This window comes from Gadus macrocephalus, chromosome 7, assembly GCF_031168955.1.
Source record: "Gadus macrocephalus chromosome 7, ASM3116895v1".
Taxonomy (NCBI): domain Eukaryota; kingdom Metazoa; phylum Chordata; class Actinopteri; order Gadiformes; family Gadidae; genus Gadus; species Gadus macrocephalus.
The window spans coordinates 5,240,319-5,300,557 of record NC_082388.1 but is presented as its reverse complement, the minus strand read 5'-3'; the positions used below and the strand labels follow the sequence as shown (position 1 = coordinate 5,300,557).

Here is a 60,239-nt window from a genome sequence, read left to right as displayed (position 1 = left end):
CCAATTTGGGCACGGCTGCCCGGGTCCAGGATACTGGGGACGGTGCTGCTGGGTGCAGTGGAGCTGCTGGCGGTCCGGCTGGCGGCTCGTCGGGTGGTGCTGCAGGCGGCTCCGCGGGTGGCGCTGCAGGCCGCCTGGCTGGTGGCGCTGCTAGCGCTGCAGGGGCCGCTCCATCTCCATCACCGCTTCTCCGGTCCCGCCCCAGCTCATCCTGAACGTGGTTGAGCTGCATTTGCACACTCCGCCACCTCTGCTCTTGCTTGAGCGCCTCACGCTCCTGGGTCTGCATGGTCTTCTGTAGGAGGCTATACAGAGATGATAGGTCCAGCAACCCGGGGTCTCTTCCCGTGCCAGCATCCTCCTCTGGCTCACCTCCCACGGCTCCTTCTTCCTGCTCACCCGGCTGGACTAGGTCATCCAGTGCGCGCCGTCTGACTGGCATCGCTCGTCGAATCAGAGCCCGCCTCGTCGGCTTCCTCTTCACTGCTCCAGGGGGCGCCACGATCCCACCACTGCCACCACATGTGAAAATGAGCCTCCCGACTCACTTCCACTTCGGGACGTATCGGTTTAGGACGCAATGAAGGTCTTTGAGTAGGCCGCAAAAATTCAGCCAGCAGCATAAATTAGTTGAAAAACTGATTTATTTTCCACGCTTGAAAAGTGAAATGGCAAAGCCAAACAAAATACTTGATAAACAAAACAAACAAGCAAAGTTCCATTAACCTGAACATTAACCAGCCTCACAGCAAGCGGTCTCTCTATCCTCCACCAACCTGAAAGCAGGGAATACCGGGCTTAAATAAAGCCAACCAATTACACAAAATGGTAGATACCAACTGCCATGGGGGTTCACCGACCCAAGTACCACAATACATTTATATTTTATAACGAAATCATAATCAACCAGACACTTCATTGCATACCTTAACAGTTTGTATCTTGATCATAAAGTTCACTGTTGCAAAAATGCAACATAGCACAATAATTAAACATAGAAAAATAACGCCCCCCCCCCTTTACAACCAGTCATGTTACTGCATCCCAATCAGGCAATGATTAAATCCCAGGTGCTCATGTTCGTGAAAAGGAGGGCTACCTTTTCACACTACCCTACACGGTTGCAAAGTTACATTGATTCTAGCAGTAGCGAGTGAAGCGGAAGATCGAAGAAAGAAGGAAAGAGAGAGACAGACAGAGAGAGGCAGACAGAGAGAGAGAGAGAGAGAGAGAGAAAGTAAGTTGCTAAAATGTGTCGCTACATGACCACCAGTGTTAAAAACCCTCTGAGCCTCATTCATTTTATTGTATCTATAAACCGCAACCTCCGTGCCGTTTTTCCTCTAGTATTGTGTGTGTGTGTGTGTATGTGTGTAGGCCTATGTGTGTGTGTGCGTGTTGTCGCTCTTTTTGGGATCACTCATAGCCTTTACAGGAGCTTATATCCAGTCAGGAATTTATAGCCTAGGTATTTTTGGGAACTTTGAAAAATGAATCCATACTGTTAGATCCGATGTTGTTCTTTATTGCCATATAAAATCTGTTTTCATCGCGTATTTTAGTTAGGGATTTATGCTAATCGCCTGTAAGCATGTGGTCATTAGCATAAATGCAGGGAAAAAACCTAAGGACTTCTTAAAAGATCATGAATAGTTTCTATTATGTATGACTTATATTTATTTTATAATTTTCTCATCACTTTTTGACTCCCAAGACTAAGAAGTGTTTTAAGCCATAACAAGCTTATCATCGCTCTCTTGTCCTCTTCCCCTGACTCTCACTGTCTCACAAAGGAGCTGAGCTCACCTGAGGTCTATTTGTAGTGCTAAGGCTCACACTGATTGTCTGTGTTCTTTTCAAATTTTAGTTAGGTTTATAATTTAAAAAGATGTGTTTGGCCCATTGTTGCAGGAGATTTCATTTTTGAACAAAGTCTCTTATGTAAAAAACAGTTATGCTTTGGGCATAGCAACCATGTTTAGTGTTTAAGCATTAGGCAAAAATCTGTAAATAAATTGTGCAAATTATATTTGCGTTGTGGCATTTTTTGTTTAAATATTACTATACAAAAATATAAAAATATGTAAATGAAGACACAAAAGGCAAAGTTACAACACCAATAATCCCATCTACAGTAATACACAGGACTGTTTGAATAGGATTTAAGGGCATATTCTCCTCTCAAAGTGCACCAGATTAATGCATTCCAATGTAAAGGGTACAAAAAAATTCCGGTCGGGGGGGCATGCCCCCGGACCCCCCTAGAGGGATCGGGGACCACACCACCGCTGCTGAAAAAAATCCTGCGGGAAACACTGACAACTATGTATGTAATATCTGATTATTCTTCCCTTTTTGCCTATGCCTGCTGCAGGTGCATAGATGGTGACGGCAACCTGCATGTGAAATTCCTGCAGGTCATGCCACTTAAGGATGGCAAAGCTGTCACCATCAAGGATGCCATCACAGGGTACTTGGGAGAGAAGAACCTGTCCCTACAGAAGGTGGCAGGGTTTGGCTCGGATGGAGCTGCCTGTATGATAGGTGAGTTTGTGGTCTCTACATTAGATTTAATACATCCTGCATTCCCTTATCTATCTTAATCACTTATCACAAAATAAGAAGGAAAGGTAATACAATCCTATTGTTCTAAATATTCCTTTCCAGGACGAAAAGGCGGTGTGGCCACGCTACTGAAACAGGACAATGAAAAGATTGTCAACATTCACTGTGTGGCCCATCGCCTTGCCCTGGCTGTTGGCCAAGCTGGAAGTCAGGTGAAGTACATCGGAGAGACCTTCAAGCCCAACCTGTACACGCTATACCTGTACTACGATGGCAGTGCTGTTCGAAGTGAAGGCCTGAAAGAGATTCAGGTACAGTGTTAGTGGTAGTTACTTTGTTTCATGAAAAAGAGAGCAACATGTATTGTCATCTTTTGTTAGAATTAGGTTTTTGGCCACTAAGCTAGCTGTAAAAAAAATACTTGACTTTGTAATATTTGCATTTCTTGTTTCTCTTCCTATCTAAGGAACTGTACATTCTTAAACTATATTTGTTTTTACAGGAGGTGCTTGATGAGATTCAGCTGAAGTTAAAGCAGCCCAAAGACGTCAGGTGGCTGAGCCATGACGCCGCAACAAGTGCACTCTATCGCTCCTTGCGCAGTGTTCTTGTTCACCTGAATTCTGACATGAACAAAGGTGTTGTCATGGCAAGAGCACTGTGGGGATGGCTGCACACATACAAGGCTATCGCAACCCTGCATCTTTTGTGTGATATCCTACCGCACCTATCTGCCCTCAGCAAATGCTTTCAACAGAAGAGCCTGGACCTGACCGAAATCCAACGTGCAGTCGAGGCCAAGAAGCAGGTTGTGAGGGAGGCCAGAGATGCGCCGCTGGTAGGAGGCAGGCTGGATGAGCTGGACCAGGACCTAGGTCCTGAGGGGAGACTGTACGATCTCGACATCATGGATTCCGTTCAGCAGAGGCAACAGTTCTCCCAAGTCCGTAGGGAATTCATTGACAATGTGATCGAAAACATGGAAGGACTATTCCCCCAAATGGACCTGTTAAGCGCATTCAGTGCTCTAGATCCGGCACGCTTGCCTACGAACTTGACAGGTGAGTATGGGTGGCAGAACATCACCACCCTGTCAGAGTTTTACTCTGAGGGGCCCTTCCCAATCAACCGGCAGGAACTTCGGGATGAGTGGATTGGGTTCAGGCAACAGCTTGCAGGCTACAGAGGCCAAACACCCAAAGTGATGTGCCAGCTAGTGTCCTCCAACGTCACCCTGTCCTGCCAGTACCCTAACATCAAGGTACTGTACAACAGGATGGTGGTGATACCTGCTCACACTGCAGACTGTGAGCGGGCATTCTCTGCCTTGAAACGAGTCAAGACCAGGCTGCGGTCTACACTAACAGCTAAGAACCTCAACCACCTGCTGATGGTGCGGATCGAGGGACCAGACATAAGCCAATTCAACTTTGACCAAGCAGTGGAGCGTTGGGGGGGGCTGAGGAATAGAAAAATACTAATTTAAATAATAAAGATAAAGTGTTCTTCCAGCAGGTTCCCGAAGTACGTGTTTTTTTTTCTATATACATTACTGTATGTAATGTTCTGCATCTATGGTAACTTAGCCATTTTGAGTAATTTGGCCTTACTATACGAGTCAACAAACTGGTCCTTCACAAGCCTCAGAATGATCCATTTCTACCTCAAATTTTCAAAAGCTCCACACCTTCCCCCCCGCTCGGTCGCTTTGCTCCCTCGCCATGATGTTTTCCCCCTTGTGAATTTTTCCTAGAAAAACCCCTGATATGGATAAACAATATATAAAGACATAATATATATATATATATATATATATATATATATAATGTCTTTATATATTGTTTATTGCTACATATATAAAATCACAAACCAACATACAGAAGTTTTATTATGAGGTAAAATACCTGAAAGAGGACATTTTTAGCAGAGATTATTTCTCGTGCTTTCTTTCTGCAGTTCAAGAGTGACAAGTTTGGCAATGTGCTGCAGGCTTATCTTGTGAAATAAGTGTCTAGGCTGTCTTTTATAGCCTGCATATGTTGTCTGTTTTGTTAATTATGTTTATACTCTTACATTTTGTTATTCTGTTTTTATGTGTGTTTTAGCTAGGTGCTTCTTTTGTTGGTTAGGGTTCATTTGTAAACTACTTTTTTTTTTCTCAATGTGACTACCCTGGTAAAAGAGGAGAAAAATGTAGGTTATGATAGGCGTTTTCCAAATCACACACTACATATATGATAAAGAAGGAGAAACAGATAGGGGATGCAAAGTCAGCTATTTTAATAAGTTAAAGCAGTGGTTTTCAAACTGTGGGGCGCGCACCCCCTGGGGGGCGCCAGAGTACTTTAGGGGGGGCGCGACGTGAGAAAAAAATAAACCCGAAAAAACCCCTGAAAGTCGATGATTCAAATCATCAGTCGTACTTCAACTGTAGAAGTAACATAACTAAATCAATTTTCAACCGTTTATCTTCGTGCAAACCATTTAACGAATCTACACACTTGTATCTTCTATAATATCTAAACAGAATTTCGATATCATTTAACATTTCTTCAGAATCACAGATTTCGTTTTCAGCTGTTTTCATTGAAGACGTCAGCCCATTCTGATACACCTATTTCTAGACATCGTAACTCATTCCTTTTTCAACCGTTTACCATCGTTCAAACCATTAAACAAATCTACACACTTGTATCTTCAATTCTATCGGCCGCCGATTAGGGATGCAAACAATTAATCGATTATCGATTAATTGTCGATAAGAGATTACTCGATTAAAATAAATTACTTGCAATTAATCGCATTTTCAACCCGTAATTCCCCAACCGTCCACGTGAGGGTGCGCTTGACGCAAGACGTACTTGACGCACACGCGGGAACACAAGCTGGAGGTTGTATTGATGTTGAATGTTACATTTCCTTGTTCAAGTTTTTTTAAATGAATTTTGAATGTTAAATATTCTATGTTAAATCCCAAATAAATTGTTGACATTTTTAAACACAAGCCGGATGTAAATGTATTTGTTTTCGCGGTTATTCAGCTTCTTCTCCCCTGGAAAAATACAACCGCATTGCATTGTGGTATACGGGAGTAACATGTAGGGAACATCGTATGTACCCTATTTTAAGTCCACTATATAGTGCCCTATATAGTGGACCACTGAGAATTCGAACACCCTACAAAATGGCGTGCACCCTATTTAGTGCACTACATCCATGATAGGGAACGATTTCGAACACAGCTACTGACACGATGAAGAGGGCAAAACGGAGTGCAGCATGGAGCCACTTTAAGTTGGTTAATGACGACAAAGACGCCAAATGCACAATATATATATATATATTTTAAAGTACAACTAAACGACTTTGTTGAATTACCACCTAAATGTGTCACATTCAGAAGGAAATTCAGCTTCTCAGAAGAATTGCCGCTTATCAATTAATCGATCATCGATCGATAAGATGAAACAACTATCGATTAATGAATTACTCGATAATTTGCATCCCTACCGCCGATATTAGCAAAAAATGCATATCGATATCGGATCGGCCTGCACGGGAAAATCCCGATCCGGACTCCCGATCCAGTTTGTTTTCAAAACTCCGGTCCGTGTTTTCGAGCGCACAAATGTAGGTAATCCATTCCAGTTTTTTTCAGCTTTTCCCCCAAAATCCGGTCCGCGTTGTTCAGCACACCTAGCGCACCCCTAGTGACCTGTCCAGCATCCCACTTGTCTGTGCATGTCCCACTAAGGATTTAGTTATCGATAAAAATGTCAGCTGTGTGGGAATATTTTACCCTAAAAAACGAAAAAGACGAACAGGCGGAGTGCAATACTTGCCACAAAAAAGTCCAGCGTGGTGGTAAAGCAGTACCACATTTTAATACGACCAACCTGATCAAGCATTTAGCGAAATACCACCAAAAACAACATGAAGCGTTTCTAAAGAAAACCGAAGACAAGAAAAGGAAAGGTCCTCCACAACCAACACTGGCAGAAACGTTTGCAAAGCGTGACAAACTGCCACAAAACAGTGCCAAAGCCCAGGGAATAACAAGAGTTATTGCAGAGGAAATAATACTGGATGACGAGCCACTATCTCTCGTGAGTAAAGTCGGGTTTAGACGCACCATCGAACACCTTGAACCACGGTACAATATGCCCAGCCGCCATTACATCGTTGAGAAGATTATCCCCCAGATACACAAAGATGTTAAAGGTTACATTGCCAAACAAGTGGAGAGTGCAAATGCACTTAGTTTCACAACGGATATCTGGAGCTGTGATCACCGCCCTTTATCTTTATTGAGTTTAACTGCAGTGGATTGGGCCCGACTTCACCCCAAAGAGAGCTGTTTTGCATGCGCGTGAGTTCAGAGGCTCACACACAGCGAATGCCATCACAGAAGCCATGCAAAATATGCTGTGTGCCTGGAAGATTGACAAAAATAAAGTCCATGTCATTTTAAGAGATAACGCGGCCAATATGAAAAAGGCCATGGATCAGCTTGGAGTGCCAAGCCTGGGATGTTTTGCGCACCTCTTACAGCTCGTTGTCCACCAGGGTCTATTGGCACAGCAAGCTGTAAGCAATGCCATCGCCAACGGGAGAAGAATTGTGACTCACTTCAAACACTCCCCCAAGGCCTACTCGGAACTCGAGGACGTCGAGGAAGAGTTGAACATTGAACCGAAGCGTCTGCAACAGGACGTACAAACCAGATGGAGTAGTACTAAGATGATGATCGACAGCCTACTACATGCTAAGCGGGCACTGCAGGCCTATGCATCGGATAGCAGCAGCAATCTGCCAGCCACTATAACAGGCAACCAATGGTCGCTGCTGGAGAAAACGGCGACAGTTCTTAAACCCTTCCAAGAGCTGACAGCCGAGGTCAGTGCAGCCTCCGCCACAGCAGCCGATGTGATCCCCTCTGTCCGTGTCCTGACACGCTTTCTGGACACAGAGCGAAGCACACCGAGGGATTCAAACCATGAAGGCCACACTACTCGAGGCCGTTCACAGACGTTTTTACGATGTGGAAATGGAACCCCTCTATGCCGTGGCAACACTGCTCGATCCACACTACAAAGACAAGTAAGTGGTTTATAATTATTTAATTAATTAATAATAATAATAAATTATTATATAAATAATTAATTATTATTTATTTAATTAATTAATTATTTATTTATTATTTATTTATCTTATTGTACAGCACTTTGGTCAGTGTATGCTGTGTGTAAATGTGCTCTATAAATAAAACGTACTTACTTAGGCCTACTTACTATTTGGGCATGTTTTAAGCTTTAGTATAATATTATTGAAAATATTTTACTGTACAGCGGGTATTTATTTCTTTGTCAGTCAGTACTTCAATAACGATCCACTAGATCATTCTCATAGATAAGAAAAAAAAATAGAAAGTGTGTTAATTGTTGTCATTGAACATGAACATGTGGAGACTAGGTGAAACAATATAAAATAATTGATACATCTTTATGACATATTCATATTTCTTCCAGGTTCTTCACTAATGCACCCAACCTGGATCAGGCAAAGAAGGCACTAAAGGCAGAGGTGATGAAAATGGAACAAGAGCTGAAGAAGACCATGCCACCATCTGGAGAAGTGTCTGAGCCAGCAAGGCAAACACCAGGAATGGAGGCTGAAAGCTCAACCAGCAGCCTGGGCAGCTACTTCGACAAAATACTGGAGGAGAGCAGCACAGCAGTAGCAGGTCCGTCTGAGCAGGAGATCCCCCCAGGGGCACTGATTCAGTTGGAGAGCTACCTCAGGGAGGCTCCACTTGGACGTAAGAACAATCCTTTTCATTACTGGAGAGACAATCAGGCTCGACTACCCACCCTGGCAGCAACAGCAGCCAAGTTCCTCTGTGCTCCTTGCACGAGTGTTGAGAGTGAGAGGCTTTTTAGCGCAGTCTCACTTATCATTGATGAGCACAGGAGCAGGCTGACACCTGAGCATGTTGAAATGATCACCTTTGTGAAGAAGAATCTCCCCATCATGCTGCAGCCAGGGCAAACAGTAGAAATTGAAGGGAGATGGAGATGGAGCAGTAAAGTGTGAAGGAGATAGCAATACTGTAGAAGGCGTGACAGTTATTTTTCTACTCAGGTTTTGTGTGTGTTGCCTTTATATAATGTTATTATATTGTTGTTATACAATATTGTTGTTTACAATATTGTTTGCACTGTTGGCTTTTCTGATGCCAATTCAGTGTGTGTGTGTGTGTGTGTTTGTGTGTGGTAATTGGACTATTTATTATTTTGTCTATTTTGTTTTTTTAACCCTGAATAAACAGCTTCTCATTACCAACTATTGTGGATTATTCAAACTAACCTAATTAAGTTGGCTAGTTGTTCTTAAGAGTAAAACCCTTTTCCACATTAGTACAACAAAATAAGTAAATATCTTTAATCTTTAATACATGCTTGGATCGGCCGGTATCGGTATCGGCCGGTATCGGTATCGGCCGATGCTAAAAGCTACAATATCGGTATCGGATCGGAAGTGCAAAAAGCTGGATCGGGACATCCCCAATATATATATATATATACACATATATATACACACATATATACACACATACACACACACACACACACACAAACATACATACATATATATATATATTAGTGGTGCAACGGTTCACGGGTTTCCCGTGATCCGTACGGATCAACCATCACGGTTCGGGACGCAAGTGATCCGCGGATCAGCTGATAAAAAAAAAAAGTTGTGCGTTGACGTGATCAGCGCATGTTTAGAGGCCACACGAGCTTCAAATGCGCAAAATGTGACGTTCACCTGTGCCTCAATAAGAACTAAAACTGCTTCTGTGCATTCCACGAGTGTTAAAAAAGGGGGAAAAAAACATGTGCACGAACCACGTGTGTGTGTGTGCGAGGGGTGAGGTTAACCCTAAGGGCTACATAGTTACAGAAAAACAGTTTTTTAAACCTTGTTACATTGTTTACATTGTTACATTGCTGATGTGTGGTATGATTGTGTGTGTGTGTGTGTGTGTGTGTGGATTGGGGGTGGGTTAGGAAGAAGGATATGCATTGAAAAGGGGTGTGTGTGTGTGTGTGTGTGTGCATTGGAATAGAAAATAATTGCTTCAAATGAATGAAATGCTGTACCTGCCGTTGCAGGTTTATATAAATAAAGTAAATAAAGGATGATAGGATGAAATAAAACATTGAAACATTGAAAAGGATTAAATAAAATATTGTTTTTTCACTGTTATATCACTGTGTTATTGTTATGTTATCATTGACCATTATGCCTGCTGTAGCAAATTTGCAACATACCAAATTGACCCCAAATTGGCCATTATGCCTGTTGTCGCAAATTTGCAACATACCAAAAATTCTATTTATTTTTTGTGCAAAAGTGAAAATAATAATCTCAGCATTATTTACCATCTACTTTAAGGTAAAAATACAAATAAAATATTTTTTTATATGCAGCTATATAAATTCAGGCGTTAAGGGGTTAACTGCATGACGTTAATTAAGACACGTTTGTATTATGGAGCGGCTGCTCTGATGATCTGTACGAGGCTATTCATGTATCATTTTCATATTTCATATATTTATTTGGAGTTGTGCATTGATCTATCCAGGTTTTTGGTCAGTCTTTATGCAAATTATAGTTAGAGAGTTCATCACCAATGGGGCTACAAAAGTGTGTGCTATTTCCGTGCATGTGAAGTTATTAGGGGTGTAACGATACATCGATGTAGATCGATACATCGATTGATTGGCGAACGATCCAACTGCATCGATGCAACGGCCAAACATCGATGCATATCGCAGTATTACACCCTTTTATTATTATACATCTCCTTTCGCGGGTGTTTGTGAAACTATTTCTGCGCAAAGCGCCAAGCCGCTCGTATCCATTCACCAGTTAAACGAGGCAACAGCGAGCACATGTGTGAGCGCGAGGATGTCTAGTTTCGGTTTGTGTTGCCAGATTGGGCACATGTCCCGTTTTTCCAGCCTAACGTGATTAAAAGTAGCCAAATCGGGCTGAAAAATGTGCCCAATCTGGCAACACGGACGGCTTATCTTAACAGCCAAGATGATTCCGAGGGATGTTTGGTTTTTAGAAGAAAACTATCCACACAGATAGGTTGGGAATGGTCTACGTTCAAAATGAAAGATCATTACAGGCTCTTTAATTTAAGCCATAAAAAACCTTTGGCACTTAAATGCAATTATGTGGCACTTTATTATTTGTATTAAAAATAGATTTTTTTGTTTTAAATATCCGGAAGAGCAAAGAAATAAAATGATGAAATTATAATTAAGTTGATGTGAGTTGATGTGATTGTAAGAGGTTGTGTTAAATGGGCATATGATATCGTCTCATATCGATCGCATGCCCCTGAATCGAAATCGTATCGCGGCAGACTTTTGATATCGGCAAATATCGTATCGTTGTCCAATGAATCGATATAATATCGTATCGTGATGAAACCAGAGATTTACACCCCTAGAAGTTATATCTGTGTGTTGCGGGCACGCGCGTGTGGGCCGCTGGTGGGTGAAAATGCCAGGGTTTTTTTTAATACCAGTCCGTCACTGTTTCCTATATTATGCTAACCATACAGTGGCGTCTTTGCACTAGGGGCCAGTGGGGCACGGCCCCACTAGAGGGCGCTGCCGTGCAGGGCACGATTATACTTTTCTTTTTTTTTTTTTAAATGTCATTGAGCATAAGTTAATCATACATTAATTGTTAATAATTAATTACATGTCCGCAGTTTTAATTTGATGAACGCAATTGTCTTACTTTTTGTAGTGTAGTAGTTGTGTGTGAAATAGTTCGTTGCTCTGTCTCGTCAGAAGTTTACAAGTGCCCCTGACTGCAGCCCGCAGATCGAGGAGGAGCTAAATGTGGGCGGGTCTAAACGTTTAAGCCAGCCCACATTTAAGGAAAATTCCGCGCAGCATCATGGACTCAGACGGAAATACGTTCTCCCGCTTTCTGCAGAAAGCGGGAGAACGTATTTCCGTCTGAGTCCATGATATCCACGCTTTTCTGCCTAGAGGTAAGTTGCCGCTCTCTGTTCGTGTACATTGCTTGCTATGGGCCAGAAAAATACCTTGATACTTGCCTTTGTCAAACATTTATGGAAGCTTTTTTTTTTTCTTCTTTACAGATCAAAATTTCTTGCCTGGGGTGAAAATAAAAATCAATGATGCTTATTTGACTTAGCTAATATAATTGAGTGTACGAAATAATACGTGTCTATACTAAAAAAGACATTTGAAATGACAAGTTAAAAGTAGGAATGTCTAAGTCTATCAAATGCATGAACCTTTTTCCGTATTACCGGTACAGTGTTTCCCCCACGTTCACACAGCAGCGGCGCGTTGCCGCAGCTGAATTTTCTCCGCCGCTGCAATAAAAATCCTTCTCCTAATTTTTTTTTACGTAGCTCCTTTAGAAAATGTACAGCGCGTAACGTCAATTGCGCAGCACGCGGCACATCGTCACGTAACCAACATTAAAGAAGAAAAATACACAGCGAGTGTGGCAGTTGTTGGCAGTAGGCTACCCTACACAGTTGCAAAGTTACATTGATTCTAGCAGGGGGGGGGAGAGAGAGAGAGAGAGAGAGAGAGAGAGAGAGAGAGAGAGAGAGAGAGAGAGAGAGTGAGAGAGAGAGAGAGAGAGAGAGAGAGAGAGAGAGAGAGAGAGAGAGAGAGAGAGAGAGAGAGAGAGAGAGAGAGAGAGAGAGAGAGAGAGAGAGAGAGAGAGAGAGAGAGAGAGAGAGAGAGAGAGAGAGAGAGAGAGAGGGAGAGAGAGAGAGAGAGAGAGAGAGAGAGAGAGAGAGAGAGAGAGAGAGAGAGAGAGAGAGAGAGAGAGAGAGAGAGAGACTAAAATGTGTCGCTACATGACCACCAGTGTTAAAAACCCTCTAAGCCCAATCATTTTAATTGTATCTATAAACCGCAACCTCCGTGCCGTTTTCCCTCTAGTATTGTGTGTGTGTGTAGGCCTATGTGTGTGTGCGTGTTGTCGCTCTTTTTGGGATCACTCATAGCCTTTACAGGAGCTTATATCCAGTCAGGAATTTATAGCCTAGGTATTTTCGGGAACTTTGAAAAATGAATCTATACTGTTAGATCCGATGTTGTTCTTTATTGCCATATAAAATCCGTTTATCGCGTATTTTAGTTAGGGATTTATGCTAATCGCCTGTAAGCATGTGGTCATTAGCATAAATGCAGGGAAAAAACCTAAGGACTTCTTAAAAGATCATGAATAGTTTCTATTATGTATAACTTATATTTATTTTATAATTTTCCCATCACTTTTTGACTCCCAAGACTAAGAAGTGTTTTAAGCAATAACAAGCTTATCATGGCTCTCTTGTCCTCTTCCCCTGACTCTCACTGTCTCACAAAGGAGCTGAGCTCACCTGAGGTCTATTTGTAGTGCTAAGGCTCACACTGATTGGTATTCAATGAGCTTTATTTTTTATTTTTCATGTGTGTGAGTCTGTGTTCTTTTCAAATTTTAGTTAGGTTTATAATTTAAAAAGATGTGTTTTGCCCATTGTTGCAGGAGATTTCATTTTTGAACAAAGTGTCTTATGTAAAAAACAGTTATGCTTTGGGCATAGCAACCATGTTTAGTGTTTAAGGCGAGACGCGGCAGGCAAAATCATCGATTTTTCAGTCACTGGTCAATTTTGATATTTTGGGCTATTTTGCACCATTAACATGTAATGTTTCGCACAAAAGAAAAAAAAAAGTCAAAACGAAACATTTAGGTGTTTGTTTTATTATAGTTTGTCAACTTGCGCCTCTGAATTGTACAGAAGATTCACCAAACGTTTGCTTTATTACGCACCGTTTCAAATACAGCCGGTCTCTGTCATATGTGTTCCGTGGTATCATTGGAAAGCACTCGATCTGCTGCACAACATAAAACTGATATCTGATTGGCTGGACTCGATTTCCGACCGGACGATTGGTTCGAATGTATCACGTGGTATGCTCTCAAGCTTGGTTGGCTTTTGCCATAAGAATCTTTAAAAGCCGTTTTCTCAAAATGAGTTTTTCCTCACACGCCAAGCAAGGAATCTCCACTTCTGTAGCACCTACATGCACCAAACTTTAGAATCTTATTCACAGTGGGATTTGTTGATATATCATTCTTGGCCTGATTTACATGACATTTTATGCATAAAAATAGGGCGGCAATACATTTTTTTAAGGCATTGGCAGTATTTTCTGATTAACTGGATAACGAAAGGAGATATCCATAATCCCCTTTCTAAATATTTTTCTATTTAATATAGCAACAACATGAAAAAATAATTTTGAGCCTGGCTTTTTCCAATGGTCCGATTCTTCGTTTAAAAATGTATGCATATTTGCGCATATTTTATTAGATATAGCCTAATTAGCATATCTTAACATACAATTACAGAAGACTTTCAATGCATTTTCTTCTTCTAATCATGTGGCTAATCAACCGGTAAAGTTTCATAAAGATATCTGTAAGTTAAAAAATCGTATTCACCTGCCGTGTCTCGCCTTAAGCATTAGGCAAAAATCTGTAAATAAATTGTGCAAATTATATTTGCGTTGTGGCATTTTTTGTTTAAATATTACTATACAAAAATATAAAAATCTGTAAATGAAGACACAAAAGGAGAAGTTACAACACCAATAATCCCATCTACAGTAATACACAGGACTGTTTGAATAGGATTTAAGTGCATATTCTCCTCTCAAAGTGCACCAGATTCATGCATTCCAATGTAAAGGGTACAAAAATATTTCGGCTGGGGGTGCATGCCCCCGGACCCCCCTAGAGGGATCGGGGAGCACACCACCGCTGCTGAAAAAAATCCTGCGGGAAACACTGCGGTAAGTCATTGTGCTGTGCTGTATTGATGTTTGAGAATGTGCTGCCGGATCTCCGCCACCAGATGGCGCCCGAGAGGGTAAAACCATGATACTGAGTCCATGATGCTGCGCGGAATTTTCCTTAAATGTGGGCTGGCTTAAACGTTTAAGCCCGCCCACATTTAGCTCCTCCTCGATCTGCGAACTGCAGTCAGGGGTTACTCGAAGTTTAGGGCCCCAAAGCTCTTCTCATTGGCTGATTTGTAGAAAGGGCGGGGTTTACGGCAGGAGCCGATCAGATCTTGCTAGCTAGCTAACGTAATTACTGTTACAGTTACAGTTACTGTTACAGTAAATAACAACAAATGGACGTTTCATTCATTAAATGATGAATCGTGTTGAGTATCTCTCATGTGAGATTTAGCACTTCACCACTTCCAACAGAAGTTGGAGATAAAACGTTTGGGACAACATCGCCCGACGGATTTAATCATTATTCAAGAGGGAAAGGACAAGAATAGATCGTTCAACCAGGAGTGGTTCAAGCGGAAAACTTGGCTTACCGGGAGCTCGTCAAAAAAGGCGCTCTACTGCTTTCCATGTCTGCTCTTTGGAGGGGAAACCGTCTGTACAACCACTGGATTTAAAGATTTAAAACATCTGTCAGAAAGGCTGGTAAAACACGAAAGCTGTGCTTCTCATGTGGATAATGCCATCAAGCTAGGTCTTTTGGGGAGAGCAAATGTTGCATCTCAGCTTGACAGTGCATACCGACGTGGCATTGAACAGCACAACCGGCAGACCGAAGAAAACAGGTATGTTCTTGAGAGGATTATAATGTGGTATTTCTGGATTGCGTTATAATATTTTCCTGCATTGGCCCCACCAGTTTCCAAACCAAAATCGCCACTGTAACCATACAACACCAGCACCCTTATTAAACATTAACCACTAAACACACACAATATCCACACTACACGTATTTAGTAAGCCAACCAACAAAAGGTAAATAGTTAACTTATTTGAGAACAATAAAGTGCATGTCACAGATCCCATGTCGCACATCCTATTATTACCAAACAGGCTAGAAGTAATTAACATTACTAACTAAGCCGGCACATAAAAGAAACAAAATAAAACAATCCTTTACAAAAGAAAACCCCGTTGCAGGCCTGCTGTCCTCTTCGCTCCTCCGAGCCAAGAGAACTCGGTCAGCTACTCACACGTGCATGTAAAACGCGATGGACGTCCTTGAAGGTCCGTGGAAGACCGTGAGAGTACTGGGGAAGTCCGTGAAAGTCCTGAGGAAGTCCGTGGAAAGGACACAGTTGCTCCTCACTGCTAGTCGCGTGATTCCCTTCGCCCGAGCCAGGTCAGCCAACCCGCGTGGTCACACCCGCTAGCTCTTGCGGCGGTCCCTCGGAAACCCCGTGGCAGTAGCGTCGCTAGCTGCGTTAGTTAGCAGGCCACTGTTCAGCTACTTCTGTTAATTAACTGACCGGGCCGTATGTGAACCCGTCTGGGGGAGCTTTCAAGTTTTGAAGTTCGTGTTGAACTTTGTCTTCAATCTTGTGTTGCGGATATGTCATCAAACAATACTTCAGTCCCTCAGTAAAACGTGTGCTCTTCCCAACTAATGTCTTTGTTTTTTCTTCTTTTTCTCTCCCGCAAAGAAACTCATCGCGCCCCCTCCTGGCTGGATGGCCATATTACAGTTAAATTAAGCAAAGAATACAACAACATTTACAAAGTGTGCAACATTAGACAAACATCGAAAAAACATTATGAAAAGTGATAAACTCTTATATGATATTGTTTATTCTTTTGAATAACCAGAACACGAATTTCAACTGGGTTACAAACGATTTATCATATACTTTTAAACCTTTGTCGCCATTTGACGTCAAACTGCGCAAAACAACTCTTAAGGCCGCGTTCACATCTAGCGTTTTTTGTAATAGGGATAAGTTGAGCCGACCGTTTTTTCAACAAAAAGAAATGCTGGCAGCGTTTTTGGCCCTAAAAGCGCCGAGAGCGTTTTTTCTATCGCCTCGCAACAAATCCATTCTAGACCCGACGTTACTCGCCTACTACGTATCCAGGCTAAAGCCCATTAGACATGTTGTAGATCTCGACATGTTCTGTAATTAAAACTATTAATCGCTCCACTGGCACTTTCCCGAGTGATTTGTCTGCCATTGTTTCTTGTTTTGACAGTAGAGAGTTTCCTTCGTGACGAAGTGTCAATGTTCCGCTTGTGATTGGTCAGTTGCCCAAAAGACGCCTGACGTCGGCCGCTTTCTTCCTGAAAGTTGAACTTTTTTCAACGCTCCGTATGGCAGAAAAAAAACGCTGGGAGAGGCGTTTAAAAAAGCGGCCGTGACTTTTTCCAGAAAAGCTCTGCTCCATAGGGATATAATGTAAAACAAGCGCTGGCAGATTTAAAAAAAAAAACTAGATGTGAACGCGGCCTAAAACGTCAAATAATGAATAACGATCAATAAGCGTTCAGAGGCGTTACACGCATAGCTGTAGACCGTACTACACTGTCAAGTGTAGTACGGTCAAGTAGTAGACACTGAACAGAAATAGTATGTACTAAGTATTCCGATGCAGCCTTTGCCATGTGCGTCCTTAATGCCTTTAGTGACATCCTGAACTTCTTAGAGGGACCACTACCCCCTAGTGGCAGGTTACATGAATTACGTAACACATAGGGAACTACATTACGGTAACAGAACACTCCCTGTCTGGCGGTTTTGAAACGCCACTACCTAAACAGTCCATAGCCGTTATTATTCCTTATTCTTGGGGGCTAAAAGCAGGATCAACTCGTTAACAGGCCGCATGAACATTTTAGTCCCGTCTTTCTTGGAGACCCTGATCTCCACCTTGTGCACTCTGCTGTCTTCACTTGGAAAGACTTGAGTTATAGTCCAACTCCTAGAGGCCCTTCATTTCTCTTTATTTGGTCGTCCTTGAGAAGTACAATGCTTCCAGGCTGAAGGTCCGGCTTGGAAGACTGCCACTTCCTTCTTGGGTTGAGCACAGAAACTCGGTTCCAGTAGGGAACCGGTTCCGACGTAAGCAGTTGTAATGAGATCGAACTTTACCAACAGCGATATATTGTTGTTTCTCTTTCTTCTGACAAAAGGACTTATTGTTGGTCGCTCTGATTGAAAGCGTCTGCAAAACGCCCTGAATGTAGAAATGTATATGTGGAAGCTCTGAGCAGTATAGTTAATTAACGAGGTAGTATTGGTATTAATGATCATCTCTCTCACGTGTGACCTGACAGGATCACTGCGATGTTCACCTTTTGACTCTACCACCCAGTCTCAATTTTTTTTCTCCCTATATCCCTCTGTCTCCCTCTCTCTCTGTGTCCGTCTTTCTCCCTCTGTGTCCGTCTTTCTCCCTCTCTCCCTCTTCCTCTCTCTCTCTCTCTGCACATGCATGCACTACCGCAAACATACACACGCACACATACAGACACACACTCATGCACACACATACACACATTCACACACACTCACACATCGACCTCACACAATACCGCACAGGCAAAAGTACTCACATACACACACAAACAAGGACACACACAAACAAACAGACATGCACATACAAAGACACCAACCCCACACACACACACAGTAACCCTGCAGTGGACCACTTTGACCTCTAGATGGCGACACAACACCACAAGCCGAGCCTGGAATCGCATGTGCCCTTTAAAACGGTTATGAGAAATTTCTGCTTGCCACACTTTACTTTGATTTACACTGGTTTGGATTGAGTCTCAGGCCTCCATTACGCCTTGTTCACACTACATGCGTCCGTCGACGGATAGGGGCTTTTTGACGTATCCATGTGTTCTTCTTGTTTTAATACAAAGGCGATTTCATTGGACAGTGTCATTGCGTATATTTACATAACGCAGTCTGATTGGCCGACGGATCCGTCGCTGCCTGAGAAGTTGAACATTTCTCAACTTTTTGACTCAGGCCACGGAGCCGACAGAACGGACGGACCCACAATCCATTTGCGTAAAAAGTTGTGAAATGTTAAACAATAGGGGATTATCACGCTGATACGTAGTACTTCCGCATTCGGTGTTCATTGTGCACTGTGACATCCGGTGAACCACTCATCACTCTGGCGAACTGATGATGGAGGACCGGCAGTTCACTTTCACGACATCCCTGGTAAATGTACCCAAAGTCACGTTTTCTGAAGTTCACAGACTTACCGAACAACACTCCATAACAGCCCGCTCCAAACTGGACAAGGGATTGTTTATTTTTCGAGAAATATAACGACTACGAATGCGAGTGTCTGCTAGCTAGCTTACGCTAGGTAGGTTGGCTTATGCTAACGTCGGTTTGGCGTCAGCTCAGTCTGGAGGGATGAAATGATAGGAGATGAAAAATAAGGTAGACTTGTACTTCTTTGGTACATATATGAATGTGTATCTTCAGCAGAAAGTGAAATGAATGTGAAATGAACTGAATGAATAAAAGGAACTGAAAGAATAAAAGGATTTAATTCATTCTCTTTTTCTGAGTACATCATTTACTACATTATATATTAACATTATTTTGAATACTTTCAGGATGGACTGACTGGACTTTAAAATTGATTATAGATGAAAGACTTCTCATTCAATTACATTACATGTCATTCAATATATACAATGTTTTCAGTGTACAAAATTACAGCTCCGGAAAAAATGAAGGGACCAATCCAAATGTTCAGTGCCTCTCGTTTTAATATTTATATATTATATTTAATATTTATAGGTACATGTTTGAGTAGAAACACTATTCAACAGGGATGTAGCCTTTTAAATCAAGTGGTCCCTGGAAGTTGGTCATCACACAGCAGACGGTCCACAGCTGATTGACTGTCGCAGACAAGGTGAAAGGACAGTGTGTTCCCAGATGCGGTATTCCTTGACTCTGCCTATTGCTCTTTCTACGATGATTCGAAGTCGAGCGATTGCTTGTGTTTTCAGAGCATCCTCTTCAGTGAACTGCGCAGTGGTTAGAGATAAATTAATTAGTAATATTATTGTGAGTGCTTCAGTCCATCTTAAACATTTGTCTGCATATCTTAATGGTCACATTTGGGTCAAAGTTTTAATTTAAAATGTTCATTCCTTTCATGCCTACCTGTCATCTTGAAGGGTGGTATAATCAGCGTTGCCCCACGATCAGCTAGTGGCTTCTCGATGGTGAAACCCTTGTCTGCCATGCAGCCATCTCCTGGCTCCAGTAAATCCAGCAGTCCACTTCGTTCAGTCAGCTCTGGGTCGGAGATGGAGCCGGTGAAGAGACTTGACACAAAAGTCACAGCACTACAAGGGGCAATCCCAATCAAGGCCTTAAAGGTTGTTGTGTTCTTGTAAGATGATGTTCGGGTAATCATCGACTGCACCTCGGTGCAGTCGATGATTACCTGAACATCTGGACTGTACTGCACAAATTATCTTGGCATGGTGTTCTTGACTTGCAGTTTACTCATCCAGATGGGGAGGGAGCCAAGGAGCAGGTAACGGTAGTTGGCCCACGGTATAACAACATGGTAGACAGTGGACACACTGACCTGAAACATGTCAGCCAGCACCTTCTCTTGCAGGCCTGCAGCAACCCGGCAGCAGAAGAGAAAAAACTCAACCAGTTGCAGTCTACACGTTGGACTGGGAGAAATGGGTTCAAATGTTTGTTTCTTTTTCTGAGCTTTCGACCAATAAACCAACATGGAGGCAGATGGTTGAATAACCTCCCAGAAGTCACAAAAAACATCTCTTGACGTGAATCTGGTGTAAAAAAGGATGTCCGCGTCTGAGACACAGAATCTGTGAAAATGCACTTGAACCACTTTCAGCTGTGACAGCTCTCATCAGCTCCTTGACTGTTTCTTCCAATTGCTGTATGTTTACAGCAGCAGCATCCAGTGCACCTGTATGAGATGAAATTAAAACATCTAACCCAGATTTTGGCTGTGACTTGCATATTGGAAGCAGTTTGGACCTCTAAAGAAATTGCTTTTTGTAGCTCAATATTGCTTTTAAATTTTGCTTTTTATAGCTCAATATTCACCTTTACAATTAGTAAGATATAAAATGCAACATTTGTACTTGTGATGAAGCTTTTCACATTGTGGTTTGGTCAAATGCTGGGACATTAATAAGACTAAACATGTTGTGCCTGAGTTCTGAAAAGTTGACCTACCTCCTCGGTATAACCTACTAATAGCCAATTCTGTGATTAAACCATAGGTAGTACATCCTGTCAGGTAGGTGGTTTAAGAACAGTATGGGGTAATAGTAGGCCAATATTTCAGAACACTAACAAACACTGACAAACCTGGTTTAGGAGCAGAACCAAAATCATGTTCTGTCATCACCACCGAAGCTGAGATCTCCTCCATCGGCTCTTATTCACAGGGCAGCGGTTGCTCCAGGGGAAGGGATGGGTGAACGTCATGGCCTAAGCGAGTTGATGCTCTTTTATAAACAGACCCCCTTCTTGGCAGTCCCCAGTTGTTCCACTGGAAACGGGAGGGTACAGACCCGATTTTCAGTCGCTTGGTGTGACCCCGGTTGGTTGCTAGCTGTAGCGTTTGTAGTCTGATTCACTAAAGTGCCGGCTACAAACAAACATGCTACCTTGTTTTATTTTAAAGTTTGGCCCTTCATCCCGGCGAACCGCTTGAATCCACTTCTTCCTTAGACTCATTTCAGTCGGGAATCCATGAAAACTTAAGTAGGGTTGGTGTTGTTTGTTAGATGTACAAAGTGGAACAGAGAGCAGTGACATCTCGCCTTTGTTTCAGCCATGGTGGAAGTGCGCCGGAAGTGTTCATGCACAACGAAGACAAATCCCGCCACCGGAACCAGGAAGCGTGATAATCCCCTATTCAGTCAGCGGCGGATCCGTCGGCCAATCATATTGCGGTTATGCAAATACACTCCATTCGTCTACTGGATCTATTTTGCAATAACAAGCAAGAAGAAGCAGGAAAAATCTGGCTGTTATATTTTTCCAAAAAGTTGAATTATAGGATTGTGTTTAGTCACCTGCTGTTTGCGTCACCCAGTTCCTGTAAGGGAATCCTATTCTGAAGGGGCAGAATGGAAGTGTCTGTGTGTTGGTTGCTATTTTGATGGGCTGACAATAAATTGGTAAGCCCCGTTCAGTGAATGAAGTTTGCCAATTCTTTCTTGATATATTAACCAAGTATAGGCAACAATAAAACGCTTGGTTACATTGATGGCAGCGGTGGGATTAGTTCTGTTCGGATGCCCATCTAAAATTACTGAAACGGACAAAACTGTTGTGAAAAGTTTAGTTAAAGGTATACGAGTTCCCCTAGCCTGCCTATGGTCCCCCAATGGCTAAAACTTGCGTTTGGTGTAAAACGAGCACTAGCTGTTCTGCTCGCCTTTGAAAAAATGGAGGCTCAAATGCGCTGATTTGGAATGTCTGTATTCATGACGTCATCAGGAATCTCAGCTCCTCCCCTTACTCTGCCTGGCCCGCCCAGAGACGTTGGCCCGCCAATGAGACTCGACCGTGCGAGCGCCACGTGTGTGTGTGTGTGTGTGTGTGTGTGTGTGTGTGTGTGTGTGTGTGTGTGTGTGTGTGTGTGTGTGTGTGTGTGTGTGTGTGTGTGTGTGTGTGTGTGTATACACACACTGTAACTCAAGTGTTTCTTGTCGGTTCTTTGACGTGTCTTGTATTTCCACAACGAGACTGTTGTGGGGGTTATCCGAGCCATGGTTGAGAAGGAATTGGGGGAAAGGAACTTTGGCTTTGACTGGCTGAAGTACATGAACTGCGACATGCCGCCGGTTGCCGCGAGGCACCATCGCCCGGCAGCGGGCAGCCGGCAGCAGGCAGCGCCCGGTTCAGTAGTCGACTTCAGGTTGATGTGAAAGTGGAAGAACCAGAGACGTCGCAGAACCCGACAAAGTCGTTTGTGATTCATAATATCGTCTGGAGGCGCACACAGCTTTTGGCCGTGATAATATGTATTAAATGATATAGATTTCTATGCATTATATGATATTATTTAGATATAGAGCTCCAGGACTGTAACGCAAGTGTTGTACACTTCCTTATTATTTGGATAACCGTTCTGCTTTTGGCGTTATGGCGCATAACACGTCGGACTCTCGTCTCTGGTATTTCTACAACGAGACTCGTATTGGGGGTTATCTCAGCCATGGTTGGGAAGGAATTGGGGGAAAGGAACTTTGGCTTTGACTGGCTGAAGTACATGAACTGCGTCATGCCGCTGGTTGCCGCGAGGCACCATCGCCCGGCAGCGGGCAGCCGGCAGCAGGCAGCGCGCGGTTCAGTCGACTTCAGGTTGATGTGAAAGTGGAAGAACCAGAGACGTCACAGAACCCGACAAAGTCGTTTGTGATTCATTATATCGTCTGGAGGCGCACACAGCTTTTGGCCGTGATAATATGTATTAAATGATATAGATTTCTATGTATTATATGATATTATTTAGATATAGAGCTCCAGGACTGTAACGCAAGTGTTGTACACTTCCTTGTTATTTGGATAACCGTTCTGTCGGACTCTCGTCTCTGGTAACAAAGAGACTCGTATTGGGGGTTATCTCAGCCAAGGTTGAGAATGAATTGGGGGGAAGGAACTTTGGCTTTGACTCCCTCAAGAACATGAACCACGACATGGAGGAGATTCAGTCGCGGTTCAGTCTACTTCACAGTCTACTTCTCATAGGACGTTGAAGAACCAGGAACGTCGGAGAACCCAACGCGGTCGTTTGAGATTCATAATATCGGCTCACACAGCTTTTGGCCGTTATAATATATATTATATAGAGCTGTCAAGCGATTAAAATATTTAATCGGGATTAATCGCATTAATGTCATAGTTAACTCACGATTAATCGCGATTAATCGCAAATTCTTTTTCTATGCTAAATATCCCTTGATTTTTTTGTCCCATAATTCTTCTCATTTTAATTCTCTTATCAACATGGTGAAGTGCATCGGCTTGCCTTGTGCAAATGATTTTTTTATTGATAAACAACATTGGCATATACTGATCAAAACAGGACGATACAAAAAAAGAGCCTATAGTGCAATTAAACGACTGCTTTGAACAAATTTCATTTGAAAAGAGCAGTCAGGCTACTGCTTCTTTGTTTTGAGCCAAAGAAAAAGAAAAAAAAAATGTTTATTTCTTTTTTATTATTAAATAATTGCGTTAATCGCGCGTACATTTTTTTAACACTGTTAAAATTGGTTTGCGTTAACGCCGTTAATAACGCGTTTAAAGGTCCCATGACATGCTATTTTATGTATTCTTTAATATAGGTATTAGTGGGCAACTAACACAGTATTCAAAGACGTTCCCTAAATTCAGCCGTGGTGCAGAGTTACAGCCACTCCGAGCCAGTCGCACATTGAGCTTCCCCCAAATGCGCTGTTTCGGTGGGCGTGTCAAGGAGGAGGGTGGGGGTGTGGCCCTGAGCAGCTTGCAGCCACCATGCGCTCTGTTTACAGTGGATGTATCGCAATGGCGAGCCGCACACAGCCTTTAGCCGTGTTCTGTAAATATTCTAGAACACACGGGAGTCCTGGAGCTCTATATCTAAATATGATCATATAGCCTACACAGATATCTATATCATATAATATATATTATCACGGCCAAAAGCTGTGTGAGCCGATATTATGAATCTCAAACGACCGCGTTGGGTTCTCCGACGTTCCTGGTTCTTCAACGTCCACATCAATGTGAATACACACACTGTAACGCAAGTGTTTCTTGTCGGTTCTTTGACGTGTCTTGTATTTCCACAACGAGACTGTCGTGGGGGTTATCTGAGCCATGGTTGAGAAGGAATTGGGGGAAAGGAACTTTGATTTGACTCGCTGAAGTAGCCTACATGAACTGCGACATGCCGCCGGTTGCCGCGAGGCACCATCGCCCGGCAGCGGGCAGCCGGCAGCAGGCAGCGCGCGGTTCAGTCGACTTCAGGTTGATGTGAAAGTGGAAGAACCAGAGACGTCGCAGAACCCGACAAAGTCGTTTGTGATTCATAATATCGTCTGGAGGCGCACACAATATGTTATATGATATAGATATCTATGTATATGATATTATTTAGATATAGAGCTCCAGGACTGTAACGCAAGTGTTGTACACTTCCTTGTTATTTGGATAACCGTTCTGCTGTTGGTGTGACGTCGGACTCTCGTATCTGGTATTTCTACAACGAGACTCGTATTGGGGGTTATCTCAGCCAAGGTTGAGAATGAATTGGGGGAAGGAACTTTGGCTTTGACTCCCTCAAGAACATGAACCACGACAAGGAGGAGAAAGGGATCTTTGCCGGGCAGCGCTTATGCACCTCCGCCGGTGGTCCCTCAGCGGGGCTCAAGCGGGAGACATTCGCCGCCAACAATCCCTTTCTCCTCCATGTCGTGGTTCATGTTCTTGAGGGAGTCAAAGCCAAAGTTCCTTCCCTCCAATTCATTCTCAACCTTGGCTGAGATAACCCCCAATACGAGTCTCGTTGTAGAAATACCAGACGTGTTATGCGCCATCACACCAACAGCAGAACGGTTATCCAAATAACAAGGAAGTGTACAACACTTGCGTTACAGTCCTGGAGCTCTATATCTAAATAATATCATATGATACATAGATATCTATATCATATAACATATTGTGTGCGCCTCCAGACGATATTATGAATCACAAACGACTTTGTCGGGTTCTGCGACGTCTCTGGTTCTTCCACATCAACCTGAAGTCGACTGAACCGCGCGCTGCCTGCGGCCGGCTGCCTGCTGCCGGGCGATGGTGCCTCGCGGCAACCGGCGGCATGTCGCAGTTCATGTACTTCAGCGAGTCAAACCAAAGTTCCTTTCCCCCAATTCCTTCTCAACCATGGCTTAGATAACCCCCGCGACAGTCTCGTTGTGGAAATACAAGACACGTCAAAGAACTGACAAGAAACACTTGCGTTACAGTGTGTGTATTCACACACACACATACACACACACACACACATGTGGCGCTCGCACGGTCGAGTCTCATTGGCGGGCCAACGTCTCTGGGCGGGCCAGGCAGAGTAAGGGGAGGAGCTGAGATTCCTCATGACGTCATGAGCACAGATTTCCAAATCAGCGCGCTTGAGCCTCCGTTTTTTTCCAAAGGCGAGCAGAACAGCTAGTGCTCGTTTTACACCAAACGCAAGTTTTAGCCACTGGGGGACCATAGGCAGGCTAGGGGAACTCATATTTATGTTAGAAAACCTCATAAATTGAGATTTTCATGTCATGGGACCTTTAACTGACAGCTATATGATATAGATATCTATGTAGGCTATATGATAATATTTAGATATAGAGCTCCAGGACTCCCGTGTGTTCTAGAATATTTACAGAACACGGCTAAAGGCTGTGTGCGCCTCGCCATTGCGATACATCCACTGTAAACAGAGCGCATGGTACCGTGGCTGCAAGCTGCTCAGGGCCACACCCCCACCCTCCTCCTTGACCCGCCTCGCTCCTCCTCATTTGCATTATAGCTACGGACACCAAAACAGCGCATTTGGGGGAAGCTCAATGTGCGACTGGCTCGGAGTGGCTGTAACTCTGCACCACGGCTGAATTTCGGGAACGTCTTTGAATACTGTGTTAGTTGCCCACTAATACCTATATTAAAGAATACATAAAATAGCATGTCATGGGACCTTTAAGTAACAAATTACTTCTAGCGTGGTTAGTTTAGCTGTACACGGTTTAGCTAGTATGCGTGGAGAATCTGTGATCAGCATCAAGCGTCAAGCATGAGGACTTCAGCCTTCAACTCATCGTCGTTGTGAGCTCAGTTAGAAAGAGCTACATGAATGAAATAAAATAAGCAAAATGTGAAAGTTTGACAAGGATCTGTTGGACTACAGGCAGCGCTGCAGGGAACGACCATTCTCCAGCAATGTAAAGATTGAACATCCACCGCCCTATGCGGGAGAGGAAAAGCAAAGCTTCCCCTGCTGAGCCAGGCAGTATGAGGTTGCCGTGAAGGCGCTAGTGGGAGGCACTGAAGGTGACTATGACTTTGAAGAAGTCAGAATTTTACAAACGGGTCAAACCAAAGCTGCTTTTCTGTTATGGGATAGTCTGCCAGCCGTTCAGTCCAACTATATTGCAGTAACGGAGAGTATGCAGAAGGCATTTGGCCATAAACATTTTCTAGACTGTTTCAGAGACATAGCTCAGAAACAAGAGTTTTGCAGGTTTCTGGCGGGGTTTGACCCGGCCTTGAGAGCTAACTGTCAGGAGCAGGGGGCTCCTGATCTAGATGAGGCCCTTATCATCGCCGACCAACGTTAGATGGCTCGAGAGGCTTTAAAGATTGACTATGGCAACACTCCGATACGCCAGACTCCAACTGGAGGCAGTGCAGCTGCAATGGTACACTCCATATCTGACTGAGGTGGGTTGTAAAGAAACATGGACAGACTGAGATATGAGAGAGATAAGAGTCCCTTACAGGACCTGGGTTATATTTGTGTCATCTTTTGTATTAGATCGACACATCGGCTTTGCAGTGGGAAGCAATTTGATCGGCTGCAGTAAATGGGGATTATTTGTTTATCAACACGGCGGATGTGCGCGCAGAATGATGGCAAAAAGAAAATTTGTTTGACCGGTTGCCATGGTTATCGCTGTGTGGTTAATTTGCAGTTGCGGTGTTAATTTTGTCAGCTTACTGTTGCATTAAACTGTAATCAGAAAACGCGGTTATATGCTATAGACCTAGAGTATCTTGGCTGGGACGAATTTCAAATTATAAATATGCACACTTTATGTTGAAAGAATAGACCGTTGCGATTCCCATTTAAACGAATGGCGCGTGATTATTCTTCAAAACGAGAGCTGGTAAATTGTGGAAAATGAATTAAACTTTAATCAGACAACACGGTTATATGCTATAGACCCTAGAGTATCTGTGGTATAAAGGCTGGGACGAATTTGGAATTGTAAATATGTACACTTTATGTTGAAGGTATAGACTGTCGCGATTCCCATTGAAACGAATGGCGCAGTGATTATTCTTCAAAACGGGAGCTGCTAAATTGTGACAAATGAATTAAACTGTAAGACAATGCGGTTATATGCTAGACACTAGAGTATCTGTGGTATAAAGGCTGGGATGAATTTCAGCGTTCTAAAACATATTGCAGTTTTTGTGAATAAAACATTGCTGCCATTTTTTTTTTTGCCAGTATTTGCAACTATTATAAAAAAAATGCAGTATGCTGCAACATTTTGTCTTAATAGCCTAGGTGTTTTGACAGTTAATGGAAGGAAGTGATGGGTGGCGTAGCAGGATAGACATGCAGGATAGCAGGATAGGCCAAGTTGTTTACCGTATTTTCCGCACTATAAGGCGCAGCGGAGTATAAGCCGCAGCAGCTAAATTGATTGATGTGTACATATATAAGCCGCACTGGACTATGAGCCACAGGTGTTTTAATGTTTAATTACCATTAGGGCTGGCTTGAATGCCATTTTTCAGGCTTCGAATACTCGTTGGTTCTTCGAATACTCGTTGGCGAATATTCAAATACTCGTTCCAGAAAAAAAAAAATCAAAAACAACAATAATAATCCCTATATACTCCCTGGAACCGACTTTGACAATATCTGCATATTTTGTGGACGATTTAATAGCTTTTAAACGGTAATTAGTAGCCCTAAGTGGGTTGAAGTTCCTTAGTTTTTCCCTGTGAAAGCGAACAGCTGTTGTTCCGTTCCAAATCAGCTGTCCTCTGCTATCTCAGCCCCTATGGGAGTTTTTCAATTCATCCTGGAACGTGCATCTTTTCAGGGAATTTGTACAATAAATCCATAACAAATACCGAATATTGATTGTCTTATGTGTCCATATTATATCCATTATATTGACCGGGTATTCCCAAGACGCTCACGCTCTGCAGCAAGCAGTGGATCACAGTGGATTGGCGCGGCGCTGTACAGCGAACGTAAACAAACAACTAAGCTAAGGTTAGCATTTCGCTAAGTATTCCCGCTGATGTGTTATAAAGTAAAGGGAAACAAGATATCTATTCTTCCTCCACCTCTCTCGCTTCTCTGCTTGGTGTCGCTGATGCTTATAGTTTGCCTTCCTCGCTCTGGTAACGTCATGTACGTGGAAAAAAAAAACGAAGCTCTGAGTATTCGAATAATTCGGGCCAGCCCTAATTACCATATGTAAGGGTTTGTGCACAGAGGGGATTGTCGGGAAAGAGATGGCTGTCTTGCTCTCGTAATGTCTGTCTTGCTCTCGTTCTGTCTCTTGTTCTGTCTCTCGTTTCCACTTTTACTTTTGTGCGCTACCTGTCTCACTCTTTTCCGGCCTCCAGCTTTTCCTGCTGGAGCCCGCCGCTTAAAGGTGGGGGGGCGCGGACCAGTCAAATTACGGTAATTGTTCATTGCAAGTTCGCATCCTCAACCAAATGAGGCCAAATTAAATGGCATGTTTGAATTAAGGATGTTGTCTCGGGTGTTCTTTGTTTGTGCGGTGGGTACAGAAAGGCGAGGTCAGCCCGAGTCGCTTCCATTCATTTAAAAAACTCGCAACTTCAAAAAAATATTGTATTCATTTTACAAAAACAAAACTGTCTTCCAAATGAAGGAAATTATACTGGGAAACAAATAAACCATTGTTAGAAATGAGAAAATGTTGTAGGTGGTCGAATGACTTGTCAACCACAGCCTCTTTCCCTTGACATTTAGTTTTCACCTGACAAGCAGACTGGCCTGGCGGTGCGAAAAAGCCTGCACACAGACCCCTACATGTAGCAAAACGCAAAGCAGTCTCAGCATGAACAGTATTATATAATAAGATAAATAAACTATTCAAAATGTAGTTTATTTCAAAATGCCTATTTTCATAAATGATCAACAACTCAGACACCTTTGCAAACAGAAAATTAATAGCCTAATTTGAACGGCTGTGACAGATGTAATTAAGGAGGTAATTGCCTCAATCTCCGCTGTTTCTACATCTTTTTTTTTAATCAGTGTAGGCTATGCCACGTTGGCCGATGGTTAAATAAATGTTTGGGCCTACTAGAAGGACTTTGAGCAATGTTTTATTCGCAAAGACTGCAATCTTTTTTAGAACGCTGTCTGCGCATGAAATGGAAAATCGATCTCTGAGCAATCGATTTCAGCACATTCTTTCTGGACAGTGGGTGAGTGTCAGAGAGTGTTTCCTAAGAAGACTCCTAAGTGATCGTTCTGAAACCAGGGCTATAGAGGTTAACAACTTTGATAATTCTTAGCGTAGGAGTTTTCGTAGTGCACGAAGAGTGACCATTATTGGGAAACCAGGCCCAGGCTAATTAACATTTTTTAAACAAACTATTGCATTACTTGGCAGGGGATCAAAGCTTACCTTCAACCTGGAGTTCCTAGAACATGGAACATATGAATATCATTGTCCCATTTTGTTGAACAGAATGGGACATGGTCCTGGCAGCTCCCCGGCCGGACTGCGGGGGCACCGGCGTGAGTCGGAAGCTCTGCTCCGGGAGATTTTGTGGTTGTGCTTGTTATAAAGAAAATGCCTACGTAACATTCAAATGGCACAATGATAATGCAATGGTCATCATCATTTATTGAATGATTATCATAAGAAAGATTTGTGGTTTTCGATCCTGTCGCATCTTTTCGCCCGCCCATTGAAAATCTTAACTTCAACGGGATGCTAGCCCTCCGCCTTACCCCTTACCCCTCAATAAAACGACAAATGGGATGACCCTATGCTGCGCATGAATGCGCAACAGCAAGGCGTAGGGTTGAGATTTTGCTTGGAGCAAATGAATGAGACTGAGCCAAAAAAGGGGTTCAAAAACAACAGTGAGAGCCGACTGAGGTACATTCACATTCAGGTCATTTATCAGACGCTTTTATCCAATGCGACTTACAATAAGTACATTTGTCATAAAAAGGTGAAACAATAGCATAGTGTAGGATTTCAATAGTCATTTTTTTATTACCGTAGACGTCTAAGCGAAATCAAGAAACTGTGGTTGTTACAATAATAAGTAACTCGAGACGCACACACACAAAAAATATAAATCTTTTTTCCTTTTCGATACAAGCAGCAAACAACCATTGCATCTTCAGCCTCGACTAAAATATATTAAATTCAACGAATAAAACCTACGAATTCAGAACAAGGCGATCATATGATTAGTAAAGTAAGGTAAGGCATGGTTTGTTCACAAATATGAGCAGATATGTGCAAATATGAACAAAAACAACAAACGATACTGTTTTTGATGTTAGTCAGATCAAAAGAGATTTTGCAATTCGGGGGTCACACACAAAAACAAAACATTCTTTATCGTTCATTCAGCCCGGAACTCATTTACACGTAAGTGTTTTTGGGGTAAACGTGTTTTACTGCGAATCAAATTCTACAATCAAAGCTACGATTTTAGATTTGTCGTGTGGAGTCCAACCCAAGGTAAAGGCTGCAGCCGTTTCAGGTAAGAGGTCAAACATCTCTCAAAAACCACTTCGGTCGATCTCGCGTAGCCTGAATGTAATTCCACTTTCAAACTCGGTTCACAAGAGACCCTGTTTCCAGAGACCCAGAAATCTAGAGATCTATAAATCTAGAGACCCTGAAATATAGAGATCTAGGGACCCAGGAATCTAGAAATATAGGGTCCCAAAAATCTAGAGATCTAGAAATCAAGAAAACTAGAGCTCTAGAAATCTATAAAAATAACAAACAATACTGTTTTTTGATCTTAGTCAGAATAAATAGCAATTTTGCAATTTGGGATCCCACCCAAAGAAAATCATTCTTCATCATTCATTGACCCTAGCGCTTATAACAAATCTAGAGATCTAGAAATCCAGAAATCTAGAGACACAGATGTAGAGATCTAGAAATCTAGAGAGCAAGAAATCTAGATGCATATAGATAAGCGCTATAAAAAACTTATCAATTATTAATTTAGATTTATTATAAGAGATATAGATATTGAAATCAATAAATCTAGAGACCAAGCAATCTAGAGATATAGGTAGGTACCCAGACATTTTGAGATCTAGAAATCAATAAATCTAAAGATCTAGGAATCCATAAATCTTAAGATCTAATCCCATCGTCTCATTTTAGACGGACTCAGAACAGGATAGAGAGGACTACATTTCCGCTAAACACATTTTTTTGTTTGTTAGCTGGCTGGGATTTCAGGTTCTGCTGACTGAAGCACAGTTCTCCATGGTGCCCCCGATAAGGAGACTAAAAACTTACATACCCGACGATCGGAGACTGCTTATTGCAAAAGTCATTCGGGATCGCGTTTCTTTTTTCAACGCTGACTCGAGAGTGAGACAATGACATCGTCTAAAGTGACCGGAGCTAAAGATATATTATAATACAATATGTTTCGAGGATTTACCCCACCCCCTTACCCATAAACCTTTCGGTGTACAATACAAAATGTGGCAGTTGAGATTGACCTCTGACCTTAAGAGGAGTCCCTAGTAGAACTGTACACCCTTTGATAAAAACTTGAGACCAGCGAACCGAAGCTGACCGAGCCAACACTTAGTGGGAACGAGAAGTGATGAGAGGGGGAGAGGGGGCAGAGTGGGAATCAACAATTCATCCATTCAAATCATTTGTTAATCCATTGACTGCTGGTGCACTGCTCAGAATGCTGGTCGATCGGTGATAATCAATGATAATAGTGAACCAGATAGTGTTGACACGCTCCGACACGGGCCCCTCCGCGCTGAGATAGAGAGCGCGAGAGAGAGAGAGAAGGAGGAAGAGGAGGTCAGATGCTGGCTGTCCGGGGGATCTCCTGGGAGTCGGCCAGGTTCAGCTTCTGACTGGAGCAGAGAGTCAAGGAAGACCGCGGATCATCTCTCAACGCGTTACAACCAATCCCCATTCAACGTGTCCCTCTAACTGTACTTCCACACCAAAAGATAGAAAGCGTTACAAGAATAAACTCCGATTGACTTTCTATTAGACATGAGCGATAGGAGCGATAAAAAGCTTGAATGATAGCTTTAAAGCTGTAAATAATAGTTGAAAACAGCTCAACTTTATGCAAATAGCTATCAGCGATTTAGCTGTAAAGGACACTAACCCGACTAACCAATCGGAATGTATTGAGGAACAAGATAGAACTTTCAAATGGTTCACGTAATGAGCGATAAGATCAATATAAATATTTTGGACAGCGTTGCGTTTTGAGCTTTTCTGCGATTTTGCATCTTTTACAGCTTTTGGTGTGAACGTACAATAAGACCTGTCCCCCAGGCACCCGTCAGCCAATCCCCATTCAACGTGTCCCTCTTGGACCCGCCCCTGGGTGGCCATCAGACAATCCCTTACGACGTGTCCCTCTAACACCCGCCCCCGGGTGACTGTCAGCCGATATCCTCCGACGAGTCCCACTAACACCCACCCCAAGGTGACCGTCAGCCAATCCCACTCCAACGTGTCCCTCTAACACCCGCCGCCCGGTGACCGTCAGCCAATCCCCATTCAACGTGCCCCTCTAACAACCACCCCCTGGGTTACCGTCAGCCAATCCCCTCCTAGGATCTCTCTAACACCGCCCCCTGGGCGACCGTCAGCAAATCAGGTTCAAAAGGATACATTGATGAGCTCAGCTCCTCCAGCTGTGGAAGAAAAAAACAAAATAATCTTTAAAAATGAATAATTATAATAAAGGGATGGGTCACAATAACCAATTATTCATTTATTCGTTCCCGTGGGTCAAAGCGAATTAAGAACATTTTGACTTTGTTATCCAATTTCAAATAACCACAATAATTGACGGAACGTTAGCACTATTAATATTTTCTGTTAATCACACACAGAAAGACAATATACACACGCATAAATCGGAGGCTATTTGCATACAATAGAAACATATGGAACGGGGGGAGAGTCTGAGGTTACGTAGTAAGTTTACAGAAGTTAAAATATAAAGTATTAAAGTATTTACGAGTAGAAATTCACGAGGATTAATCCCAAAAATCGAAAATCGTAGAAAAACCAATGATTCGTTCATAACCACCCACTGATTAAGCGACCGTGAAAACATTGAGTCACTCCCATCCCAAATAACATCCTAAACGGGGCGGCAGTAGCTTAGGAGGTCGAAGTGTCACTGAGCAAGGCACCTCACCCTGACGGAAGGTTGCTGGTTGGATGGAGTACTCCTAGCTCAGTGTCAATTTTTTATTTATTTTTTACTAGCATCACCACGGACGCACGCTTGAAGGTTGCCTTATAATATTTTTTGCGATTTAGGAGTGATTTTTATTCTGAACGGACCTCTGTCTCATCACCCTTTATTTATTTATATATATCTATATCTATATAGATATAGATATAGATATATATCTATATCTATCTATATATATATATATTAGTGAGTCAGTTTAAACTAATTTTTACGGCGTTCATTTTTTTATTTGCGCGATTAAAGCTCTTTTGGCTTGGCAAACATTGTAGTTTTTTTACCTGCTGTCTAGCACCAACTAGTCACGTTAGAAAAACTACAACACCATACCGGATCTAGCTTCAGCAGAATCAAAACAAGCACGCAACACGAAAAACTCCTTAAAAGTGTGTGTGTGTTCGTGTGTCACTCTGTTCGAGCCTGCACGAGAGTTCAATGTTGTCATTAGCTGATACGTCTTTCTGACCAATCGCGGTTCAAGGCCCACCTGGGCTGTAGCACTTCGGGAAGGGCTGCTCAGTTACTCCCCTCTAGACAAAATCGACTTGGTTGCGATGTTGACAGTTTGTGAGTGTTGCGTCTGTTGAGTGAGTGAGAGGTTGCGGGTGCACAGCTCAGGCTGCCGGATGGCGCTGCGAGGAAGTTTTATAAATGCAATATAGGGCTGCTTTTTAGAAAAAATTACAATCACGATTTTTTTGGTCAAGAATGAAATCACGATTCTTCAAACGATTCTTTTTGAGTTTGAAAATAAAATGCATTTATTCGGCGTTTAAAAAAAAAAAAACACGGTAACTGAGTTTTCAAAATACTTAAATGACAGTACACAAACTGTTTAAATAAAAAATAGAAAATTTTCAAATTGAAAATAATGTACAAATAAATATGTATCCAGCTGTTCTGTAATTTCTTTAAAACTTTCAATGAATAAAATAAATAGACTAGAAAATTAAATAAGACAGAACCATCGGTTGTAATCGACGTCTGTCCTGCTGATGTCGGGGTTGTGGTCTTGTGTTTTTGTTTCCTTGCCAATTCGTCGTAAGCGACTTTGTGATTGTGTCTCAGGCCCTGTCCAAACTAACCCAGGTAAATGTAAAAACGCACATCCGCAATGAAAACGATCTCCGTCCACACTATCGTTTTCGGAATGTTTTGCATCCACGTTCCACACTGATATTATTTTGATAAACAGTTGTTATCATGGTTACGCAACTCCGCCATGCCTCTCTGTTTAGATTACAGGTGCGCGATCAGCTGATATTGACAGTTGATCAGCTGGTTAATCGTTTTCGACCCGGTCTTGAAACGGAAAAGTACGGTTTGAACTGCCGTCTTTCGTTTTTTTACCATCACTTAAGAACATCAAGTACAGCGCTCGACTCCAGCATGGAAGCCAGGAATATATTTGAGCCAATATGTCGAGTTGTTTCTGGTGAGAAATTAGTACATTGTACAGAGAGATCATCATTTGCATTTCACCTGCCATTTTTTGATGAGCGTCTCGGTCTCGAGCGCAAGCTTGTGGCAGCGTCATGGCACAGTGTCATGGCAACCGAACGTCATCGTTTCTGAAAGCCTCTGTCTACCCTGTCCACACTACAACACAAACCCAGCTGTTACGAACCCTCATTTATCTTAAGTTGGTATTCGTTTTTGGCACCCCCTGCTGGGGCAGGTATTTCTGTTTCACCCTTTCTCCCTGTGGTCGCAGGCTAACGAGTGATTGCAGGCACCCGATACCTCCCTACTTAAGGAGATCCATCTAGCACGCTCTCTCTTTTCCACCTCCTGAAACCTGAAGGATCGTGCAACCGGCTCCTGGCTTCGCCACCGCCTTCCGTGGTTTCACCTTTATCATCCCCTGCGTTGGGATCATGATTGTTGGCCCTTTTTGGCCTTTTGCGGATTAATTGACGGGTTGATATTAAACACCCCTGCTTTTGGTAATACCGTCTCTTGGTCCATTAATTCTTGTTCAGCGTCTATCATGGGCCGTAACATGAATTAATTGGGGGCTCGTGGCCGTGTCTTTTGACTAGTGTCAATAGATTTGAATTCGGCCTTTTCATAGCCTTCTAGTCTTGTTCGTCTCGTCATTTGTATAGCATGTACGGATTTCTGTGAGTGTGCGGAACAGGGTAAGTGCAACCCCGGGTACGTGGAGTTCCTGTAGGTAGACGTCTTTTTTTGGGGCAATATCCGAGGAGGGGGTACTTGAATACCTCGAGCTCGGTACGGCCAGAATACAAGACGGGGAAACAGTTTTCAGTTCAGGGAGGAGGGAACTCTGCGGATCCGGTTAATTGCAGTGTTCTGGGCACTCCGCGTTCTGTGTTGCTTGTGTGACGTCACCGTTTACTCTTGACTTTTTGCGCTTCGTTTTTGAATGAAAACATTTTCGTGCTTGCCTTTGGTAGCACCTTGTTAGGGGGTTTGTACGTTGCCTTTGCGTAACCTAGGATATCTCCCAGTCGTGAGACGCCGGGTAATGACCCAAAAATACAGGAGCTACAGCTTCGTAGAGATCTGGGGGAGTTAGAATTCCGTAGGGAGGAGTTAAGGGTCAGAGTTTGTGAGCAAGAGCTTGTTTCTCAGCTGGAGATTGCAAAGTTGCAGTTTGCTGCTAGGAAGGAAGGCATCGAGATTCCGATGCACCAGTCATTCGATGTTGCGAGACATATTAAACTGGTCCCTCCGTTCAACGAGAAGGATGTAGACCGATATTTCGTCCACTTTGAGCGCGTTGCTACCTTTCTATCGTGGCCCAAATTCGCTTGGCCACTCCTTCTACAGTGTGTGTTGGTAGGAAGGACCCAGCATGTATAGTCATCCCTATCAGTTGAACAGAGCGCAGATTATGGTGGAGTAAAGGGTGCCATTCTGCGGGCATATGAGCTTGTGCCTGAAGCGTATAGGTTGCGGTTCAGACGCTACCGTAAAACGGATAAGCAGACCAGGGATGGAAATTAAAACCCGCCACACGCCATTTGCGGGTGGATTTGCATGGTGAATTGTATTACTTCACCCGCCACTGTGTCGGGTAAAACTTTCCAGTCAGGTCCGATCAAATTTGCATATTTAATACATTCGTCATACGGCGCTGCAAAGTTCCACAACCATTACTGTCAACATCCAGCCCCCTTCTTCTTCGACGCCTCTTTTGCTGAACTGCGACTGTCAACATCCGGGATAATAGACCGGTAACCATAGAGATAAAACGCCGGTATCAACATTCCGTATAGTATGCTAGGCTTATTATCATCTAAAGAAATAATTACTAGCGAAAGCAATGTTGCGTTTCCTCACCGGAGGAAAGAGAACAGCTGAGGGGAGTGTAGGCCAGGTACAGGTGGCAGATGATAGTACGCCCGTCATCCCCAAAAATAAGCGTTCTTTTAATGAGATGGCGAACATCGGACAGTGGGCCACACCGTGACTGGCTGGTGTTTGACGGGACGAGCCAGACAATGTTCTGTGCTCTCTGTCGCAAACATGCCTCGGATGGCCACAGGTCGAATAGTTTTGTGAGTGGGACACAAAATCTAAAATTGGAAGCCGTGAAGGACCACGAGTCTTCAAAAAGTCACCTTCACGTTATGAAAATCGCCAAGGGAATATCAGCGCCCGAAACCACGACAGCGATGAGGACGCTCGTTAGCCTCAAAACAGCCCAGCTTGATAGAATGGCTCTACTATTTCGAAATGCACACGCAATTACCAAAAATGTAAGGCCATTTCAAGACTTCGAATGGCACTGCACGCAAGTAAATCTTTTATTTTCTATTAGGCCTAATGCAATAGTTTGTTGCTGTCGAAAAACTAGCATGTTGGGTAACCTTAGAGCTCTGCTCACTTGTTTGGCAAACAGCTGCTTTCTGTCAGTCTGCTCAAAACGGATGTCAAGTGTGTGTGCTGATACATTAATTATCTTAGATAACTGTGTGTTCATTATCTTGGATAACTGTATTTTACTTATTCTCAGTCATTTGAACTAATCAAATAGTATTGTTCATTATTCCTTTCCATTATATTTTCCTAGGCTAGACGAGAGAAAGGGAATCAACATCGGAAAGACCTATCTCAACAGAAAACAGGCCAGGGTGTTTATAAAACACATAGCTGCAGTTCAGAGAGAGGCCCTCCAAAGCAAGTTGTCAGAGACACAGTACGTTGCCGTCCTGTCTGATGGGTCAACTGACTCAGCTGTCCTGGAACAAGAGATTCTATATTTAAGAATCTGTAGGCAAGGCAAGGTGGAGGCCCACTTTGTTGGCATGCAGGATGTGGAGAAGGCGGATGGAGAGAGCATAGCTCAAGCCATAGACACCATCATGAAGACAGTCAGCGAGGAGTGGCCTGTGCCACAGAAGGTGCTTCTGTCATGACTGGGGCACGTAAAGGTGTAGTGAGCAGGCTGAGGGGCTCCAAGAACCATGTCCTTGGCATTCACTGCATGGCCCACCGCCTTGAATTGTCATTCAAGGATGCGATCAATGGTTGCAATCTAGACAGACATCTTGAAGATCTGCTGTCTGGCCTGGATACATTATACAGGAAAGGTGCACAGAACAGGGCAAACCTAAAGCGCTGTTTTTTGACGATTGGCCAGCGTCCCCTCATACCCACCAGGGTTGGTGGAACCAGGTGGGTGTCCCACCTTCTCAGGGCTGTGGACCAGTGGCTGAGAGGCTACGAAGGACTGACCAGTCACTTAGAAGAGGTAGGCTAAATCAGAGTGTAGAACAGTACATTAGGTCAGCTATCTGCAATGCATCCAGAAGTATAATGACTAATAACTTATTTTCTAGAGAATCTGGACCAGTGATCTAAACGTTTTCTGTTTGACGTCACTTATCTTGCATTATAGGTTAAATCATCAGATGCTGAAGGCGTGAGAGCAGTGCTTAAGAATAAAGCAAGTGGCTACTTAAGAACCTGCCGGGACTCAGCAGTTCTCATGTTCTGCAACTTCATGCATGACTGCCTGACACACCTCAGTGGCCTCTCCACAGCAGTTCAAGCATCAACTGTAACAGTAGCTGAAGTCCACAGCTGTCTGTCCACCACCCAGACAATCCTCACCAAATATAAAACCCGGTAAGTAACATCAAATAAATAACTGAAAATTAATCTATATCTGTGTTAGTGAATATATTGAACAATATTATCTATGTACCATAGGCCTGGCCCAAAGCTGAAGGGCTACATGGACCAGCATTCGAGTGATGACCCCAGTGCAGTCCGTGTTATCAGGGCGAAGTCAAAGCTGCTGGATGAACTGTGCCAGAGTCTCCAGACCAGATTCTCTGACATGACCACAAGCCTGCTACAAGCTACGAAGTTGGCGGATCTAAACAGTTGGCCTGATGTACAATATTCTGACGGTATGAAGTTTGCAATCACAAAATAACATTTCTTTAGAATTCTGGAAATCAAATAACTTCATGTAATTAGTATTCTGTATTTTTACCCTATCTGTGTCTCCAGAATTTGGTGAATCTGAAGTGGAGGTTTTGACTGTACACTTTAAAGACGTGCTCACATCCTCTGGGGTTGCTGTTGACCAAATCCAGGACCAGTGGACCATGCTGAAGACCCGCCTGTATTAAACAGGAGAAAGTCTGCACATGAGGACCTGGCCAGGAATAAATAGGCTTTTGAGACCCCAGTGCCCTGACATCCTGAGCCTGGTTGATCTGATTCTTACCCTGCCAGCATCCACAGCAGACTGTGAAAGAGGCTTCAGCCAGATGAAACTGGTCAAGAGTGACTGGAGGTCTCGGCTATCAACCACAACCCTCTGTGACCTACTGGTCGTCCAGCTCTCTAGCCCTTCTATAGAAGACTTTGACCCCAACCCTGCTGTGACACCAGGACAGCATCCGGTCTAGAAGACCAGACTTCATGGAGGGGAAGAAGAAAACTGAGGAGTGTGCCTCTGATTCCTCAGAATCAGATTCTGATGAGTGACTGTCAGGGTTTTTTGGGAGAGAGTACATACATACATACATACATACATACATACATATATATATATAGTTTAATGTATTCTGATGTTTTTCAATGCATCTTGCACTTATTAAGTCATTGTTTCTTGTTCTTGTTTTTTCGTGGTCTGTTTTCAAATGTTTAATTTCGAGTACGAGTCTTCCTAACTCAGTTCCTTGGTAGCACCTAATTACAATAAAAATCTGTTCTGATGGAAAAAATGATGTGTATGAAAAACTATTTTCTTATCTATTGTTACTATTATATTGTTTAAAATGTACGCATATATAAAAAAAAAATTAGCGTATAAAAAGTGGCTGGTAAAAAAGATGAGTGGCTGGCAGATTTTTAAATCTACCTGCCACAGTGGCTGGTGGGCAAAAAAGTTAATTTCCATCTCTGAGGCAGACATATGTAGAATTCGCTCGAGAGAAAGAGCAGCTGTTTATTCGATGGTGCGCTGCGCAAAATGTGGCAGATTATGCGCAGCTATTTCAACTCGTCCTGATTGAAGAGTTTAAAAACTGTCTCCCTGATGCCTTGTCTATGTACGTCAGCGAACAGAGGGCTACGACTCTCGAGAAAGCCTCTGTTCTGGCCGACGAGTATGACCTTACTCATGGAGTGTGTGACAAGCCGCGGAGGGTTGAGACCGTGAGCAGGCCGAACTCGCCGCTGGAGAGTAGCTCACAATGCAGATCGGATAGCTTTCAGAACTCTAGCTCCGACATAAAGTGCAACTATTGCAGAAAACCTGGTCACCTAGTGACCGAGTGTCTGACCCTCAAGAGAAAGAAAGCTAAAAGTGCAGCGTTAGTTGCTATTGAACGAAAGCCGCCATTGATTCTCAGTGTGAGTGAGGTTAGTGAGTGTGGTGAGTCGGAGGCCTACAAGCCGTTTGTGCTTGTGGGCTACGTTTCCCTTCCGGGCAGCGATAACCTAAAACCTGTTAAAATTCTTCGTGACACTGGCGCAAGCCAATCCATGATTCTAGAGGGAGTAATACCGTTGTCTGGCGAGACTGCACTAGGGAGTAATGTTTTGGTACGTGGGATAGGAATGACTTTTATTCCATAAAGTCAAGCTTGAGTCTGAGCTAATTTCCAACTGCGTCGTAGTGGGAGTACGGCCGTCTTTACCAGTTGCAGGCATAGATTTCCTCCTCGGGAATGATATTGCTGGTGGGGATATTTGGGGGAAGTTGAGTCAATTGCCCGAAGTCGTTGCTGTGACCCGGTCCTCTGAGGAGGACGAAATGCGGCAAAAGGTTTCCGGACGTTTTCCCATCCTGCGCTGTCACACGTTCGATGTCCAAACAAACGGGCGCGCCGAATGTTTTTGATGATTTGCAGAGTACTTTTCTTGCAGATCTCGATCCAAATCTGTGTCACCTACCGTGGGCAGGAATGAGAAAAGTCATTGGCGGACTCAAAATGCTAAAATTCCAATCTCATGGGCGGAGTTAATTAAATCCCAAAAGGAGGATGACACCCTCACTTCTCGGTTAGCTTCAGCTTGCCCAACCGTTGATCTTGTGTTGCAGCCCCAAGGCTACTTCTTTCGCGAAGGGGTCCTAATGAGGAAATGGAAGCCTCGACGATTGGTGGGGAGTGTTGCAAATCGTTGCACCTACCGCTTATCGAGGGGAAATACTACGAGTAGCCCATGATGCTGCTGCCGGACACTTAGGTGTCACTAAAACCTATGATCGGATCCTGCGGCATTTCTATTGGCCAGGACTAAAGAAAGAAGTGAGGCATTTTTGTAAAACATGCCACATTTGTCAGCTGATAGGCAAGCCAAATCAAAAGATTCCTCCTGCTCCACTGTATCCAATCCCTGTGCTCAAAGAGGCTTGGTTAAGCGAATCTAACCCCCGAACTGTGTTGCATCACGTTTGTGGCATCCAATCGCGTTTGTTCACTGCACGTGAAATGGCGAGGAAGCACCTGCAAGGTGCGCAACGAAAAATGAAGCGGTGGTACGATAGGAGAACAAAAGAACGTGTGTTCAAGCCGGGTGACAAGGTGCTTGCATTGCTTCCTGTCACTGGTTCCTCATTGCAGTGTCGCTTTAGTGGTCCGTACCTAGCCGAGCAGAAAATATCTGACCGTGATTACGTTATCAAAACCCCTGATCGCCGTCAAAGCTCACGGATGTGTCACGTGAACATGCTCAAAGCGTACTTCGAGCGACGCTCTCTGATGACCTGAATCCAGAGCCTCCGCTTACAAAAGTGTCACCTGTTGTGTTATCTTCTTTGACGGGGACCGCAGAAGGTGACATAACAGACCCGAGTAGGTTTATCCCGGTAGGCACTAGCGCCTGGAGTTCTCCCTGCCTTCTCGTAGGTAAACCTGATGGTTCTCCGCGTTTCTGTACAGATTACCGTAGTGTTGATTTGATTTTGAGTTTAGTTTGAACAGGCTTCATCCTTTATTAGATTATCCTCTTGGTTAACGGAGTGACCGTTTTGGCCTGTAGTTGCCCTCGACTCGGTCAAATGTCGTGTGGTTGGAATAGGGACCACATTGACTGATTTATTTTGTAAAAATAAAATATAGGAAAATAAAATAAAAGGTATCTTCTTATAGCTTCTGTACTTTAGCTTGTAGGCAGAAGTTATTTGAATGTGTATCTGTGTGTGAATGCACACTTGACTCGAAGGGGTAAGTGGATTCTTTACTCATAATTGCATTGATCATATTGATGGATCGGATTCGTGATTGTTATCTTATTTATGATGGCTAGAGCCACCATTTCGGTGGGAGGGTGTTACGAACCCTCATTTATCTAAAGTTGGTATTCATTTTTGGCACCCCCTGCTGGGGCAGGTATTTCTGTTTCACCCTTTCTCCCTGTGATCGCAGGCTAACGAGTGATTGCAGGCACCTGATACCTCCCTACTTAAGGAGATCCATCTGCGGTAGCACGCTCTCTCTCTTCCACCTCCTGAAACCTGAAGGATCGTGCAACCGGCTCCTGGCTTCGCCACTGCCTTCCGTGGTTTCACCTTTATCATCCCCTGCGTTGGGATCATGATTGTTGGCCCTTTTTGCGGATTAACTGACGGGTTGATAATAAACACCCCTGCTTTTGGTAATACCGTCTCTTGGTCCATTAATTCTTGTTCAGCGCCTATCATGGGCCGTAACATGGGCCGTAACATGAATTCATAATCCCGGACGAGCCCCCAATTAATTCATGTTACGGCCCATGATAGGCGCTGAACAAGAATTAATGGACCAAGAGACGGTATTACCAAAAGCAGGGGTGTTTATTATCAACCCGTCAGTTAATCCGCAAAAGGCCAAACAGGGCCAACAATCGTGATCCCAACGCAGGGGATGATAAAGGTGAAACCACGGAAGGCGGTGGCGAAGCCAGGAGCCGGTTGCACGATCCTTCAGGTTTCAGGAGGTGGAAAAGAGAGAGCGTGCTACCGCAGATGGATCTCCTTAAGTAGGGAGGTATCAGGTGCCTGCAATCACTCATTAGCCTGCGACCACAGGGAGAAAGGGTGAAACAGAAATACCTGCCCCAGCAGGGGGTACCAAAAACGAATACCAACTTAAGAGAAATGAGGGTTCGTAACACCAGCGTTTTCACATTTCTCCACCACAGCGATCAATTTCGAAAAAACATCGTTTTCAGTGTCAGAATTCTTAGTTTTTTAGTGTGGACGGAAGGGCTAAACAGATAAATATTTATGCATTTGTAGATTTACCCGGGTTAGTGTGGACGGGGCCTTAGGTGATTAAACAACTTTGTCGTGTTTCCAAAGGTAGCAGATATAACATTGTAGCACATTTTGCACTATAATTAGTAAAACACGGCTGTCCTCCCTCTGCCATCTCGCTCTCGCTGTTTTCTGAATAAGATTACCACACACACCCAGCTCGCGGGGGCCGCGTTGAATGCTCAGGGGGAGGGACTGAATTGCGCATGCGCATCTCTTACACAAAAACTCATAGACAACGGAAAATTCCAAAAGAATCGTTTCAGCTCGATTTTATTAATTTGGAGATTGTTTGACCCAGGAATCAAAATCGTGATCAAAATTGTGTTAATTGCACAGCTCTAACGCAATATTGTTATCCCGCAGTGATCAGCCCGACAGCCCCGAAAAGTTAACGGCCCACCGGGAATTCTCCCGACTCTCCCGATTACCACTCCGCCACCGTGCGTGCGTGCGTGGCATTGTGTATAGGCCTATGTACGGTAGGAATATTCATACTGGTTTATACAATAAATGATATAGTATTTCCAATCTTTGCTGAGCAAGAGTTTTGTTTCGAAAGTTCAGTGATTGAATAGCCCCGATTGAAAAGCCGGGGCTATTCAAGTTATACGGTAGGCCTACCACTGTCATGCACCTACATGATGTCAAGTGGACCGGGTTGAATTCACTGCGGGTCTCTCTTCTTCTATCCATCTTACAAAATATATTTTATTACTGTCCTTCTCAACACTCTCTGATCTCACTAAAAGTCTAGCAGCACGAAAATCTAGGGATATTTAGAATGGAAAAATAATTTGCGATTACCGTAATTTTCGGACTATAAGCCGCGCCTTTTTCCCCATTTTTCGAGTCTGCGGCTTATATAACGGTGCGGCTAATCTATGGATTTTTACAGCTAACGGCCACTAGGGGACCTCCTAAATCTATGGATTTTACAGGTTACATTCCACCGACTTTAACTCTACGGGCTCTATGACCGGTCCGCGCCCCCCCACCTTTAAGTGGCGGGCTCCAGCAGGAAACGCTGGAGGCATGAAAAGCCTCAGGTAGCGCGCAAAAGTAAAAGTGGAACCAAGAGTGGTAGGCTACGAAAGACGGAATGAGAACGAGAGCAAGACAAATGTTACGAAAGCGAAACAGTTTGTGCAACGGAAGTTTTCATGTTGGAAAACAAACGCAGAAATGCATATGATGCAGCTTTTAAGTTAAAGGCAGTCAATCTGGCTGTAAAAGAAGGAAATAGAGCTGCTGCACGTGGCCTTGGCATCAATGAGTCAATGGTGAGACGTTGGAAACGCCAGCGGGAAGAACTTTCTCAATGCAAGAAGTCAAAAAAGCTTTCAGAGGTAATAAAAGCAGATGGCCCGAACTTCAAGACTTTCTTGAAGATTGGGTGAACACACAGAGAGCAGACGGCCGAGGTGTTTCCACCGTGCAGATCCGACTGAAAGCTAAAACAGTCGCCACCGAAATGAAAATTGAAAATTTTAGAGGTGGACCATCCTGGTGTTTCAGATTTATGAGACGAAAGGGACTGTCCATCAGGGCGCGGACGACTGTGTGTCAGCAACTCCCTCCCGACTACAAGGAAAAAACAACAAACTTCGGCGAATTCAAACAAAGAAAGATAGAGGAATATTCCATCAGACCGGACCAGATCATAAATATGGATGAAGAGCCTTTGACGTTTGACCTGCCTCTCACTAGGACTGTTAACAAGAAAGGTGAATCGTCCATCACGTTGAGAACCACTGGCCACGAGAGAACGAATTTTACTTGTGTTCTTGGTTGCACAGCATCTGGATTAAAGCTTCCGCCAATGGTGATTTTTAAGCGGATTACAATGCCAAAAGAAAAGATCCCGAACGGCATCTCCTTTAAAGTCAAAAAGAAAGGGTGGATGATGGAAAGTGTGATGAAGGAGTGGCTGAATGAGTGCTACGTCAAGCGCCCTGGAGGATTCTTTCGCCAAAAAAAAGCTTTGCTCGTTTAGGACAGCATGAGGGCCCATATAACGGATAATGTGAAAGCAGCCATCAAGAGCACAAACTCGACTCCAGCTGTGATTCCTGGGGGCACAACGAAGGATCTGCAGCCACTCGACATCAGTGTCAATCGTGCGTTCAAAGTGGCACTACGCGTTCAGTGGGAGGCGTGGATGACTAGCGGCGATAAATCATTCACCAAGACTGGTCGCATGCAAAAAGCAACTTTCGCTCAAGCTTGCGAGTGGGTCCTGATGGCGTGGGGGAGTGTCAAAACATCCACGATCATTAACGGGTTCCGAAAGGCTGGACTACTGCGTGATGAAGAGGACGCCACCACAGCTGAGGCCCCTCAGAGGCTGTTCGATTCTGACAGTGACGAAGAGGAGTTTGTTGGTTTTGACAGCGACAACGAAGGAGAGAGGAGAGTGGCTGACGAAGAGTGCCTGAGCCTGTTCGTTTCCGACACAGAAGATGAGGACTTTGGTGGTTTTAGTACGCAGGAAGAAGACGGAGATGAGGATTAATGACTTGACTTTTCTGGTTACAGCCGTGTACTGCACCTTAGCCTAAAAGATGAAGACGAGGATTAATGACTTTTCTGGTAGGCTGCTTACCGTATATTTTAAGCAGCCTCGTTGCTGCAACTTTAGGCTTACGCGCTTACTGTCGTGTTACAGGCACTTTATTTTGCACTTTTAAAAAAACGCATTTAATTTAGCCATTGATATTGCCTCGTCAAGCGCTGTAAGCTTTGTTTTTTGTTACTGTAGGCTATAATGTAGATACAGTTCAAAGATGTTATTTCAAGGTTTTTCCAAAATAGCCAAAGTTAAGTGGTTAAATGTTTGTGACGCTATTACGGTAACAAATTTTGCTGGGGAACCCCTATGCACTCCCTCAAGGACCACTGATTGAAAACCACTGCTGTGTAGATCAGGCCGAAAAAAAAAAAAAGTTTGGTTCCTGTTGGTTGTGAGTTGAGGTCATGGGTAGGTAGGGAATTTTTTTTATTTTTTTATTTTATTTTTTCCAGCGGCAGCGAATGATAGGTAGGTTGTTTTCATGTAAAAACAAGAAAATTCGCTCATCCTTGTACAGAATGAAGAGGTGCTGTACCAAAACGTAATTATAGTTTGCATCAAAAAAAATAAAAATATTTTTTTTTTATAAAGCTCATAAAATAATTTGGGTCGCACATAAATTGACAGGGTCGGTCGGAAACCGGAACCAAACAAAAATTTTTTTAGGCCTCACTGCTGGTATGTGCGCTGGGAGCGCACCGTTTAAGTTTGAAAGTTGAAAAGTTTGTGTGTCTGTTACGCTATGTGATACAGTACCGTTTACACAGCACAGTATATGTTCTGTAGCCACTATTGCACTAAATGGTAACACTTGAATACGTTATGCAAATATGCAACTTGTTTGTTGAAATGTTAATAAATGGGAGCTTCCTCAAGCAGCCATCTCTTTCCCGACAAGTCCCTCTGTGTACGAAACCTTGCATATGGTAATTAATAGAGCTGTCAAGCGATTAAAATATTTAATCGTGATTAATCGCATTAATGTCATAGTTAACTCACGATTAAATCGCAAATTATTTTTCTATGCTAAATATCCCTTGATTTTTTTGTCCCATAATTCTTCTCATTTTAATTCTCTTATCAACATGGTGAAGTGCATCGGCTTGTCTTGTGCAAATTATTTTTTATTGATAACAACATTGGCATATACTGATCAAAACAGGACGATACAAAAAAATAGCCTATAGTGCAATTAAACGACTGCTTTGAACAAATGTCATTTGAACATAGCAGTCAGGCTACTGCTTCTTTGTTTTGAGCCAAAAAATAAAATAAAAATCGCGCTTAATCGGCGTTAATCTCGCGATAATTTTTTTAACGCCGTTAAAATTGGTTTGCGTTAACGCCGTTAATAACGCGTTTAACTGACAGCTCTAGTAATTAAACATTAAAACACCCGCGGCTTATAGTCCAGTGCGGCTTATCTATGTACACATCATTCAATTTAGCTGCTGCGGCTTAAACTCCGGTGCGCCTTATAGTGCTGAAAATACGGTAATAGCGAATAATCGCGAGTTAACTATGACATTAATGCGATTACGGGTGAACGGGTGAATGTGTGTATGAACCGGTGAATGTGTGTACGAACGGGTGAATGGGTGTAAGAACGGGTGAATGTGTGTAAGAACGGGTGAATGTGTGTATGAATGGATTTATGCGAGTATGAATGGATGAATGCGTGCATGAATGGGTGAATGTGAGAGTCTCCCGTTGTTGAGCAGCTTGTCAATGTTGCTGTCGCCCTGAGTGGTCGACTCCGCCGATGGAATGTGAATATGTTTATGAACGGGTGAATGTGTATGTGAATGTGTGTATTAATGGGTGAATGTGTGTGTGAACGGGTGAATGCGTGTATGAACGGGTGAATGTGAGTCTCACGTTGTTGAGCAGCTTGTCCATGTTGCTGTCGCAGGCGGCCTTGCGCTGGTCGTCGGGCATCCCGTCCACTTCGCCGTAGAGGTCAAAGTGCAGCCGCGCCAACTTCTCCTGCATCTCACGCACCTGCTCCATCTGGTCGATGGAGCACTCGTTGCCTAGGCGACCGGAGGAGGAGGAGAGAAGAAGAAGTTAGGATGCTGAGTGATGATGAGAGACATCAAACTCGCTGTAACTTTGCGGATGGGATTCTCGCAAAGCCATCTGTAATCACGCGGGATCTCGTCTCGTCACGAGATGTTAATCTGGAACCAATCGGACGCAGGCAACCAGGCGCCAATCAACGTTCAGTTGGCCAATCAGCTCACCCCAAGTGGTTGATGTCACCAGGCAGGGAAGCTTAGGAGATTTCTACAATAAATTAATTAATATAATACAATTTACGCTGCCTTGGAATTACTTTAATAACTTTTACCGCAAAAGGTATTAATGCACGCTACTGGTTTTTACGTTAGGAATATGGAGTTAGAATCATGCCAAAACCCTGCACACACGCAAAACGTGTTTTGCTCACGCATAACGATTCACACGCACACAAAACGTGTTTTACTCACGCACAATAATTCACACACTCGCTCAGTGTGGTTTGCAAATACAAAACATCATTCACAAACTAATGCATTTTGCTTCAGAAACAATTACAGTATGTTTTACACAAAGTACAAAAAAAAATCCTTCAAGTACACAAAACAATTCTACAAGTACTGAACACGAAAGGTGCGCGTGGATCGGAATGGATTTGCGCACGGATCGGAATGCATTTGCGCACGGATCAGCAAGGCGGAAAATTAGTGCCAAAAGTCACGTGACAAATAAATGTCCTGTGATTCACACTACACAACAGCAGGTGGTGCTGTTGAGTCAGTTTAAGGCCGCCAGGACGATCTTTTTTTTTCTCCCCAAAATCTTTATCTGATGCCGGCCATAAAATCTAATCTAATTAAAGAAGCATCATTTTTAAATTAAGAAAATTTAGACTAATTTAAAAATAGCATCACTTAAATTAATAAAAACTAATCTAATTTAAAAAAGCATCACTTTTAAATGAATAAAATCGAATCTCAGCTAAAAAAAGGATCACTTTTAAATGAATGAAATCCATATAGTTTAAAAAAAGCATCACTTTTAAAACATCCCTTACCAAACGCTTGAAGCTTCCCTGAGTGGAAGTCATTGAGGAGACCCAGAAGGCCTTTCTCCATCTCCTGGACATCGGACACGTCCGTCAGGAACGAGTGCTGGATGATAGGGGCCCCGGGGCCCGGGGTGGGGGTGGCTTTGACCCCCGAGGCCGGCAAGGACTTGGACTTGTCCCTGACACCCCTGAGACGCAGGATTAGAGTTAAGAAAAGGAATGAAAAGACGACGCACTTATAACAATGGTGGTTTTCTAGACTTTTTTCTTGCATTGCTATACTTTTTATATTATACTTTTTTTACTTTGTTGACATTATTCTCTTTTATTATTAATAGTTAATGCAGATTTTCTAGACTTTAGTCTTGCATTGCTATACCTTATATATTATCTCTATGTTTTCAATATTCTCTTATGTGTTTATAATATTTTATAAACATCAAATATTACATTATTATAGGTTTACATGATTTTTTCTGTTGTACATACTTCTACATGTCCTTTGCCATTCTTGTGGATATCTTACTTATTATCTTTAATTGTCTATATTATACACGTGGATATTTTATATTTGTTTGCTTTCTTTAATACGACTTTGAATTTCACCTGAGGATCAATAAAGTATACATCTGTCTATCTAACGCAGAGTGACGTATGCAACTCTGGTTCTATGAATCCTGGATGACCGGTGCATTAAGCACTGGATTTATCCGTCTCGCGCATGCGCAGTTCGAGTACCTATACCAACAAAGTCACCTGTGACCCCGGATGGGCTATATAGCCCAATGTCGACAGAGGATCTGTTCCCAGAATCTTCTCGCGAACCACGAGAATTCTGAGTGACCTGTTACTCTGGCGGTCATCCAGGATTCATAGAACCGGAGTTACATACGTAACTCGGCGTTCTATTTCATCCTTGCTGACCGCCAGAGGCGGTGCATTAAGCACTGGATGGCCAATACCAACAACGTCACGAAGAATCCAAGCACTCGCCCTACTGCCTGGAGACAGCAGAGCTTGGCATCAGGACCATGCCCATTGGATGGGGAGTGGCAACGTTGACACGGTAGAACCTGGAGAATGTGCTAGGCGACGTCCATGATGCCGCGGCACAGATGGTCCTCAGGGGCACCCCTCTCAGGGCAGCCCATGATGTTGAGACGCTCCTGGTTGAGTGACACCTCACCCTGGATGGCGGGGGGCGACCACTGGTCCCGTAGGCATGCGTTATGGTCTCCACAATCCAGTGGGACAGCCTCTGCTTTGTTAAAGCACGACCCCTGTTAGGACCACTATGGCAAACAAAAAGCTGCTCCGACTGGCGAATACTGGCGGTAGCAGAAATATAAGCTCTAAGGGCCCGCACCGGGCACAGCAGCTCAGACCCACCCTCCTCAGATGGGGGGTCAAAGCGTGCTAACTGGATGGGCTGGTTAAGGTGATTGCGTGGAAGCACCTTTGGCAGGAACGCAACATTCGGCCATAGAGTGACACCCGAGCCATCAGAGTTCCACCTTAAGCACGTATCACTCACCGATAGGTCATGCAACTCCCCGACCCGCTTCGCAGAGGTTATGGCGAGTAAAAAGGCAGCCTTCATGGACAGCCACCTCAACCCCCCTTGACCCAGAGGCTCGAAGTGAGGCGATGACAAGGCTTCCAGCACCAGCGGCAGGTCCCCTGCTGGAGCCCTCATGGCTGTAGGGGGACGCAGCCTCAAAGCCCCTCTAAGAAAGAGGGACACTAACCTGTGGCATCCAACCGTGGCGCTGTCAACCCTATCGTGTAGGGAGGAGATGGCTGCGACATAGACCCTCAAGGTAGAGGGGCAGAAAGCTGGCCAGTGCCAGCTGAACAGCCCGGAGCTCTAGCACATTGATGTGTAATGTCTCCACCAGACCACCGTCCCTGCGCAGTCCTGCCCTGCCACACTGCGCCCCATCCCGAGAGGCAGGCGTCCATTGTTACCAACTCCCGGCGTACCGGAATTGCGCCCATGGGCACGCCTGCCGCCAGATACGCGCTCGCGCTCTCTCTCTCTCTCTCTCTCTCTCTCTCTCTCTCTCTCTCTCTCTCTCTCTCTCTCTCTCTCTCTCTCTCTCTCTCTCTCTCTCTCTCTCTCTCTCTCTCTCTCTCTCTCTCTCTCTCTCTCTCTCTCTCTCTCTCTCTCTCTCTCTCTCTCGAGCCAGAGAGACAAAACACTGCAGGGTCACCTTGACCCTCCTCTGCCTGTGCCACTTGGCATCTAGGTGCAGGCTGTTCAGCCACATTAGGAGTGGGCGCAGGGACAGAAAGCCCAGAGGCACCACAGCTGCAGCAACTGCCAGCATGCCGAAAAGCTGAAGGAACTGAATAAAAAGTAGCCTCCTGCCGGCTCTGAAGAGGGGAAGGAGGTGGAGGATGTCGTTCACGCACCGAGGTAAAAGGTAGGCCTTCATGGCGACCGAGTCTAGGACCAACCCCAGATAGGTAACCCGTTGGGAAGGGTCCAGGCAACTCTTCAATGGGTCACCGTCAAGCCCAGCCGGGCGACCGCAGGCGGGCCGTATCCTGGGCCACCTGGGACCTGGACGGCGCACAGACCAGCCAGTCGTCCAGATACGGCAGGACCTTCATGCCCTGCGTCTGCAGGGGTGCGAGGGCTGCCGCCACAACCCTGGTGAAAACCCTCGGGAGAGAGAAAGCCCGAAGGGAAGTACCCTGAACTGGAAATGCCGGCCCCGATAGGCAAACCTCAGGAACCGCCTGTGGTGTGACGCAACCAGCACATGAAAATAGGCGTCCTTTAGGTCTATAGTCGTGAACCACTCCCCCCTGGCAACTACCCTCAGGGTGTCTGCCGAGGTGAGCATGTGGAATGGTAAAACCTTTAAAAAAGTGGTCAGGCCCCTTAGATCTACAATGAGCCGGAAATCGCCATCCTTCTTGGATACCAGAAAGTATGCCGAGTAGAACCCCCCGGGTTGTACTGGCTCGATCGCACCCTTGGCCAGGAGGGCGGATAGCTCCGGGGCCAGAGTTGCGGCCTTCGTCGGGTCGCGGACGACTGTCATCCTGACCCGGCCAAAGGCCTGGGGCCGGCGTCGGAACTGTAATTCGTACCCCCGGGTTAAGGTGGAAACCACCCAGGGGTCTATAGTACAGGCAGCCCAGTAACTGCTGCTGGGAAAAACAGCCGACGACCGGCCCCGTGGTCCTAGCGCCTGGCCCCCCGGCCTCTGTCGGCTCTGGAGGGGTACCGGCGAGGCTTCTCGTGCGATGGGCGGGCGCGAAAGTCATCAGCGGGCTGCAGGGCGGGCCGCCGAGACCTACGTAGCCCCTCGTCTCTCACTGGATAAGAGCGTGGCTGGGAGCGGCCCCGGGGGACAGCCGGGGGGACTCTAGGCCTGCCAGGAGTGGACACACTCCTGTGAAGACCCGACAGCTGCAGGTTGGTTTGCCTAGCTTGGCCAGCTCGCTCCAGCGTCTTCAGGGCAGCTGATCCAAACAGCTCCCCCGGTACCACTGGCACGGCTCTGAGGGCCTTCCTGCATGCCTCCGTCAGGGGCGACTGAGCCAACCAAACCTGGCGGCGGGTCTGGACCAGGGTGGACATAACACGGCCCAATTCCCTGGACATGAGGGCAAAGGCCTGTAGGGACGCATCACTCAGGTCAGTGTCTCCCATACATAGACCATTGTGTGGCGCGGCGCCACAGAATCAACATCGAGCGCCACTAATTGATTCTGTCATTTTTTTTTTTTTATATATATATTTTTTTTTTATCATTTTTTTTTTTTTTTAATAACGCGATTTGGAAATCTAAAAATCGTTCCGTCCATTCATCTCTGCATAGCACTCGTTCTCCCTGTCATTCTCACACACACACACACACACACACACACACACGGAGCGAGAACGACGATGCTAACACATTAACCCACCGATGTCACCCGTCGCTTAGCAACCGGACATGTTGGGGTTGTTAAGTTACCGGACTACTGAAACTACTACGGAGTGATAATAACAAAGACGTGAATCAGGCAATAAATCCAATTTCCTTGACAGCGGTAAGGTTCGGTGTGCATTAAAGTACAGACGGAGTGGACCAATTGCGAACTACTGCAGCTGCTCCAAGTTAAACCCCAAACTAATCGGAATAAGTATTTATAGCGGACTACACCACCTATTCTATTCTGCATTGAATTCTATTCCGAACCGATTGAGGCGTATATATATATGATACTTTTCTATTCCGATTGAGCTGTTCTTCCACATCTATGCAAATCAGATGTGTCCGCATGTAAACGCGGAGTTACATGCACACTCACTGACGGCCGCGACTGTGTGCAGCAAGGCTGCACACAGTCTGGAGCGCGATCCTTTCATAAAGCGAATACGCTATCCGCAAGTGATACTACATGCGTCTTTTGCGAGAAGATGAAAAGGAACAGATCCTCTGTCAACACCGGGCTATATAGCCCATCCGGTGTCACGAGGGTCACAGGTGACTTTGTTGGTATAGGTACTCGAACTGCGCATGCGCGAGACGGATAAATCCAGTGCTTAATGCACCGGTCAGTAAGGATGAAATAGAACCGTGTTCACACTCAAACAGACATTCATATTGACCAACACTAACAACATTAAAAAAGAACTACAGCATACATATCCTGATAGGTCATGGACGTGTCATGATGTTTAAATTCCTTTAGCAAATAGACATTAATATTGACCAACATAATATTATAAATCATTTTAACATTTTTTTTTGTTTTTGATTTGTCTTGCTTTTTATTTCATTTAGCATTTTTGATACGTTTGATTTGTATTGATATGTCTGAAATAAATGTAATCAATTCAATCGTAACAACCGTCAAAAATAAGTGAAGTTTACATATTCTAATAAGGTTCATGGGAGAAAAGTACCTCCGACTCTTGGACCTCTGCGTCCCCGTCTGCGTGTGAGCGGCGCCTTCGCCCGTGATGTTCTTCCGCCCGGACCCGCCCCCCACTGCCACAGCTGGCACCGGATTGGCTGAGGGCCGGGGACTTTTCCGCTTTAGTTTCCGCTCCTCCATATCCTCATGTTACAAACACAACGGCTGACTCCTGCGTCGGAGAAGATCGATATTATTTCCAATATTCAATACAGAGTAAAACAACACTATAAGCGGTCGTGAATCGTCTGTGTAGGTGACGCGAACGCGTCACGTACGCAGCGTAAGCAGCGCACGCAAGGCGCAAGACCGCCGCGTTAGCCCCCTAGGCTAACGTCTTGGCTAACACTTTACCGTCGATAACGTCAACGTGCTGCCGTTTTAACGGAACTAAACACCCGGTCAGGTCCGGTTTACTCACGGTTCCCAGCTGGCGATAGGATCCACGACGGGTTTAGAAGTGACGCTGTCCGCTTAGGTGCTGATGCACGAAGTTTGGAGACATTTCTGACGTAACAAACACTTCCTGGGTTTGAAGCAACGGACGTCACGTTACTCAGGTCACGTGGGACATAATGTGACGTCAGCGGCCTTCTGCTTCGACGCGGGTCCGACAGAGCAGCACTTAAAATGAATTAAATCATTCATTAAGTAAAACGGTGTGTTGTAGTTGTTATAAAGTATTATTAATTAATCATTATAAATGTACTGTAGTGATTTGTTTTGGGAGAAGTGAGAAACAGTTAACGCTAATTATTATTATTAAAAGAGTATATTTTAATATTATTTAGTAGAGTCGTTTTCAGGTATTTAAAGAAGTATTTAGCTGTAATGAGAACGAGTAAACCCTTATTTATCCCCAAGAGAACAGCATTAAAACAAATCAAATCAATCATCTTATTGATACATGTGTTTTTTAAAACAATTGAGTGTAGTAATTTTAAGGTATTTAAATAAATATTATATTATAATATATCATATCATATACGCTTGTACAGGAACAGGAGACTCCTTTGGTGAAACTCGCCATTCTGGTGAACGACCACTAGGGGGTGCCAAATGGTCGTTGTATCCAATAGGCTTTTTAATTCATCACCAATTTCTCTTTATTATCTCTCTTGTCTTCACCCCCCTCCAGTGATGGACAGTAACGAAGTACAAGTAATTCGTTACTGTACTCTTTAGCGTATCTGTACTTTACTTGAGTATCATTATTTTCTGAGACTTTGTACCTTTACTCAACTACATTTCGTAGGGGAAAATCATATTTTTTACTCCACTCCATTCGAAAAACCTGTCGGTTCTTTCAAGGTTCCTTTCCAAGACATGCATGCAGTGTGTTTTTGTGTGTGTGTGCCTGCGCGTGCCCCCTGCGCGCGTGAATGTGATTGTGCGCACGTGTATGTCTGTCTGCGCTTGGCCCCTGCTGAGGGTGTTTTTGTGTGTGTGTGTGTGTGTGTGTGTGTGTGTGTGTGTGTGTGTGTGTGTGTGTGTGCGTGTGTTTGTTTGTGTCTGTGCTTGAGTGTCTGTCTGTGTTCAGCATGCGTGACCATAAACAATAAAGTGACAGATCCACATGTGTGCGCATGCACCGCAAGTGTACCAATCAGAACACATCGTGATTCGTGCAGTTTGGGCGGTTTTCTCCGAACTTTGCTTCTGTCCTCGTATGTCTGTTTAGCCTTCAAAATTCGCTGTCAAGTTTGACGTTTGTAGCCAACACACACAATAATGACAGAAGCGCTGCAGTGTTTTAAACCGTATTAACACTAATGACATTAACACCGGGACCGTTTCACGTGCTGCTTTATTACTCAGTGTTGGCTCGTTCGTTCGCGAACCGGTTTGAATGAACGAGTCTTTAGGACGAACGAACCGAACCGGTTTGTCTCGTTCACCATTCGATTCACCGGAAACTCGACTGAACGAACGAGCGAGTTTCCGGTAGCACTAACTCCACTGAGTCTGACTGACTCAGCTGAGAAGCCTGCAATGGCGTGCATTCCATGATGCGATTTACCGCTACCGGAAACCAGGCTGAACAAACAAACAATTCGCAAACGACTCTTCCCAGTTCAGTCAAGTTTCCGGTAGCACTGAGTCTGACTGACTCAGCTGAGAACCGTGCAATAGCATGCATTCCATGATGCGATTCACTGCTACCGGAAACTAGGCTGATTCGCGAACGACTCCTCCCAGTTCAGTCGAGTTCCCGGTGAATCAATTCACCGCAAACTCGACTGAGCTGGGAGGAGTCGTTCGTGAATAGTTTGTTCGTTCAGCCTGGTTTCCGGTAGCGGTAAATCGCATCATGGAATGCACGCCATTGCACAGTTCTCAGCTGAGTCAGTCAGACTCAGTGGAGTTATTGCTACCGGAAACTCGACTGAACGAACGAACGAACGAACGATTCGCAAACGACTCCCCTTGGCGAACTGAATCACGTGAACTGGGTCACGGAAACGAATCATTAAATCCACCACTACTCCACTTCCGGTAACCTACAACTGCGCATGACTGAACGTCAACACGCATCAAACGTGGGATGCCATACAATACTGTGCCAGATATTGAAATTGAGCCCCCATGGGCATATTTAAAGGGATACTTCACCGATTCAGAACCGACGTTCTACCATTATGAAATCGCTATTGTAATGTAAAAAAAAAAGATTTTCTTCCCTCAGTCTAACCCAGTCTTCCCTTGGCTCAGCTTTCCTGATCTTATTTTCTCCTGAGATGACGTCAAATGATGCGTTTGACGTCATATCAGTAAAACTTTGCTTGCCTGCTAGAAGGGCCGACGACTACAAACAACTGGTTCCGCAAATTTGTGCCTGCCATGTTTCTTCACCGCTTAGCTAGAGAACAAATTTGGTAGTGAAGTGGATTTTGAAAATCGATTGTTGGATTCAGACATTCAGGGCTATTTGTACTTGCCAGAATACAGCCAGTAAGACTTGACACAAATAGAGGAGGAGGCTGCTGCGGCTGCAGCTGAACAAACCTTGCCTGTTGCCGAGGACGAAGAGCCGGAGCGCATCGGTTTGCTCTGTTCGCCTACAGACTCTAAGCCAGAGTCCCTGTGCTGCAGCGAATTTCAGCGATGCCAGTCTCTTCTAAAATAAATGGCTGAATCTGGCGAGGACGGGGCCATGTGTGTAACCTCTCACCCAGGCTTTATGCCTCATCTGAACAGTTGGGTATTGGATACATATTTCCGGACCCAGAATGTGAGCCGGAAACACCACCCAAAGTCCGCCGGGAGAAACGGACGTCTGAGCATAGAGTAAGTGTTTTTTCTTTTTTTTTCTATAATAGTTTTGAGACCCGTGGAACGTGACAATGTAGTTATCCGAAAGTAGCCGATCTCATTGGCAGAGCATCCTACGTTACGGTAGCTTGAAGTCTGTGTAATGCTGTGTAGGCTACTCAAGGCATAATCTATCTTGCTTTGCTAATTACTCTCTTTTTTTCTTAGAAAGTATCGGCTTGCTGTGTTGTCCAGGCCATCAGAGCTAATTACCCAACACCAGGTGGGCTGTACCGCGGCTACCAGGAGACAGTAGATGCTCTAGATGAGCTGTGATTGTTTTGACTCTAGCAAAAGCACAATACACGTTTTATTTTTGTAAACAGTTCATATTTTTTCATGAATAAAACTTTAAATTCATGTTGGTTGTTGTGATTTGTTTACTTCGTTACTTTTAGTCGTTCCAAGTGCTGTTATACTAAAGTAGGCTTACTGTATAAGGTAAACACTGGGGAGAAAAGGGAGTACAAATACTTGATATGCTGAGCTACTTTAATTACCAAATGTTTTTATGGGGTGTCAAACGTACGGCCCGCGGGCCGGATCAGGCCCGCGAACGGGTTTAATCCGGCCCGCAAGATGATTTTGTGAAGTACAGTATTTAATAAAAAAATAAAAAATTATAAAAATCCTTCCTAGCATTACATGGATTGCATTGACTGGCACTGATTAATTTTTTATACATTGAACAACTGGACAATTGTGTGTAACTGGAAGTCGCTTTGGAATGTAACGTAAAATGATCTGCTATTTTTCAATGAAAGAAACTGCTGTTCTTAATGTGTCCACTAGAAGTCGCAATAGCAATTATGTTAAGCAAGCAAACTTTATACCGGGGCTGAGCAGGGAGCAAGTATAAACAGGTAGTGCAGCTAGCCCGGAGCTACCTTGTCGTTCTGCCTTATACTTCCAACATTATGCGCTTTGGCACTCTCATTGCCCCAAAATGTCTCTGTCAAAAAGACGAAAAGTGGACACAGAGTGCAGAGTTTTCCAAGAAAAATGGTCATCGTCCTTTTTATTCACGGAAGTAAATGGGAAACCTGTGTTTGGTGTGCTCACAGCATGTTTAATTTTACATAATTATGCCATATTTTTACCGGTCCGGCCCATTTGGGAATAGATTATCCTCCATGTGGCCCCTGAGCTAAAATGAGTTTGACACCCCATCTAGTTGCAGAGTTCGCTCGTGCTAGGCTAGCGCACATCAACGGGCAATGCTAGCCTGCTATTAAAAACAGTGTTACCCACTCCACAGTACACCCGAGGTAAATCAATTATAACGACAGACTATACATTTAAATGTCTGTTTATAGAATAATGTTAGAAATAAAACCAACCTTGCATTGCATTGCATTTTGAGGGAATTGCTGGGTCACAGCAGCAGTGTTATATTCCTGGTAGTAGGCTCCATGGTAGTAGGCTACGGCAGCGGCGGACTGATACCTAGGTTACCGGCTCTAGTTTGTTTACCTGCCGCTGTCATTGCTACAAACGCAGAGTACAGTGAACGAAGGAATTCTATTAGCGTATTCAATTAACAAGATATGGCCACGTTTGGAGGACTTAGCGATGCATCTGCTTTTGAAGACGATTATGAGGAATTTGTTGTATCCAACGAACCGTACATGTACGAGCCGGTGTTTTGATGTCCAAGCCAGCAGCAACAAGCCACAGTTGAGTCCTTTCTGGATCTCGCACTGGAAATTGGTGGAAACTTTGTGGTGCCCATCTGTAGCGTATATTTCTACAATTTCTAAAAGCACACTGAACCACCATGTTGCCTAGTCGTTCAATTGCGCTTCTGTCCCACGCTTCTCTGTTTACGTTCTTGTGTCGTGATTCGGTTACAAAACTAACCGGCGCATAGTAAAATTCCGCTTCTTCTGAGAAAGTAGTCCCTCGATGATTCATGCGATGCAAGGTTAGTTTTATTTCTAACATTATTCTATCAACACAGACATTTAAATCTATAGTCTGGCGTTATAATTGATTTACCTCGGTTGTACTGTGGAGTGAGTAAGACTGTTTTTAATAGCAGGCTAGCATTGCCCGTTGCCGTGCGCTAGCCTAGCACGAGCGAACTCTGCAACTAGAAGGACTGAATGAAATGTGTTGAAAACTGTGTCCAGTGATAAAGAATACCATTGCTCACTTGGGAATCAGGCCCTATGTCCAAAATTCCGAACTACCCCTTTAACACTAGGTGTCTTAACTTTAACTCAAGAATTTGTACTTGAGCTCTTCTTCGACAACTGCCCCCCTCTGGCCCACGCTCCCACCCTCCCCTACATAAAGTGATAACAATTTCAAAAAGACAAACTTAGAATTTTTTTTTTTTTTAAATAATAATAAAAAAGAACACAACAACCCTCCGCACTCTATTCAAATTGTTCCTTAATTAGATTCAATTTGCACCTATTTAACGGCGCGGCTGTTTTGATTGAAGTCTCGTTGCCCTCGGGGTCTCTGGGTTAGGTGATGGTGACTCGCTAATCACGCTGCATTTGATTCACTGCCAACCACGAAACACCTGAGCAGGAGAAAGGGAATCATTTGGCCATTCATGACGGTTTGGGGGTGGGGTGGGGAGGGTACTTTTGAGTGGCTACTAGCCGCCAAAGGTTTGTGGGCACGTCTTCCTCAACAATTTTTTTTGGTATTCAAATTGCTTTATTTTTTAATGTCCTTGCCCGGGTTGCAGGTTTTGAAGGCCTTTGACGTGGTTTTGTCGGGAAGATCGTCAGTTGAGGAAAGGGATTTAGAAGATAATCAAGTTTTATGTGTATATATATCTCTCTGTCTGTCTCTCTTTCTCTCTCTCTTTCACTTTCCATCTCTCTCTCTCACTCTCTTCTGTCTGTCTGTCTGTCTG

The 60,239-nt window shown here is 44.0% G+C and overlaps 1 protein-coding gene and 2 long non-coding RNA genes across 8 annotated transcripts; all 3 read right to left on the bottom strand.

Moving 5' to 3' along the window:
* Positions 1-18,989: 18,989 nt before the first annotated feature.
* On the bottom strand, positions 18,990-21,389 carry LOC132461270 (uncharacterized). Of its 5 annotated transcripts, XR_009526585.1 has the most exons (4): positions 20,834-21,389; positions 19,923-20,426; positions 19,637-19,771; positions 18,990-19,497 (listed from the first exon to the last, which is right to left on the bottom strand). It is a non-coding gene; the product is annotated as an uncharacterized LOC132461270 (long non-coding RNA). The 5 variants fall into 5 exon arrangements; XR_009526583.1 differs by lacking the exon at positions 20,834-21,389 and having other exon boundaries at positions 19,923-20,827; XR_009526586.1 differs by lacking the exon at positions 20,834-21,389 and having other exon boundaries at positions 19,637-19,821; positions 20,070-20,827.
* Positions 21,390-30,503: 9,114 nt separating this feature from the next.
* On the bottom strand, positions 30,504-54,644 carry ccdc28a (coiled-coil domain containing 28A). 2 transcript variants are annotated; one of them, XM_060055598.1, is made up of 7 exons: positions 54,474-54,630; positions 54,042-54,224; positions 49,139-49,320; positions 47,941-48,095; positions 39,234-39,363; positions 33,169-33,191; positions 30,504-32,390 (listed from the first exon to the last, which is right to left on the bottom strand). In XM_060055598.1, the coding sequence occupies exons 2-5, from the start codon at positions 54,191-54,193 to the stop codon at positions 39,235-39,237; spliced, it is 618 nt and encodes a 205-aa protein (XP_059911581.1). In that variant the 5' UTR covers positions 54,194-54,224; positions 54,474-54,630; the 3' UTR covers positions 30,504-32,390; positions 33,169-33,191; position 39,234. The 2 variants fall into 2 exon arrangements, with proteins under 2 accessions (XP_059911581.1, XP_059911582.1); XM_060055599.1 differs by lacking the exon at positions 39,234-39,363 and having other exon boundaries at positions 54,474-54,644.
* On the bottom strand, positions 46,599-46,990 carry LOC132460793 (uncharacterized). The gene is made up of 2 exons (XR_009526449.1): positions 46,874-46,990; positions 46,599-46,842 (listed from the first exon to the last, which is right to left on the bottom strand). It is a non-coding gene; the product is annotated as an uncharacterized LOC132460793 (long non-coding RNA).
* Positions 54,645-60,239: the final 5,595 nt, after the last annotated feature.

Coding starts and splice junctions, on each gene's coding strand:
- ccdc28a (XM_060055598.1), bottom strand. CDS start 54,193: ATGGAGGAGCGGAAACTAAAGCGGAAAAGTCCCCGGCCCTCAGCCAAT. Junction 49,321..54,041: donor CAGAGGTCCAAGAGTCGGAG/GTACTTTTCTCC, acceptor CCTGCGTCTCAG/GGGTGTCAGGGACAAGTCCA. Junction 39,364..47,940: donor TGGACAAGCTGCTCAACAAC/GTGAGACTCACA, acceptor TGTTTAATACAG/GCGGGTCTTCAGCATGGTCC.